Below are 72,089 nucleotides of genomic sequence, written 5' to 3'. Positions count from 1 at the left end.
TTTGCATTCACGTTATTTAAACATGTATATCACCAATCAATTTCATCACAATTCTATAATTTCACTTAAGCATAATCTCAATACAATACATCATGCTCAATGATTCGTACACAACCGTTCAAATTATCAATTATAAGATGGTTCCGCACATAGCCCACCCTTATCGATAATTTACGATGGTTTTACCCTTACTCACATATATGACATAGGCATTTTCATCTATGCTTCTCATTTCACATTCATGATTTAATTCCAATCGATCTAACATGCATAAGTATATATCACATACCTGGCCAACTTAATGTATTGAACGAATTCAATTGCCGATTTAACACAAGGTCTCATAGTCTTAGACTTTTATCAAATCACCGGCATTTAGCCTGCTAGGTTTTAAACCCGAATTCATCACCGGCACGAAGCCTGCGAGACTTTAAGTCTGAACTTATTCCCGGCATTTCGCCTGCTAGGCTTGAAGCCCGATATCATTTCACCGGCATTATAGCCTGCTAGGCCCGAAGCCCGATAATATTATTCACCAGCTTAAAGCTTGCTAGGCTCAAAGCCCGAATATCACCATTATAAAGTCGTCTCATAAACAATTCATATAATATAGCATGTATACCTGTTCACTTTGCTCTATTTAATCATTCAATCACAATTTATAATTGCCCTTTGAATCATTTGATATTTTGCACACTAAGTGTCATTCTCAATATCTCGCACACTAAGCGTCATTCTCAATATTTCGTACACTGAGTACCATATTTGATTGCCCTGCACACTAAGTGCCACATTTTGTCGATATGTCGTCAGACATTAAAATATTCACGTATATACAATTTATGCGATATTAAAGCATTAGAAACATAAATTTAACAATGCTTATTGCATACGAACTTACCTCATTCATGCAGAACGACAAATTAGATCGATTTAATCCGATACTTCATTTTTCCTCGATATAGACTCATTTAGGCTTACCTTGATCTAATCAATCAAATTCAACTATTACAATTCAAATTCTATTCATTTTAACTCAATTTCATATTTTGGTAAAATTACTATTTTACCCCTAAAGTTTCACTTTTATTCAATTTAGTCCCTGAGCTAAAAAAATGCAAATTAACCATTTTTAACCATAATTAAGCTTAACCGAATATTCATGGTATTAAAACAGCCCATAAATTATTTTATGGAAAAATTACATTTTTACCCCTGATATTTCAACTTCTTTACAATTTAGTCCCTAAGCTCGAAAAATTAAATTCATTCAATTTTGGCCAAACCCATGCCTAGCCAAATTTACTATAACTTCATAACAGCCCATATTTTCATTTATTCACACTTTCAACCATATAATTTCAATAATTCACAATTTAATCCAAAATTGACATTTTTACCAAAATTCACTTTACAAAACATGTATATCCAACAACAATAATTTATTTTCCATCATCAACTATCAAAATACTCATGCATTCAACAATGGCAACATTCAAATACTTTAACAGTTTTGAAATCAGAGATACGGGCTAGCTAGAATACGAAGCAACGATCTCAAAAACATAAAAATTATTAAAAACCAAACACAAAACATACCTAAATCACTTCATGCAAGTGCCGAAAATAAGGAAGCTTCAATGACTTTCTTTTTCTCCTCCATATTCGGCCAAGAAATAAAATTTGCATGGCCATTTTATGTTTTTTTATTTAATACATTTTAATATTCCATTTACCTTTTTGTCCTTTATAATAATACATAATTTCATATATGCCAAACCACCAATCTCCACTATCATAAAGTAATGGTTTAATTGATAAATAGGGACTGATACTTTAGTAAAACATGGAAAATAAACACTTAAACAATTAGAATGCAACTTTTACATTTTACGCGATTTAGTCTTTTTTGCTTAATTAACTATCGAAATGATAAAATTTTTCAACGAAACTTTAATACCATCTTTTTGCCACTCCGTAAATATTTATAAAAATATTTACGAATCGGTTTATAGAAATGAGGTCCCGATACCTCATTTTCTAAACCCACTTGACCTTAAGGTCATACCACTTGAACTTAATAAATCACTTATAAAACAAATATCACAATATCAAAAACATTTTTTTAAAATCACAATTAACTGGTGGCCCCGAAACCACTGTTTCGGTTAATCCTAAAAACGGGCTGTTACAATATTCTTCTCGTATTATATTACATAATTCTTCAAGGTATCCACATCTAGAAAAACCTCTTTTGGAGAAACATGTAGTAAAACACTACTGTCATATGGATCTTGCTCGTCATCAGCTGACACATCCATTACTCCTTGAATAATTTCTTCATTTGTAGGTAACTCCATCAAAGATTCATTTTCACTTTGATAATTCAAAATCTACTCAACATCCATGGCATTTCTATAGTGTAAATCAGAAATTACTCTTTTAATTTATGAATGTCTTCAACATCACCAATTTCTTGTTCGAGAGGCATATCCTCCTCGGATCAAATTTTGCATTGTCAGAAACAATTTGCAATAGTTGTAGGCTTCACATCAATATTTCAAGCAACATTAATAAAATGGATTGCATCCAATACATTAATATTTTCAAGATTTAATTCTCCTTTCTTGTAACCTTTCAAAATGCTAGAGTAAAAGCGACGTCGATAATAAATCTTAATTGCTCTAATAATTCCAGCATCACATGGTTGAATTTTTTATGTTAAATTTGGAGGCAAAAAGAATAATTCAATGTTTCTCAAGCCTTCAATAACCTTGGGATGGACTAGGAAATTGTCTACTATAAGCAACACTTTCTACCAGTCATTTTAGTATCAAACCAGTGAACAAAATCTTGAAAAATTAATCCAGTCATCCATGCTTATTTGTTGGCTCGATAATGAAAGTTAAGATTATCAATATTCACATGTTTTAAGCATCTAGGATTAGCAAACTTACCAATAACCCAAATAGGCACTTTATCTGAATCATCCCCATTGCAACAAACCACAACAATAAGTCTTTCATTGTCTTTTTTTTTGTCCTTCTAATTGCTTTGTAGGCAATGAATGATCCGCTTGCAAATGATAAAATAAGCCTGTTTCATCCATATTATAGATATCCTGCCAATCAAAATTTTTCAATTTAGCTCTTATTTGAGGTAAAGCATCTTCAATATTCTCCATAACAACTGAATCACGTTTACCAAATCTTCTAGAAAACTTAATCTCATGTCTTGCCTTGAACTGTTCTAGCTAACCACTTGAAAAGTTAAATTCAGAATTTGCATCACCATACATTTTCTGGAGAAACTCTTTTGCTTTAGTTTGAACCATTTCTCTAGTCATGTTTACTTTCTCTCGATATTGGAGAAACCACTCATACAATATCTTTTCTAATTCGGGATGTTTGGCTAATTTGTGCATTTTAACATTGTTGTTCTTTATCTCTTTTGACAAATATTCAGATGACCTTGTAAGAGCATTTGATATTGTTGATTGGATTATAGAGAGACCAAATGTATGTTGAACCCACTGTTGCATAATTACTTGTTCCTCGAAATCCTGGACAGCATTGTGCCCAAAAAAACCTACGTACCTAGAAAAAATAAAAAAAAAGAATTAAAAGTTTTGATTTAATTGAAAGTGCAGAAATTAAAATTAAAATAGTAGAGATAAATAAAGTTGATAAAAATTTTCTTATAGAGAAATTTCAGTCTTCGGTTGTCTCGATCCGCCTTGGATTCAATCACCAGCTTTTAGGTGATCCTTCTCAAACAGAATAAGCCAGTTATAGTGGAAGAGGATGCCTATGGCCACCAGCTTCAAGAATTTAGACTTATGATTTAGAGGAACCTAACTCTAGCCAACAATCGCTTCTGTGGGACCATATTATGCTAGATCATCATTTTTTAATGGCGAATGCCATGCCATTTTGTCTCTTGGGCTCGCCAAGCTCTAACGCAATAAGCTAATGAACCAATTGTGCAACCTTCTCAAAATATACAAAGCGGTCGTTCCTTGCACACGTTGAAAAAATCACATTTTAAGGGACATGGACGAAAGCGTCAGCCTCGTAATACGGAGAAACGATGAATACTGTCGAGAAGACTAAGTACGGATTCTGAGCCTCATGAACCCTTTTTGGGGAATTTTGACAACCTTCGGCTAGATAAATTTAGTGGCTCATGTTTTTTGGGGAAAAAGAAATAAATATAATGGAAATGGAATTTTTATTGAAAAAATATGAAAAGAACAAAAAGCTAAACTTTTTGGAGGAGAGAGTGTTTACAGAAAAGATGAGTAAAATTTGTGTCACTCCATCCCCTATTTATAGTACTAGGAAACCTAGTCTATTCCTAATTAAACTCTAAAAGATAAATAAAGATAAATAAAACATAAATAAAACATAAATAAGGATAAATAAGGATAAATAAAGATAAATGCTAAAATTAAATCTAAATAATAATTCTTTATAATTATCCTACTATAATTGAATTAAAATAGAGTCTTATGCTATAAAATCTCTTCTTTTACATTTTTGCTCCAAAATCTTCCACACTTTGCATTTTTGGCACCACTTCTCTCCTACTTTGCATGCTGGCCCAATTTATCTTCAAATTCACGCTTTTTGCCTCCAAATATTCTTTTGCCTTCAATTTAGTCCCTACAAGATAAAAAACCATAAATAGCTCAAATTAGTAGGATCATACTCAAAATAAATATGTAATTAATACATAAAAATATGTTATTCTAGAGTATTATCAATAACTCAAATAGGCACTTTATTTGAACCATCTCCATTGCAACAAACCACAACAATAAGTCTTTCATTGTCTTTTTTTTTTGTCCTTCTAATTGCTTTGTAGGCAATGAATTATCTGCTTGCAAATGATAAAATAAGTCTGTTTCATCCATTTTATAGATATCCTTCCCATCAACAATTTTCAATTTAGCTCTTATTTGAGGTAAAGCATCTTTAATATTCTCCATAACAACTGAATCACTTTTACCAAATCTTCTAGAAAACTTAATCTCATGTCTTGCCTTGAACTGTTCTAGCTAACTACTTGAAAAGTAAAATTCGGAATTTGCATCACCATACATTTTCTGGAGAAACTCTTTTGCTTTAGTTTGAATCATTTCTCCAGTTAGGTTTACTTTCTCTTGATATTGGAGAAACCACTCATACAATACCTTCTCTAATTCGGGATATTTGGCTAATTTGTGCCTTTTAACATTGTTGTTCTTTATCTCTTATGACAATATTCAGATGACCTTGTAAGAGCATTTTTATACTCACATAATGTTTTTCTCATCTCATTTGTCAATGTAGACTTTTTTACACCTTCCAAATTGGAAGCCATGTAGGAAAAGATTATATGAATTACAATATTTTGATAAGTACATGTGTTTATTTATAATAAAAATTTTAATCTATCCGATAAATATATATGTATTGGATTTTGAAACCATTAACTCTTTTTTCTATTTGGTTACATGAACCAGTTAATTAATTCTTTTTTTTTTGTTACATGAACCAATTAGGGGTGAGCATTTGATCGAATCGAATCAAAAATTTTCGAGTTAATCGAGTTTTCGAATCTTATTTTATCATCCTAACTTTATTTGAAATTTTCTCGAATCGAGTCGAGTGAGATGGAATTCGAATCTAATCGAATCGAATATATTTGTTCGAGTTAAATTTTAAAAAATGATTTTGGGTCCTTGTAACCACTGTCACCCATCGTAATAAAATTTATCCACCTTAATTAAAATTTTTATTAACTTTCATCACCTCATAATTTATTTATTAATCTTTTATATACAAGTTAGCTTCTTTGTTTGCTTAGTTGCTTCAATTATCTTGATTCTTGTCACTATGTATTTTCGAATTAAAAATATATTAGATGTAAAAATGTGATTTTTAATAAAATTATTTTAAAGATAAAATGTGAAATTGATACCAATATAAAATTTTAACATGAATATTTAATAGCATAATTAATAATTTAATTTTAATATAAATATTCAATATGACTAAACAATCCAATAATATAAATAATATAAAATGTGAAATTTAATTTAATAATATAAATAGTAGATATAAATAAAATTATTACTATTTATGTTTAGTAATTTTTAAAATAATTTTAATTTTTATTTGAGAGTATAAGGTGAGAAGTAAAATTTATTTTAACTTTTTCTTCACATTATTTATTTTAAATTTATTCATCATCATTTTAAAATTTATTTTGCAATTATTTTATTTTAGATTGCTTTCAACTATTTATTTTTAAATTGTATTATTTAATTCATTTGTCTTTGATTATTAATGATTAGTACTTAAAGGTGCACATTGTGAGATTATTGTCATTGTGTGTACTTTAATTCGCTTATTCGTGTTCATATTATTGTCATTGGCTTGTGTAATATTTTATTCATATATCATCGTTCCATGTCGTACTATTTTTTTATTTCATATCATCGCCTCATGAATCAAGCCTCGTTACATTCATCCAATAAATCGTTTTATTTTAATCCAAACAAATAATGCACGTCGTTTAAATATCGTACTCACCATTATTCAAAAACAAAAATTTTCAAAATAAGGCAATGTTTTGCGTTTTTGAACATCGAGGAATCGTGCCCTAGCTTACGGGGTTTCGATTTTCTCGTTGATCCTAAATGGTCAAATATCATTTCGAGATTTAAAATACACGAAATTCCAATTAAAATTAAAGACAAACTTGCACTCGGGAGTTCATGGTATCGCGTCCTAACTTACGGGATGTGATACTCTAATATCTTGAGACGAGAAAATCTTTTGCAATTGTTTTGATCTAATTCAAGCATTTTTAAAATCGACGTTAATAAAAAAGATCGTATTTTAAATCTATTCCCGATTTTCAACTTTCGACATTAAGACACTAACTAATCAATTTGGTACCAATTTTGGGCGTGACAAGGGTGCTAATCCTTCCTCGCACGTAACCGACTCTCGAACCCTTTCTCTCAAGTTTCATAGACCAAAAATACCTAATAAAGATCGGTGGCGACTCCCGTTTTAATTTTCAAATAAAGTCGATTCCCGTTTTCAAAAAAATGGTTTCGACACTACTGATGTAAATCTTTTTGACTTGAAGAGGAATGCTTATTTTTGTAATCACATAATACTTTTCTCATCTCATCTGTCAATGTAGACTTTTTACACCTTTCAAATTGGAAATAATGGAGAAAAAGATTATATGCATTACAATATTTTGATACGTACATGTGTATTTATAATAAAATTTTTAATCTATCCGATAAATATATATGTACTGGATTTTGAAATCATTAACTCTTTTTTCTTTTTGGTTACATGAACCAATTAATTAATTCCTTTTTTTTACATGAACCAATTAACTTTGATTCATTGCACTTACATGCATATTAAATTTTAATAAATAAAAAACCCGCATAAAGTATGAAATATTCTCTAAATTAATAATAAATATTAATTTGTCAATAAATTAATAAAATATTCCTTTATCGATAAACTAATAAACTTGATAAAATAATAATTTTTGAATCCAAAATATTATTTTATAGAAATTTTACTGTAAAAAGTCAAAAGAATCTCCAAAAAAAGTAGAATGATATCATTTATGTAACACCCCAAACCCGGCCCAGAAGTTATGGCCGGATCCGGCATGCCACATCAAAACGTAAAAAAAAAATTTCCATTCTAAGTCCAGAAAATCGTACTTGATGTTCAAAAGATTAATTCATTAAGGGTTAAAGTGAAAGGAAGTCATGCACCGGTAGGAAACCGGAAAAGAGGTGGTGAGTCCATCGGACTGTTTAAGTACCAAGCTCCCTTCGGATCCAATCCTAGACATGCATACCGCCATTGCCACACCTTAACGTCATGGATATTTCTAGGAAACCGATTTGATTAAGTCATTTTTAGGAAAAGTGATTAATTTTGGAAAATACTTTCATTGCGGAAGCTTTGCTTGTTGTCGTGTTATTTTGAAATCAACTGTTGTTTTTGAAAACGCGCCCTAAAGCTATCCAATTTCAACAGTTAAAATAAATATTATCTATCTTAATAAAACATATAAAAACCATCAAAAATAAATAAGCGGCCTTATTACATTTAAAAGCCCAAAACCTTAAACGTAATTAAAAGGATGTCCAGTTCACGAGAAGAAAATCAAACTTTCAGAACGGGTGGCCACTCCGAATTCCCTCACAACTCCAAGCCCACTATGGTTGGGGATTTCTGCGTGGATGAAAATAAAAGGGTGAGTTTGGGAAACTCATGTGTAAGGAAAACCCATTCAAAGCCCAAGTCACTCAAGCCTATTGGGCCTAAGCCCATTCAGTAATGATGGTCTGGGCGAGCCCTTTAGATTACAATAAACCGGGCCTTAGCCCTTATTCAGATAATGTATGGCCCATAGGCCCATTTCAAAATACATGCAACATCAAGAAACATATGCAAGCCCATTTGGGAGACTACTCAACCCACCAACCACTACACTCCACCCGCACCAGCCATACACTCCATGTCGAATAGCTCAACCCACCCAAATTTCAACACTCCACAGCTTGTAGCCTTGTTTGCTCGCTTAACAATAAATTGAGGCAAAGCCTCCAAGACGTGGACAAGCCACTTTCAGACTTCCTCCGTCAATATCCCATCCCATGCATCGATAATAACAACATGGCATGCGAGAAATAACAACAGTCAAACATGCATTTAGGTCAATTTAACCCTAGGGGTATTTTGGTAATTTATCTCTTAGGGGTAAAACTGTAAATTTTCCACTTTTAAAGGTATTTCAGTAATTTATCTATTTTAGGGTTTTTCATGCATATTCCTACTTTTCACGTACTAACAGAATCACGTACCGAGGGTTCTTACCGAATTGGGCCCGTTGGCCCATCATTCCAATTTTGGCCCATTAAGCCCAAAAATATCGAGGGCACAGAAATCATGCACTTTGCAATCCAAACATTGCAGCTTACCAAAAACATTAATCGATTTACCTCACGAGCATTCGCACACTCGCAAATCTACAAAATACCGGTTTTCGGCATTTCGGCTTTTGCCGATCTAGACTAAGAAAGAGGGTGTTAGTTACACACATGCTTTGCGACGATATCTTTGACGAGATCCACACACGAACTGCCTACAATTGGATTACTAACACGTTAATCTAACTATTCAAATACGAACTACGATTAACCCCTTACAATATTCGCCAACCACACCTACAGATCATTGTAAGCTTATAAGAAAACAATAAGCAACTCATTAACAAATTTTTGTCAATGTTTACCACATAATCATAATTTCACTGCAAGCTGTCTTCCTGAGCAACAGTCACTAAATCATTTATAAATGGAGCTACGAAACTCCAAATCAAGTTCCGTTAATTTTCCTTGAAAATAGACTCATATATCTTCTATCCATAAAATTTTCAGAATTTTTGGTTTAGCCAATCAATACCAGATTTTTCTCAAAGTTTCCCATGTTTCACTGTTTGACTAATCTGACCACTCTTCATTACGAATCAAATTTCTCATTGTACAGAATTCAAAATATGTTCTTGTTTATTTCATTAGAAACTAGACTCAATAAGCTTTAATTACATAATTTATTCAGCTTCTAATTCATCTCCCACAATTTATGGTGATTTTCCAAAGTCACGTTACTGCTGCTGTCCCAAGCAGATTTATTACCAAATCACTCTTTCATACACCTATCTTGCATGCATGTTATTTAAACATGTATATCACCAATCAATCATCACATATCTATGATTTTTACTTAAGCATAATCTCCGTTTCATCATTTCAAAGCACAACATGTTAGCCGATTTTTCCTTTAGCATCTAAGGCACATGCATGCTCATTTGTTTGGCTCAACTTCACATATCTTCCATTTTTCATCAAAAGAACATGAAACAACAACCATTTCCTTCATTTTAATTCATGACCAAATGCTCACAACACAACTAAAATCAAAATATACTTCAAGAGTTAAGGTAGAATCAAGAAGAACTCATGAACCTCAAAATAGAAGCAAGGTACCAAGAACTTACCGTCAATTTTCCTCCTCCTAATGACCAAATACTCAAGAGCTTTCTCCTCTCCTTTCTCTTCTCTAACTTTCAGCTATGATGAACAAAGATGGACAAAACTTTGTTCTTTTCACCCCTTTTTCTTTTAATAAAACTTCATATTTCATCCATTTAATTCTTTAATACAAAAGACATGATATTCTTATCATGAAACATTTACCTAACCCATTATCATGAAACATTTACCTAACCCATTAGCATGGAACATTTACCTAACCTATTGTCATGGAACATTTACCTAACCTATTATCAATTTGTATCAATTTGTACCATAAATTATGGATATCAAGTGCACATTTTGTCTACAACAACATGATGGCTGGCCACTTCATGTAAAATGGGAGGTTTGTCATGCAAATCCTCCTATTTTGCACTCCTATTTATTTGGCCACTTCAATTTAGCCTATAGCATTTTCAAACATTTTCACATAGGTCCTATTTCATAATTTCACTCACAAATGACAAAATCAAAGCATGAAATTTTGTCAACATTCACAGAATTCCCGAAAATTGGGGCGTTACAATTTAGCCCAAGACAACAAAAAAAAAACATCCAACTCTATGCCATGATCATTGATACTATACTAATCATTCTAATCCACGGTCAACAAATCATCTTAATTCCTTAACCAGAAGTGTAGAGGCCCAATTTTGCTCAGACTCAACCAAACAGAAATCAAACCAAAATAAAAATAAAAAAGTAATAATAACAGTCCAAATTCCATTACAATAGTGCATCAGCCAAAATTTAGAATTACAAATGGCCCAAATACAAAAAACTCTACGGCCCATGATCTAAAATTTTTAGAAAAACTAAGAAACCCTAATCCTCTTCTCCGCACCGCTCCTTGCTAGTCAAGATGCTCGCACTCGAGGTTCCGCCATCGTCAATCGCCTCCGTCCGTCGGTTGACTCGGAGACACTGCAGAAAAGAAAAGGATGAAGTAGATGCACAAACGATGGCGAAAAAGAGAAAAATAGAAAAAATAATATTGGAATTGGCTATAAAAAAGCTTGAAAACAAATCAGAAGGACCTTCTTTTTTTCGAAAAGTAAAGAAATACTGACGAAGCAATAAAAATATAACAAAAAATTTCAAAAGGTGATTCTTCTTTATTTATTTTCTTTTTAATCTATTTTTTATAACAGATTTGCTAACCGCTTCAAACTGGGTGATAAAGGTGTGGGGAATGATATAGATCATGTAGATGACAGCACTTCAGTAGAGGAAGTCTCAAGCATTAAGAAGCTTTTGAAGCAAGCAGTGTTTTGTAAATCCTTGGGTTGGCTATTTACCAACTGCTTCCAACTGGATCAGAAAGCTGTGAGCGTCCTGAAACACCAAAGTTGGAGATGCCATTTGAGCAATTTGGTCGCTGTATTAAAAGACTATCATGAGGTCAGCTTCTTCTTCTTCTTTTGGATAGCTATATGCTGAATAATCAATCATGTTTCTAATAATTGTAATCGAACAGGCACCCCCAGAAAGCAAAAGAAGAACTAGCATTGTTACATGCGTCCTTGGGAGTGAAATCCCGGAATGGTTTGATTTCAAAAGCTTAGGATCTTCCATAAACATTCAATTGCCTTCAGAGTGGTGCTCTAATAATAGTTGGATAAACTTTCCATGTTTCGTTGCTTCCATTGTTGTTTCATGCCTAGACTCTTCTTATAATGGTTCCGAATCCCAATTTTGCATTAGATGTGAATATCAACTAAAATCCTGTAATGGCGACAATCATGACCTTAACTATTGTTTCTTGATTGGATTTTTACTTGTTTTTGGCATAGTTTGCAGCATCATGTACCTCCAAAATAATTTCTGCAATTATTGTTTCCATTCTTGCGATAGCTCCCCTAATTTCACCATTCAATTGTCGCATTGTTGCATTGCTTGTCGACCGGGTAGCTACATTTTTCTTTTATTTTTTGTTATTTGATGGTCATTCGATTCAATTTTTGTTGCATCGTTTTAGACCTTTGATAGGGTAAGTTGACGCTTAAATATTATATCTTGTTTTTTTCTTTATTTCTCTACGGTGGTTGAATGTTGTGAGGGTGTGTGTCCGAATCTAAGCATCTGTTTTGTGTGTTTTCTTTTCTAAGTCTCAATTCTAGAGGGTGTCGATTTAGATCCAAAACGTTGGAGTGTTTGATTGTGGAGTACTGCTCTTCGGATTGCGTTTTCAGGTGTGAGGCTTAATCTAATGTGAATTGTATGTGTGGACACTAACCTTATGCTCTAAGAATCCTATGTGCGAAATGCTTAATAACTGATTAGCGAACCGTGTGTATTTCTAACTCGAAACCATTGTGTATTAGCTGAAAATTTGGAAAAACCACAAGAAAAAATGAAAATGAAATTGTTTTGCGTCACATGACTGTGTGGTAGGCCGTGTGGCAGACTGTGTGTACCATACGGTCTTGTGTCTTGCTGTGTTAGGTCGTGTGGGGGTACACGGGTGTGTGCGTTTACATGGGCAAATCAACTAGGCCGTGTAGGCTACATGGGTTGGTCACCTGGGCCATGTGAAACCACACGGACATGTGACCCATTTTACTAAAATTTTCATTTAGGCTCGATTTAATCTGTAGTTTGTAATTAGATCTTCCATGGGGTCCAGTTTGCTTAAAAAGACCCTAAGTGTGATATATGTGTTGATATGTTTCGTAAGTGAGTTACATGTATATTGTATGTGTCGACAATTTTTGAAAGCATGACTATTTTTGTAAAGCATGTGTAATATCTGTATTCTGTTATCTGTTCTGATATGATATATGATTCGACTATGTGATATGTACATATGTTATTATTATTTTGGACGTGCATTGGGGTGGGTTTTGGCTATGATGGAGGAAGTGTTTTCTGACAATTTTACTACAATTTTGGCAGTTCAACCACAATATCTGTCTGGCAGCTCAGCTGCACTATTATGAGTGACATACCACCATGACCCGGTGTGATTGGATGGATGGACTCTTGTAGTCCTATTTGGTGTGATTAGTTAGACGGAGTTGGTTTCTAGCAGATGGGGGTAGGATCTGTGATTCGTTTGCATTTGTATCTAAATTTGAATATGCATCTATATCTGATTATGAATTAATCTGATTTTGTATAAGAGAATGTGCTTGAGATTTTTATTCTAAAATTATGAATTTTATTATGATATATGATTATGAAAATATGATATTTTGATCGGACATATGTTTCTAGTAAATTTTTGTGATGGTATTTATATTTGTGTTTGTTATAAGTATATACTGTTTGTGGGCCGAGTCACACACTAGGCTTCTAGCTCATCCGTTTGTTTAATACGTTTCAGGTGACCTTCAGACTTAGGACTTGGCGGCGATTCCGGAGCTTGGTTCACACATTTTGGTTTAAGTATGTTTTGAATGTTAATTTTAGACGTTACAGTCTTTCGAATTTTAATTTGTTTTGGGACGTTAACTTTTGGTTTTGATATTTATTTTCGCGAACATGCTATTTATAACTCGTAATTATACCTAAGACGACATAACTGATGGGATTCTATAATTTTAAGAGATAAGAAATTCTTAAAGTATTTTTCTACTATAAGGTTTTGAAATTAATTACGATGTTTACAACTCAATTGGTTAAACATTCGGATTGTTTTTATAAAATTAATAAAACAAGGCTCTCGTCAAATTGCTCATACACGATCTATTAAATACTTGTGTTTTTGATAAATTAAATAACATTATTACTTTAGAAATAAAACTAAGTGTCACATAAGTTAATCAATAATATTTTTACGAATATTGTAACCCTCATAATCTGACCTTAATGTCTAGGTCGGGTTTGGAGTGTTACAATTAAATATACTAAAAATTTTATATATAGTACATAAAACTAAAGTGCTTTCTAGACAACTCTTATTTTTTTCAATTTTATTCTTTGCTAAAATATGCATCTATAGTTAACTGCTTATTCTTTACATGTGACTCAAAAACAATTTCATCTTTAACTTTTAGAAGGGCATAAACTAAATCCGGTATATTTGTAACACCCCTCGCCTGTATCCGACATCCGGACAGGGTTCAAGGTGCTACCTAACTTTTACTAACACTTCCATACTAAACAGGGCCATGAAATCTCAAATAATTAAAACCTCAATCAATCACACAAAAATCGGGCCATAAAATTTTGTTCAATTTAAAAACTTTTCTTTTCACATGCAATCTGTCCCATATACGGGCTTACGATGCCCAAAACATACATCCGGGGTGGTTCAGGACCCAACCGAGAACTCATGAAAAACTTAGAAAAATCTCTTGCGTTAAGGCTTCACATGCCCGTATGCTCAGGCTGTGTGGCCAGAAATAGGCTATTTACCAAGCCTTTTGTCACTCTCACACCACATGCATAGATACATACTTATCCAATAACATACAACATGGCATAAATGAGCTCTTAAACATCTACAAACATGTTATGCTCAAGTCATTTTCTTATGCAATAAATATTATAGAATTTGCCCACATCATTACCACATACTAGTCATAACTATCATTACATCACAAACCTCATGTCCATCACTAAGCATACATAATCATTTCCACAAACCATTCATGAGACATTATTAACTATTTACCAATCACCAAATCTTGCACCAGTTACTAACTCATCAATGAATCTCATTTCAATCTCTAGGCATACATACTATAAGCCACATCACAAGATATAGTATCGTACATATATATGAATAAACATTTAGGCCCACCACATCATTAGCCAACATAGGCCAATTCACATGGCTACAACACTTTATCAATACAAGCCAACACCTTTGGCTAAATCATAATATCACATACTCAACATTAAAACCCTATATATTCCATAGACTCGAAACACTAGGATTTACTTACACCAATAGCGTTAACTCGACAGCGTGATAATATCTCTGACGGCCTCCAACCCGAGCTAACCTGGCAACCCTAGGGAATATGGGAAAGAAAAGGGGAGTAAGCTTTATGCTTAGTAAGTTCATAAGAAAACAATAAGCAACTTATTAACAAGTTTTATCAATGTTTACAACATAATCACAAATTCACAACAAGTTGTCTTCCTGAGCAACAGTCACTAAATTATTTATAACTGGAGCTACGAAACTCCAAATCAATTTCCGTTAATTTCCCTGAAAATAAACTCATATATCTTTCATCCATAAAATTTTCAGAATTTTTGGTTTGGCCAATCAATACCAGATTTTTCTTAAAGTTTCCCCTATTTCACTGTTTGACTAATCTGACCACTCTTCACTACGAATCAAATTTCTCATTGTACAGAATTCAAAACATATTCTAGTTAATTTCATTTGAAACTAGACTCATTAAGGAGTCTAAGCATATAAATTTTATCTTACAAACATTTTTGTACAAATTATAATGATTTTCTAAAAACAGAACAAGGGACCCCAAAGTCATTTGACTCTATCCCACGCCACTTCAAATATCTCATTATCAGAAGTTCTTTTGCTTACACGGTTTCTTTTATAAGAAACTAGACTCATTAAGCTTTAATTACATAATTTATTTAGCTTCTAAATCAACTCCCACAATTTATGGTGATTTTCCAAAATCACATTACTACTGCTGTCCCAAACAGATTTATTACAAATTTTCTCTTTCACACATTCTTTGCAGTCACATTATTTAAACATGTATATCACCAATCAATTTCATCACAATTCTATAATTTCACTTAAGCATAATCTCAATACAATACATCATGCTCAATGATTCGCACACAACCATTCAAATTATCAATTATAAGATGGTTCCGCACATAGCCCACCCTTATCGATAATTTACGATGGTTTTACCCTTACTCACATATATGACATAGGCATTTTCATCTATGCTTCTCATTTCACATTCATGATTCAATTCCAATCGATCTAACATGCATAAGTATATATCACATACCTAGCCAACTTAATGTATTGAACGAATTCAATTACCGATTTAACACAAGATCTCATAGTCTTAGACTTTTATCAAATCACCGGCATTTAGCCTGCTAGGTTTTAAACCCGAATTCATCACCGGCACGAAGCCTGCTAGACTTTAAGTCTAAACTCATTCACCGGCAAATCGCCTGCTAGGCTTGAAGCCCGATATCATTTCACCGGCATTATAACCTGCTAGGCCCGAAGCCCGATAATATTATTCACCAGCTTAAAGCTTGCTAGGCTCAAAGCCCGAATATCACCATTATAAAGTCGTCTCATAAACAATTCATATAATATAGCATGTATACCTGTTCACTTTGCTCTATTTAATCATTCAATCACAATTTATAATTGCCCTTTGAATCATTTGATATTTTGCACACTAAGTGTCATTCTCAATATCTCGCACACTAAGTGTCATTCTTAATATTTCGTACACTGAGTACCATATTTGATTGCCCCGCACACTAAGTGCCACATTTTGTCGATATGTCGTCAGACATTAAAATATTCACGTATATACAATTTATGCGATATTAAAGCATTAGAAACATAAATTTAACAATGCTTATTGCATACGAACTTACCTCATTCGCGGTAACGACAAATTAGATCGACAAATCCGATACTTCGTTTTTCCCTCGATATAGACTCGTACGAGGCTTAACTTGATCTAATCAATCAAATTCAACTATTACAATTCAAATTCTATTCATTTTAACTCAATTTCATATTTTGGTAAAATTACTATTTTACCCCTAAAGTTTCACTTTTATTCAATTTAGTCCCTGAGCTAAAAAATGCAAATTAACCATTTTTAACCATAATTAAGCTTAACCGAATATTCATGGTATTAAAACAGCCCATAAATTATTTTATGGCAAAATTATATTTTTGCCCCTGATATTTCAACTTCTTTACAATTTAGTCCCTAAGCTCGAAAAATTAAATTCATTCAATTTTGGCCAAACCCATGCCTAGCCAAATTTACTACAACTTCATAACAGCCCATATTTTCATTTATTCACACTTTCAACCATATAATTTCAATAATTCACAATTTAATCCAAAATTGACATTTTTACCAAAATTCACTTTACAAAACATGTATATCCAACAACAACAATTTATTTTCCATCATCAACTATCAAAATACTCATGCATTCAACAATGGCAACATTCAAATACTTTAACAATTTTGAAATCAGAGATACGGGCTAGCTAGAATACGAAGCAACGATCTCAAAAACATAAAAATTATCAAAAACCGAACACTAAACATACCTAAATCACTTCATGCAAGTGCCGAAAATAAGGAAGCTTCAATGGCTTTCTTTTTCTCCTCCATATTCGGCCAAGAAATAAAATTTGCATGGCCATTTTATGTTTTATTTTTATTTAATACATTTTAATATTCCATTTACCTTTTTGTCCTTTATAATAATACATAATTTCATATATGCCAAACCACCAATCTCCACTATCATAAAGTAATGGTTTAATTGATAAATAGGGACTTATACCTTAGTAAAACATGGAAAATAAACACTTAAACAATTAGAATGCAACTTTTGCATTTTAAGCGATTTAGTCTTTTTGCTTAATTAACTATCGAAATGATAAAATTTTTCAACGAAACTTTAATACCATCTTTTGCCACTCGTAAATATTTATAAAAATATTTACGACTGGTTTATAGAAATGAGGTCCCGATACCTCATTTCTTAAACCCACTTGACCTTAAGGTCATACCACTTGAACTTAATAAATCACTTATAAAACAAATATCACAATATCAAAAACATTTTTTTAAAATCACAATTAACTCGTAAATATTAAATATAATATTTACAAACCTACTCGTCGGATTTGGTGGCCCCGAAACCACTGTTTCGGTTAATCCTAAAAACGGGTTGTTACAATATTCTTCTCGTATTATATTACATAATTCTTCAAGGTATCCACATCTAGAAAAACCTCTTTTGGAGAAACATGTAGTAAAACACTACTGTCATATGGATCTTGCTCGTCATCAGCTGACACATCCATTACTCCTTGAATAATTTCTTCATTTGTTGGTAACTCCATCAAAGATTCATTTTCACTTTGATAATTCAAAATCTGCTCAACATCCATGGCATTTCTGTAGTGTAAATTAGAAATTACTCTTTTAATTTATGAATGTCTTCAACATCACCAATTTCTTGTTCGAGAGGCATATCCTCCTCGGATCAAATTTTGCATTGTCAGAAACAATTTGCAATAGTTGTAGGCTTCACATCAATATTTCAAGCAACATTAATAAAATGGATTGCATCCAATACATTAATATTTTCAAGATTTAATTCTCCTTTCTCGTAACCTTTCAAAATGCTAGAGTAAAAGCGACGCCGATAATAAATCTTAATTGCTCTAATAATTCCAGCATCACATGGTTGAATTTTTTATGTTAAATTTGGAGGCAAAAAGAATAATTCAATGTTTCTCAAGCCTTCAATAACCTTGGGATGGACTAGGAAATTGTCTACTATAAGCAACACTTTCTACCACCATTTTAGTATCAAACCAAATGAACAAAATCTTGAAAAATTAATCCAGTCATCCATGCTTATTTGTTGGCTCGATAATGAAAGTTAAGATTATCAATATTCACATGTTTTAAGCATCTAGGATTAGCAAACTTACCAATAACCCAAATAGGCACTTTATTTGAACCATCCCCATTGCAACAAACCACAACAATAAGTCTTTCATTGTCTTTTTTTTTGTCCTTCTAATTTCTTTGTAGGCAATGAATGATTCGCTTGCAAATGATAAAATAAGCCTGTTGATGTACTCTTATATTTGACACTTTTTGCTTGTTAATTCCTTTGTCTTATGAATTTTTCACTACTTAATTGGTTGTATTTGATTTATTTCTTGTGTAGTGAACCCAATACTAGAAATGGCAACAAAAAGACGTGTCTGCAGCTTTTTTTTTTTTTTTTCATCATCACGGTGGAGTCGTGGGCACGACACTTATTCTCATTACATTGGAGTCGTGGAGCACGACATTTGGCGCGACGCTGATCCGACGTGGCAAATCAGAAGTCAACACGGGGAATATTCTGGAAACAACTTATCTTGATCTATTGACGTGATTTGAGGGATTTTGGATTTCATTTTCATAATTTTAAAGATATTATTGATGCGGTCGTTGAGAGCACCAAAAATATCCTATTCCCTGTAAAATAATGAAAAAGAAATAGTAAAGGGGAAGTAGGGTCAAATCCTCAGGGACCGGATTATACGAATGCTTGTCTCTCGAAATCTCAAGAGAATCGTGCCCAAGAAAACCTGCGTTCTGGAAAAAATAAAAAAAAAGAATTTAAGAATTGATTTTGGGCGAAAATAAAATAAAAAGAATTTAAAGTTTATGAAATTATGATTACGAAAATAATAAAAATAATAAAGAGAGTTTTAAGTGAAAAGAAATTCTTATGGGAAAGTTCCACCTCGGTTGTCTCATTCCTCCTTGAGCTCAATCCTTGGCTTTTGGATGATCCTTCTCGACTCAAGTAAGCCGCTTATAGTGGAAGAGGACGCCTCGACCACCAGCTCCAAAGATTAGATTTACGATTTTTAGGGAACCCGACTCTAGCCAAGAATCTATGCTAGATCAACGCTTCTCAATGGCGAATCCCACCATTTTGTCTCTTTGGCTCGCCAACCTCGACGCATAAGTTAACGATCCGACTATGCAGTCCTTCCAAAACATACAAAGCGTCGCCTTTGCATATCTGAAAAGCTTACTTCTTAAGGGCCATGGACGGAAGCGTCGGCCAGAAAAGTCTTGAAACGATGAATACTTGGCGAGAAGGCTAAATACGGATTCTAGGCCTCAAGACCCTTTTGGGAAATATTGACAACTTTTGGCTAGAAAGGTTTTAGTGGTTCATGATAATGGAGGAAAGCAAATAAATAAAAATATGGAAAAAGAAATTTTATTGAAAAGAAATATGAAAGAACAAAAGACTTTTGGGGAGAGTGTTTACGAAAAAAGATCCTCAAATAGAGTCACTTCACCCCTATTTATAGTGCTAGGAGATAGTCTAATTGAACTTAAATTCTAAAAGATAAATACATTTAATTAAAGATAAACAAAGATAATTAAAATAAAATCCTAAATTTGAATAATCCTAATAATTATCTTAATATTAATTATCCTAATAGAATAAAAGAAAATAGAGTCTTCCAAAATAAAATCTCTTCTATTTGCTTTTAAGTCCTTGTGCCTTCCATGTTCGCACTTTTGGCACCATATTTGTCCCACGTTGCATATTGGCCCATTTAATCTCCAAATTGACGCTTTTTCCCTTAAATTTACTTTTCGCCTCCAATTTAGTCCCTAAAAGATAAAAAGACATAAATAGCTCAAATTAGTAGGCTCAAGCTCAAAATAAACACATGATTAATATATAAAAACACGTCATTTTAGAGTATTATCAAATTCCCCCTACTTAGCCCATGCTTGCCCTCAAGTATGGTTCCTATTGACTGTGAAAGCTAGATTCTGCCATAAAAGAAATACCACTCCAAAGTTTCATAAAAATTAGTTAAAAACGCATATGAAAAATAAAGAGACCTCTAAGCTTGCTTTAAGTAAAACAGAAAAAGTATTCCAATTATTTCACACAAAAATTAAGATCGACTTGAGTTATGCCATTTAGGTAAATTACCAAACCTACTAAGACACCTTAATTATTTCCTCCTTTAGTCCCCGAAGTGCAACTTTATTAGTACTTATTTTTTCTTTTTTTTCTTTTTTTTTTTTTTTGATTTTTTATTTTATTTTTTAAATTTTATTATTATTTATTTACTTAGGAATATATTAAACCTTTTGACGTGAAGAGATGACAACCCAAGCACCCCACCCCTACATTCATTAACATACTCCTAAAATTATTTATTTCGGTTAGCGGAGTTTTACCCAACACGTCACACAACCTTTTGACGCCAAGTAGAATGACAACCCAAGCACCCTACCCCGTTACTCGATCGATCCACGATCTAAGTTGTACTCATAACCATGGAAAACATTTATTAAAAATTAAACGATATTTAAAATTCTTGAGAACTCGGAAAGAAAAAAAATTAAGTGTCAAAATAAGTTTCAATAATCACCTAATAGCCATGAACATTAATTAAGCATGCAATCATTTTAAGTGTTCACTTTATATTAAACTTGATCAATTTTACGAAAAGCAAGATAGAATTAACCCTATTAATCACAATTATTTTTAGCCTAATAAAATAAAACAATGGAGATGGAATCAATTATGGGAAAAATCATAACTTCCTTAGAAGGTAAGAATCATGCATGAAAGTCAAACAATATGACAAAAAAAATAGCGAGATAATAACAGAACAACGAAGAATGACTCCCCACTTAAAACACATAGTCCTCGATGTGAAAGTAAAAGGAAAACAAATAGGTGGAGAAAAAAATTTAGAAAAACTCCCCATGTAGTTACTGTCGGTTGGCGCTACAGGTGGAGAAGAAGATGGCGAAGCGACAAGAGGTGGAGACAGGGGTGAGTGATGTGTGCAATGTTGGTTTGGCTTGAGTTCTCACCATGGTGGCTAAGAAATCGGCGGTGGGTGGTGGAGGAGAAAGGAGTCGGTTATGGAGAAATTTGGGGAAAAAATGTAAGGTTTGGGGTTTTATTTGCTGAAAAGGGTGTTTGGCTGCAGGTTTTGGGGATTCTAAGGTGGAATAGGACTGTTTGGCTGCAGAGATATGGTATTCTGGGCTGGAATAAAACTGTTTGACAGCATGGATAGGGTTGTTTTGGCGCACACTTTTTGTCTTTTTTTTTCTTCGTATTTTCGCTCCATTTCACCTAGATCAAAGAAGAGAAATTTATTAATATTTAACTAAAATAAAATAAAATAAAATAATAAATAATAAATAATAAATAATAAAAGAAAATAAAGGAAAATAATAAATAAAAATAAAAATAAAAATAAAAATAAAGATTGGGTTGCCTCCCAACAAGCGCTTGTTTAACGTCGCTAGCTTGACGCCTCAACTAGTATTGGGGATGTTCCAGCTGAATTCTTTTGTTCTTATGAGCTTGGAAATTCTCATTTTTTAACACGTCCACCATATTTGGGTTTAATCGTCCTTGCGCCTCTTTCTTTGGCTCCGTATTTTCCTCCAAGGGGTTGATCCCTTTTAAGTAAGCAATGGTCTCATCATTCTCCAAAAATGTGAATTTGAAACGCTCGAGAAGTGGTTTTAATTTCGGATCCGTGCCCGCACAATGTAAGGTAGAAGTTTAGTATCCATAGGAGCCAATAATTTATTAATAGATTCAAAATCATCAAACATCATTTTTGGTTTATCTCCATAAGATGACTCAAAAGATTTTTCTACTGATGAGTCAATTATGTCGACACGGTTTACGTCCAAGACTTCACTTGGGTGACTAATAGTGCCATAAACGTTAAACTTCACAATCTCCCCGTCAAACTCCATCGTGAGGGTTCTGCTTCGTACATCAATCTTAGTATTCGCAGTACTAAGGAAAGGTCGCCCCAACAAGATGTCTGAAGACCCAGGAGTGTTATCCTCCTCTATTTTTATCACGTAAAAATCTGCAAGGAAGATAAGCCCATTGACTTTGACTAATACGTCCTCGAGGACCCCTTCGGGATGCACAATAGACACATCGCCAACCGAATGGTAACACTGTCTTTGTCAAAAACCCGCATTAAGTGATTCATAAATAGAATAAGGCATTACATTTATGGAGGCCCTAGATCGCATATAGCCTTCTTAATTCCCAAATGGCCAATTTTGCATGGAATAGCGAACATACCCCTATCTTTGCATTTAACCGCATTTTTCATTGTAGAAGCTGCAGAAACATTCTCACCAACACTTACCTTTTCATTACACGTTAGTTTTCGTTTGTTGGTGCAAAGTTCTTTGAGGAACTTGGCATACCGCGAATCGTCTAATGGCATCTAACGGTGGTAAGTTGATCTCAACATTCTGAATGTTTGAGGATCTCTTTGTCTTCCTTACTTTTTCGACACTGATTTAATCGTCCTGGGAATGGAGGTTGGCTTTTTGGCAGTGGGGGTTTCGCTCGGATCTGTTCGTCGTTTCCTGGAGTTTTCTGGGCGATTTCTTGACCAAGATTCTTGCCAGGAACTGGTTCCAGGATCTTTCCGCTTCGTAATGTTACTGCATTCGCATTCTGCCTCGGGTTTGGTTACATTTGTGATGGCGGTTTCCTTGAGAGTTTAATTTCTCAATTGATGTGGTCAACTCCTTATGGATGCTTCGCTTTTCTCTGAAAACCCTTCATTTCTCTTTGGAAATTGAGAGTTTGTTGTTGAAAATCAAGGACATTAGTTGCTAATTTATTGACCAAAGTTTCTAAAGAATTACACGAATCTTACATTGTTGTGGGGCTCGATTTTGGTATGGTGGTTATATCGTGGATTAGCCCCATAACTAAAATTAGGTGGTCCCTCCATCACGGGTTGTAGGTATTGGCGTAAGGGTCGTATCGTCTTTGTGGTGGCCTAGGAAATTTCCCACAACATCTAAATGGGCCATAGAATCGTCACCTGAGACTAGGGCACGTGTCGATCGTATGTTCGGTGTAGCACATATTCCACATACTAAAATTGGTTTCGATTTTTACGTAACAAGGAATTCACAATATTAGTAAGTCTATCAAGTCTATCTTCAATTGTAGAATTACTTAGCTGGTGAACCCTTCTAGGGGGTTCAGGATTAGCTCGAAATTGTTGGGAATTCGCAGCCATTGTGGAGATTAAGTCTCTTGCTTGTTGTGGAGTCATGTTGACTAACGCTCCTCTACTCGCGGCATCTACCATATTCATCTCAATGGGTTTCAAGCCTTCATAAAAGTACTGGAGCAAAGATCGTTCATTATACCGTGTTGTGGGCAACTTGCACACAACTTCTTAAATAGCTCCCAATAGTCGATAAAGTCTCTGCGTCTTTTGCCTTATGCCCACGATTTCTCTTCTTAACTCAAATTACTCGTGATGCGAGAAAAAACACATTAAAGAATAAACGAGATAGATCACCCAAGTTGTAATGGATCTAGGAGGTAAATAAAATAACCATTCCACATTTGAATCTGCTAGGGAAAAAGGGAAAGCGCAATTTAATTTGATCCTCGCCACCCCCGAGGTTTCATATTCAAACAAACCATATGGAATTCTTTTAAATGCTTGTGGGGTTTTCATTTTGTAACCCACGGAAAGTTGGCGATGAGTGAATTAAGCGACTTTAATTCAAAATCAGTATCCATAGTAGGATACGCGATGCATAGTGGTCGTTGTTCGTTTGGCGCTTGACCATTGTCAATTGTCTCGAGCCATGAGTTGAGGTGTTAAATTAGGGTTTTCGTCAACCCTAGTGTTCAGCACTTCTTCGGGAATCGACTTCTTCTTCTTTACTTTCTAACGTTTGAGTAGGGTTTTCGTTAACCCTAGACTCTACTTCGTCGTCGATTCTAATTTACGGCGGTGGATTGCTTTGAGTTCCAACCACCATTGATCGCTTTTTCCTTAGTTTTGTTTCCTTCGATTAGCTTTCGCAGATCTTTTCAATTTCGAGTCGAACGCAAGAGTACCGGAGCAGATCTGGTCATAGAAAACAAAGAAAACAAGATTAGTATGTTGTTTATCCCGAACGGCGCCAAAATTTGATGCGATCGTTGAGAGCACTAAAATATCCTATTCCTGTAAAATAATGAAAAAGAAATAGTAAAGGGAAGTAGGGTCGAATCCTCGGGACCGGATTATACGAATGCTTGTCTCTCGAAATCTCAGGAGAATCGTGCCCAAGAAAACTGCGTTCTGGAAAAAAATAAAAAAAAGCAGAATTTAAGAATTGATTTTGGAAGCGAAAATAAAATAAAAGCAAATTTAAAGTTTCTTGAAATTATGATTACGAAAATAATAAAAATAATAAAGAGAGTTTTAAGTGAAAAGAAATTCTTATGGGAAAGTTCCACCTCGGTTGTCTCATTCCTCCTTGGGCTCAATCCTTGGCTTTTGGATGATCCTTCTCGACTCAAGTAAGCCGTTATAGTGGAAGAGGACGCCTCGACCACCAGCTCCAAAGATTAGATTTACAATTTTAGGAACCGACTCTAGCCAAGAATCTATGCTAGATCAACGCTTCTCAATGGCGAATCCCACGCCATTTTGTCTCTTTGGCTCGCTAACCTCGACGATGAAGTTAACGATCCGACTATGCAGTCCTTCCAAAACATACAAAGCGGCCGCCTTTGCATATGCTGAAAAGCTTACTTAAGGGCCATGGACGAAGCGTCACCCGTAGTCTTGAGAAACGATGAATACTTGGCGAGAAGGCTAAATACGGATTCTAGGCCTCAAGACCCTTTTGGGGAAATATTGACAACTTTTGGCTAGAAAGGTTTTAGTGGTTCATGATAATGGAGGAAAGCAAATAAATAAAAATATGGAAAAAGAAATTTTATTGAAAAGAAATATGAAAGAACAAAAGACTTTTGGGGGAGAGTGTTTACGAAAAAAGATCCTCAAATAGAGTCACTTCACCCCCTATTTATAGTGCTAGGGAGATAGTCTAATTGAACTTAAATTCTAAAAAGATAAATACATTTAATTAAAGATAAACAAAGATAATTAAAATAAAATCCTAAATTTGAATAATCCTAATAATTATCTTAATATTAATTATCCTAATAGAATAAAAGAAAATAGAGTCTTCCAAAATAAAATCTCTTCTATTTGCTTTTAAGTCCTTGTGCCTTCCATGTTCGCACTTTTGACACCATATTTGTCCCACGTTGCATATTGGCCCATTTAATCTCCAAATTGACGCTTTTTCCCTTGAATTTACTTTTCGCCTCCAATTTAGTCCCTAAAAGATAAAAAGACATAAATAGCTCAAATTAGTAGGCTCAAGCTCAAAATAAACACATGATTAATATATAAAAACACGTCATTTTAGAGTGTTATCAATTATCTTCTTTTTTTTTTGATTAATTTTCCTTGTTGATTTAGGCATTTGAAGCCTATAAATACCCACCTTTGGGTAAGGCTAAGGGGATCTCTTGTCTTTTGTTCTTATTGCTACTTTGTTTTCATTTTTAATAAAATTTTCTTCTTTTGTTTTATTTCTACTTTACTTTATTTTATTTTATGTTTTTACATTATCAAAACATGTTAAGCATGATAATCAATATCATGCTTGGCTAATTTTTCTCAAGCCAAGAGCTAGTACGAATCAATTCCTCACGTGAGAATTGAATATTGCTTAAATCCCTTCGGGATACATTTTCATCTTTCTGCTTAGATAGTTTGGCAATCGGCCTTACTAAAATTTTTAAACGTTTTTCAAATAAAAAAGGATCCGTTGGTCTGGAATCGTTTAATTTTACAGTTGGGAGGAAGGATCGGCCTGTGGCATTTCGACTTCCTATGAACACTCTTAGCGGCGGTCCGTTAAGGAAAGACGAGATCGGAAATGATTCTTGATAAGACAACTTCCGAGTTGGGCTTTTCCTGTTTTAAAACTAAGTATTTTAACAGCGATAGACGTGGTTGATTTACTTAAGAATCGACTTTCGAAGATAGACTTGGGAAGATCGGTTACATGAGAGAAAAGTAAGTTACAATGGGTTGGGCCTCGTAGACTGTAACCGACATGAATCCCGGAGCAAAAATCTATTTTCAATGATTGTGGGAATTGATGAAACTAGCTCGAGGCGATTCTTATACTCGTGTTTATTCAACTTAATCTTTCATCTTCTTTATTTTATTGCTTTTATTTTAATACATCTTTCTTTGCACGTTTACTTGTTTATTTTATTTTCTTGTTACTTCTCAAATCACCTTTTTTTTATTTTCCATTTCAGCTCTTAGGTCGAGAACAAGAAATTTAATCAAAAATTCCATTAAACTCCCTGTGGATCGACCCTCTTCCACTATTCTACCTTTTTATTTATTTATTTTATTTTTGAAGAGGTTTATTTTATTTTGATAGGCAAAACGACGCTTGTCAAAATTGGCGCCGTTGCCGGGGAGTTTTATTTTCGGCAATTATTGATTATTTTGTTTGATTTTTATGACCAGGAGAAACCCGGGGACTCTAGTTCAATAAAACCCGAAAATTGAAGCAAGCGCTCGTAGAAATAACGGTCAAACGCTTCAACGAAAGAAGCAGCAAGAGCAAAGAGAACGACAATCCAATCTGGAATCTACTTCTGCGACACCACCACGTGAACTAGAACAAACTCCCAACGAAGGACCACCTCCCAACACCACTACTCCAATAACAAATACCACATTTGAACCGAAGCCAATGGCGAACCAAACCATTAGAGAACTTGCCGCCGCCCCCGGCGTACAACAACCGCTCTGCATTACCTTTCCTCAAGGCACTATCCCTTTTCAACTCAAAACAGGGTTAATTCATCTCCTCCCTACATTCAACGGTCTTCCTAGCGAAAGCCCATATAAACATCTCGCCGAATTCCACATGGTGTGTAGTAGCATGAAGCCGCAAGGAGTCTCGGAAGACCAAATCAAACTAAGGGCATTTCCTTTTTCTTTAGCCGGAATGGCTAAGGAATGGTTATTTTACCTACCGTCTAACTCAATAACCACATGGGCTGAACTATCTCGTGTTTTCCTTGATAGGTATTTTCCAGCGGCAAAGGCGAGCGAGCTTAGGCGAAGCATTTTGGGAATCCATCAAAGGAGCGATGAATCTCTCTACGACTACTGGGAGAGGTTCAAAAAGTTATGTGCAAGTTGCCCGCAGCATGGCCTGTCCGAGGAGACCTTTATTTAGTATCTCTATGAAGGGATGCTTCCAATGGACAAAAAGATGGTGGATGCTGCAAGTGGTGGCGCACTCGTCAATATGACGCCAGAAAATGCGAGAACTCTAATCTCTACTATGGCCACAAACTCGCAACAGTTCGGCTCTTCAAGTGAACCTAGCCGACGGGTTCACGAAGTAAGTACCGTTTCTTTGGAAAATAAAATAGATAAATTGACTGATATTGTCAATTCTCTTGTCACTGAGTAAGATAGGAGCGCGAAGGTTTGTGGAATCGCACGATCTTTGAACCACCCAACCGATTCATGTCCTATGCTACAAGATGAGACAGGCGCCAAGTCAATGCCATAAATAATTTCACAGGACCTCCTCAAAGGCCATACAATCCCTACTGAATGATTTCAATCCGGTTGGAGAGACCATCCAAATATGAGCTATGGAAACAAAAAGCAAAATTACCAACCGAGACCACCTCCCTTTCCAAATCAATCACCACAAAAAACCTCTCTTGAGACCATTGTTGAAAAATTGGCCATTTCACAAGAGAAATTCCAAACCCAAACACAATCTCATCTCCAAGAAATTGACAAACAAATAAGCCAACTAGCCCAAACTGTTGGTCGACTAGAGTCTCAAGGATGATTGCCCTCTCAAACTGAAACAAATCTGAGGGAAAATGTGAGCGCGATTACTTTACGAAGTGGTACCGTAATTTCACCAGAGCCGACAAAAGAGCCTGAGAAAATCAAAAAAGACAAAGAAGACACTTCTTTGAAGAGTCAAGTAGAAAAATCCTCGCCTACCTTAGGTAAAGTCATTCCTAGTCCTTCTTTTTCTACTTACGAGGCTCCTCCTCCCTTCCCAGGAAAGCTTGCAAGGCGTGACAAAAAGGAAGAGGAGAAGCAAATTTTGGATATATTCAAAAAAGTGGAAATCAATATTCCACTCCTTGATGTCATTCGGAAGGTGCCAAAATATGCGAAGTTTTTGAAAGACTTATGCACAAATCAGAGGCGGTTATCTAGCAATGAAAGAGTTAACCTTAACGAGAATGTTTCGGCCGTTTTTCAAAGACACCTACCACCGAAATACAAAGACCAAGGGATGTTTACAATTCCGTGCAAAATAGGAAAAGTCGGAATAAAAAGGGCGATGTGCGATCTAGGCGCATCTATTAATGTCATGCCGCTAAGCGTCTGCAACAAAATTTCAACAGAACCATTAAAAGAGACGCGAGTGACGGTTCGATTAGCTGATCGGTCAGTTATCTACCCCGAAGGGGTACTAGAAAACGTGTTGGTAAAGGTAAACGATCTTATTTTCCCTGCTGATTTTTACATTATTGACATGGAAAATGACCGCAGCAACAACGGATCAGAAATCTTGCTTGGACGCCCTTTCTTGTCAACAGCGCATACAAAAATCGATGTCCTTAACGGCATCTTAACCATGGAATTTGACGGGGAAGTGGTTAAATTCGATGTGTACAAAGCTATGAAGTATCCTGATTCCATCGCAAGTTTAAATTTTGTTGATATTATAGATCCGTTAGCCGATGATTTTATCGAAACTGATTTGTTTTATGATTTTTGTAGGAAATTGGAGGATCTCGATGATGAAAGCGAAATCATTTCAACTCTTTCCTCCATTTCTGATTCTCGATTAATTCCATCTAAACCCCTTCCCTCAATTTTGCAAGCGCCACAACTAGAATTGAAGCAACTTCCATCGCATCTCAAATACGAATTTTCGGGCGATAACCGAACCTTGCCAATTATCATTTCAAGTGAATTATCACGACAGGAAGAGGAAGAATTGATTGCTATTTTGCGCACCTATAAAAAGGCAATTGGATGGACATTAGCTGATATCCAAGGCTTAAGTCCATCCACTTGCATGCATAAAATTAAAACAGAGGAGAACGCGAAACCAACGAGAGAATGCCAGCGATGTTTAAACCCGCCAATGATAGAGGTTGTGAAGGAAGAGATTTAAAAGTGGCTAGATGCTGACATTATCTACCCCATTTCTGATAGCAAGTGGGTAAGTCCGGTCCATGTTGTGCCAAAGAAGACTGGAATTAGGTGGTAGAAAATGCCGAAGGAGAAATGATTCCGAAGAGAGTACAAAATGGTTGGAGAATGTGTATCGATTATAGGAAACTCAAGTCACAAACCCGAAAGGACCATTTTCCTATACCATTTATAGATCAAATGATCGAAAGACTTGCTGGAAAAACACATTACTGTTGTCTTGATAGATTTTCTGGATTTTTTCAGGTTCCGGTGGCACCTGAAGACCAAGAAAAAACAACATTCACTTGCCCTTTCGGAACTTTCGCATATAGAAGAATGCCTTTCGGTCTTTGCAACACTCCGGCCACATTCCAACGATGCATGTTAAGCATTTTCTTCGATCACATCGAGTGAGGAGTAGAGGTATTTATGGATGATTTTACTGTTTACGGTAATTCATTCTCTCAATGCCTTTCTAATTTTTCTTATGTTCTTAATTGATGCATTGAATTTAAATCGGTTTTAAACTACGGGAAATGCCATTTCATGGTAAGTAAAGGATTAGTACTCGGTCATGTGGTTTCGGCCCAAGGAATTGCCGTTGATAAGGGAAAGATTGATGTAATTCGTTCACTTCCATACCCCACTTCGGTGAGGGAAATTCGTAGTTTTCTTGGCCATGCAGGTTTCTACCGACGGTTCATAAAGGACTTCTCTAAGTTGGCGCAACCTCTTTGCCGATTACTACAAAAGGACGTGAATTTTGTTTTTGATCAATCTTGTAAAGATTCGTTCGATGAGCTTAAGGGAAGGCTTATATCCGCACCAGTTGTACAACCACCAAATTGGACTTTACCATTTGAGATTATGTGTGACGCATCTGACCTTAGCGTGGGAGCTGTTCTCGGCCAAAAGAGTAAAGAAGGACCACACGTGATAACCTATGCCTCTAGGACTCTCGACTCGGCTCAACGCAACTACTCGACAACGGAAAAAGAGTTTTTTGCTATCATTTTTGCATTAGAAAAATTTCGTTCTTATTTATTAGGAACTAAAATTTTTGTTTTTTCAGATCATGCAGCGCCGAAATACTTGATGAACAAAAAAGAAGCAAAGCCGAGGTTGATACGATGGATTCTCTTAATGCAGGAGTTCGATCTTGAAATCAAGGATAAAAAGGGAAGCAAAAACTTAGTAGCTGACCACCTAAGCCGTTTGCCTACTTCACCAGTTGAACCTCCCCTACGAGAACAATTTCCAGACGAAACATTGATGGAAGCACACGCATCATTCCCATGGTTCGCCGATTTGGCGAATTTTCTAGCTACGGGTAAATTTCCGAACAATCTATCTCAATCTGAGATCAAACGCATAAAAAGAGAGTCTCGATACTACATTTGGGATGATCCATATTTATGGAAAAATTGCTCGGATCAAATCGTACGACGATGCGTAAGTAACAGCGAGGTAAAATCCATACTTGAGTTTTGTCATTCCTACGCTTGCGGTGGACATTTCGGCCCTAAACGAACTGCACACAAAATTCTTGAGTGCGGATTTTATTGGCCAACCTTGTTTAAAGACACTTACAACTTTTGCAAAGCATGTGACAGGTGCCAAAAAGTCAGAAATCTAAGTCGAAGGAGTGAGATGCCATTAAATCCTATACACATCTGTGAAATTTTCGATGTGTGGGGGCTCGATTATATGGGGCCATTTACCTCATCATTTGGAAATTTATACATTATTTTGGCCGTTGATTACGTTTCGAAATGGGTAGATGCGAAAGCCACCCGAGAAAATGATGCGAAAACCACAACTAATTTTTTATGTGATTTTATTTTCTCAAGATTTGGAACTCCGAGAGCGATCATTTGCGATAGAGGAACACATTTTGTTAACCTAGTCATCGAAGCTTTGATGAAGAAATATGGCGTGACTCAGCGGATAGCAACAGCTTATCATCCGCAAACCAACGGACAAGCAGAGGTTTCAAATCGAGAAATCAAGTCAATCCTAGAGAAGACCGTTAAACCAAACCGGAAAGATTGGAGCTTGAAGTTTGTTGATGCGTTGTGGGCATATCGCACGGCCTACAAAGGACCTATCGGGATGTCACCTTACCGGCTTGTTTTCGGTAAACCTTGCCACTTGCCTGTCAAACTCGAGCATAGGGTATTTTAGGCGGTGAAGGAATGTAATATGGAGATGAACGCTGTTGGTGAAGCACGGAAACTTCATATCCAAGAGCTTGAGGAGATTCGCCGCAACGCTTACGATAGCGCACAAAATTATAAAGAGCGAACAAAAGCATTTCATGACAAGCGCATTTCATTTAAATCCTTTTCCGTTAGGCAGAAAGTTCTCCTATTTAACTCAAAATTAAAAATTTTTGCAGGAAAACTTAAGTCCAAGTGGAGCGGACCATTTACTGTGATCAATGTTTTTCCTCATGGAGTCGTAGAAATTAAGGATAGCTCAGGTGCACGGTTTAAAGTTAATGGACAACGGCTAAAACCTTTCTTCGAGAGCACACCAATCGGACTAATTGAAGAAATCGGGTTGGAAGAGCCAAAAATCTGACAGGAAAATGTCGAGCTTAATGACGTTAAGCAAAGCGCTAAATGGGAGGCAACCCATTTGTTTACTTTTCATCAATTTTAATTTTTTTTTATTTGTCGTTTGTTCAGACCCCTCCAGGCCCTAGAAGAGAACATCACGGAAAAACTCTCCTTCCTTTACCTCAGCCGTGGCCACCGTCGTCATTGATCACGGGGAGTATCCTTTACCTTTCTTTGTTCTTAAATGTACTTTACATTTTTTTTTCCGTATTGGGACAATACGATTAAGTGAGGGGGAGGGTAAAGGATGACATTAATTTCGCCTTGCTTGTCATATTTGTTTGATTATATGTTTGTTTGAATTGATTAGAAGAACAACTCATTTGCCGTTGCTTACAACTCATTTGCCGTTGCTTGCCGCTAAGCATATTAAGATTATTTTAGTTCATAAAGATACTTGAATTCGAGCATGTTTGATAATCGAATAATATGAGTAAGTCCAATTTGACAACCCTTACAATTTGTCTTGATGTTGTTAGTTGAATTTCTCTCCTAGCTTAATTAATTAGCCCATTTTGTGAGAACTTGAGCCTTTAGCATGTATGATTATATTTTTATGCTCTTTTTCTTGCCTGAGAGTGTCAATTTGGACATTGGAATCTAAAACTTGTGGCTTGTATGCATTTTGAGATTACATTGGAATTTGATGCATTAATATGATTTAGGCATTAGGATTCACCCTTTCTTTTCCCTTAATGAACCAAGTTGAAACCTAATCCCGTTTTCTTTGTTTTCACAAGATTTTAAACCCGAGCCTTTTCATTTATTCCTCTCTTCCACCCTTGACAATAGCATAAGTTTAAGGTTGTGAGATCATGTTCCACAAAAAAAACGATAAAAAAAAGGACAAAAAAGCAAAAAAAAACAAAAAAGAAGAAGAAGAAGAAATAATTCGGAAAAAAAAGAAAAAAAAAGAAAAAAGAAAAGAGAGAAAAAAAGTTAAAAAAAATAAAAAAAAGTTTGATGATTTGTTCATTATAGCTACCTCTGCTTAGTTTGCTTATTCTTGTTGCCTATGTTTTCTAAGGTTATGGACATGATATAGTTACTTGCTGGGAAACTCTTGTCTTGATTTTCTTTAGCCTCATTTTAGCCTTATTCCCCACCTTTACCTAAGCCCCATTACACCCTTTATTAAAAGTCCTAATGATTTTTGCATCTCATTTCTTTAAAGTAGTGGAGAATTGATCTTGCCACAAGCCTATGGAAACTCTTATTCAAATTTTGACTTTGGGTGAATTTGATTTCTACACCCGAAACACTTTTAGTGATTTGAGTGCATCTTGGTAAGAATTAAGCTGAGGTTAGAATTTGATTGATAATTGATAGACAATGGTAAGGTTGAATGATTGTTCTTGCTTGCACTTATTCGTTTTGATTCATGTTTTATTCACGTCATTTTTTGTGCACTTGAACTCTCATAACTTTGTTTAAGACTTGCAACGGTCTAGGAGAAAGATGATTAAGCTTTTGTTTAATTTATTTCAAACATACTTGAGGGCAAGAATGAGACAAGTGAGGGGGAATTTGATGTACTCTTATATTTGACACTTTTTGCTTGTTAATTCCTTTGTCTTATGAAATTTTCACTACTTAATTGGTTGTATTTGATTTATTTCTTGTGTAGTGAACCCAATACTAGAAATGGCAACAAAAAGACGTAATCTGCAGTTTTTTTTCTTTTTATACTGTCACGGCTGGAGTCATGGGCACGACGCTTATTCTGTTACGGCTGGAGTCGTGGGCACGACGCTGGGCGCGACGCTGATCTGACGTGGCAAATCAGAAGTCAACACGGGGAATATTCTGGAAACAACTTATCTTGATCTATTGACGTGATTTGAGGGATTTTGGATTTCATTTTCATAATTTTAAAGATATTATCTTTTTTTTTTTAATTAATTTTCCTTGTTGATTTGGGCATTTGAAGCCTATAAATACCCACCTTTGGGTAAGGCTAAGGGGATCTCTTGTCTTTTGTTCTTATTGCTACTTTGTTTTCATTTTTAATAAAATTTTCTTCTTTTGTTTTATTTTTACTTTACTTTATTTTATTTTATGTTTTTACATTATCAAAACATGTTAAGCATGATAATCAATATCATGCTTGGCTAATTTTTCTCAAGCCAAGAGCTAGTACGAATCAATTCCTCACGTAAGAATTGAATATTGCTTAAATCCCTTCGGGATACATTTTCATCTTTCTGCTTAGATAGTTTGGCAATCGGCTTCACTAAAATTTTTAAACGTTTTTCAAATAAAAAAGGATCCGTTGGTCTGGAATCGTTTAATTTTACAGTTGGGAGGAAGGATCGGCCCGTGGCATTTCGACTTCCTATGAACACTCTTAGCGGCGGTCCGCTAAGGAAAGACGAGATCGAAAATGATTCTTGATAAGACAACTTCCGAGTTGGGCTTTTCCTGTTTTAAAATTAAGTATTTTAACGGCGATAGACGTGGTTGATTTACTTAAGAATCGACTTTCGAAGATAGACTTGGGAAGATCGGTTACATGAGAGAAAAGTAAGTTACAATGGGTTGGGCCTCGTAGACTGTAACCGACATGAATCCCGGAGCAAAAATCTATTTTCAATGATCGTGGGAATTGATGAAACTAGCTCGAGGCGATTCTTATACTCGTGTTTATTCAACTTAATCTTTCATCTTCTTTATTTTATTGCTTTTATTTTAATACATCTTTCTTTGCACGTTTACTTGTTTATTTTATTTTCTTGTTATTTCTCAAATCACCTTTTTTTTATTTTCCATTTCAACTCCTAGGTCGAGAACAAAAAATTTAATCAAAAATTCCATTAAACTCCCTGTGGATCGACCCTCTTCCACTATTCTACCTTTTTATTTATTTATTTTATTTTTGAAGAGGTTTATTTTATTTTGATATGCAAAACGACGCTTGTCACCTGTTTCATCCATATTATAGATATCCTTCCAATCAAAAATTTTCAATTTAGCTCTTATTTGAGGTAAAGCATCTTCAATATTCTCTATAACAACTGAACCACGTTTACCAAATCTTCTAGAAAACTTAATCTCATGTCATGCCTTGAACTGTTCTAGCTAACCACTTGAAAAGTTAAATTCAGAATTTGCATCACCATACATTTTCTGGAGAAACTCTTTTGCTTTAGTTTGAACCATTTCTCTAGTCATGTTTACTTTCTCTCGATATTGGAGAAACCACTCATACAATATCTTTTCTAATTCGGGATGTTTGGCTAATTTGTGCATTTTAACATTGTTGTTCTTTATCTCTTTTGACAAATATTCAGATGACCTTGTAAGAGCATTTGATATTGTTGATTGGATTATAGAGAGACCAAATGTATGTTGAACCCACTATTGCATAATTACTTGTTCCTCGAAATCCTGGACAGAATTATGCCCAAAAAAACCTACGTACCTAGAAAAAATAAAAAAAAGAATTAAAAGTTTTTATTTAATTGAAAGTGCAGAAATTAAAATTAAAATAGTAGAGATAAATAAAGTTGATAAAAATTTTCTTATAGAGAAATTTCAGTCTCCGGTTGTCTCGATCCGCCTTAGATTCAATCACCGGCTTTTAGGTGATCCTTCTTAAACAGAATAAGCCAGTTATAGTGGAAGAGGATGCCTATGGCCACCAGCTTCAAGAATTTAGACTTATGATTTAGAGGAACCTAACTCTAGCCAACAATTGCTTCTGTGGGACCATATTATGCTAGATCATCATTTTTCAATGGCGAATGCCATGTCATTTTGTCTCTTGGGCTCGCCAACCTCTAACGTAGTAAGCTAATGAACCAATTGTGCAACCTTCTCAAAATATACAAAGCGGTCGTTCCTTGCACACGTTGAAAAAATCACATTTTAAGGGACATGGACGAAAGCGTCAACCCCGTAATGCGGAGAAACGATGAATACTGTCGAGAAGGCTAAGTACGGATTCTAAGCCTCATAAACCCTTTTTGGGGAATTTTGACAACCTTCGGCTAGATAAATTTAGTGGCTCATGTTTTTTGGGGAAAAAGAAATAAATATAATGGAAATGGAATTTTTATTGAAAAAATATGAAAAGAACAAAAAGCTAAACTTTTTGGAGGAAAGAGTGTTTACAGAAAAGATGAGTAAAATTTGTGTCACTCCATCCCCTATTTATAGTACTAGGAAACCTATTCTATTCCTAATTAAACTCTAAAAGATAAATAAAGATAAATAAAACATAAATAAGGATAAATAAAGATAAATGCTAAAATTAAATCTAAATAATAATTCTTTATAATTATCCTAATATAATTGAATTAAAATAGAGTCTTATGCTATAAAATCTCTTCTTTTACATTTTTGCTCCAAAATCTTCCACACTTTGCATTTTTGGCACTACTTCTCTCCTACTTTGCATGCTGGCCCAATTTATCTTCAAATTCATGCTTTTTGCCCCCAAATTTCCTTTTGCCTTCAATTTAGTCCCTACAAGATAAAAAACCATAAATAGTTCAAATTAGTAGGATCATACTCAAAATAAATATGTAATTAATGCATAAAAATATGTTATTCTAGAGTATTATCAATAACTCAAATAGGCACTTTATCTGAACCATCTCCATTGCAACAAACCACAACAATAAGTCTTTCATTGTCTTTTTTTTTTTGTCCTTCTATTTGCTTTGTAGGCAATGAATTATCTGCTTGCAAATGATAAAATAAGTCTGTTTCATCCATTTTATAGATATCCTTCCAATCAACAATTTTCAATTTAGCTCTTATTTGAGGTAAAGCATCTTTAATATTCTCCATAACAACTGAATCACTTTTACCAAATCTTCTAGAAAACTTAATCTCATGTCTTGCCTTGAACTGTTCTAGCTAACTACTTGAAAAGTTAAATTCAGAATTTGCATCACCATACATTTTCTGGAGAAACTCTTTTGCTTTAATTTGAATCATTTCTCCAGTTAGGTTTACTTTCTCTTGATATTGGAGAAACCACTCATACAATACCTTCTCTAATTCGGGATATTTGGCTGATTTGTGCCTTTTAACATTGTTGTTCTTTATCTCTTATGACAATATTCAGATGACCTTGTAAGAGCATTTTTATACTCACATAATGTTTTTCTCATCTCATCTGTCAATGTAGACTTTTTACACCTTCCAAATTGGAAGCCATGTAGGAAAAGATTATATGAATTACAATATTTTGATAAGTACATGTGTTTATTTATAATAAAATTTTAATCTATCCGATAAATATATATTTATTGGATTTTGAAACCATTAACTCTTTTTTCTATTTGGTTACATGAACCCGTTAATTAATTCTCTCTTTTTTTGTTACATGAACCAATTAACTTTGATTCATTGCACCTACATGCATATTGAATTTTGATAAATAAATAAAAAACCCGCATAAAGTATGAAATATTCTCTAAAAAATTAATAAAATATTTATTTATCAATAAACTAATAACCTCAATAAAATAATAATTTTTTATCCCAAAAATATTATTTTATAGAGATTTTACTGTAGAAAATCAAAAGAATCCCAAGAATAGTAGAATGATATCATTTAGCCCAATACAACAAAAAAAAAAATCCAGACTCTATGCCATGATCATCGATACTATACTAATCATTCCAGTCCACAGTCAACAAATCGTCTTAATTCCTTAACCAGAAGTAAATGCAATAAAAAGAAACTAGAAAACCAGTATCGGTAACTTTCTAACAAGCAACCATATGTAAGACTAATTGGCATTTAAAAGAACTGTTTACTGATAATCCAATCATCTCTCATCTTTGAAACAAACAAACAAAAAAGAATAATCTCTCATCAAATTTGGCGGAACACCTATACGTTTTCCTCAACATCATCTTTTTCTGCTTTGCTATGATCAAATCTAGGACGTATGGTGTTTTTCTTAGCTTCAGAGTGGAGGATACTCGTCATGGTTTCATAAGTCATCTATATAAAGATTTGTGCTGAAAGAAGATCTAAACTTTCATAGGCAATAAGGAGCTTCCAAGATGAAATGGAATTTCGGCCACTGAAGAATCGAAGGTTTCAATAATTTTTTTCTCTGGAAACTAGGCTTCTTCTAAATGGTGCTTGGACGAGCTGGTCAACATCATCAATCAGCACGACTTTGTTCTACGTTCAACAGTGTTCCTGTTTTTATCTTTAATCACATTGATAGTTAAAATAAATTTACATACAATTAAGCCCTTATTGTTAATTAAAATAATCAATTCAGCCTCTCCATTAATAATTTTTATTTTAACACATTAATCGTTAAAATAAATTAACGTACTAATTAGATGATCATAACATATCCAAGCTTCTCACTTAGCCTAATATTTTCCCCATAAAACTTATAAATATTATAAAAATATGAAATCTAAGTTTATAAGTAAAAATATCATAAAAGTGTTTATAATATATTTCAAATTACATTTTAATTCTTTATTTAAAAATAAGTAATATATTAAATTTATGCCCTTAAATACTTATTTTTATGTATTTATATATGACATAAAATTAAAGTGGAAGAATGATTTCGATTGGCCATGTTCCCCCAATGCAGCTATAAGCTTTTGTGTTTAATGTACGATGGGTGGGTGGGTAACTTTCTACCAAACAACCAAATGTACACATAGTGGACTAAAAGACTCGTAAATTATATAAATAGGGCGTATTTAATAAATAAAAATAATGTGATAAATATAATATAATATGGCGTAATTAAAAAATAAAATTATGTGACAGAAATTGTATCCATGAAAACAGAATTTAATAACGGCAGTTTATGTTATGTTGTAAAGCTGCGAATTTCCGTCAATCAATCCGTTCACTGGAAAAATACGCAATGCTAATCAAAAAGAAAATGCTTATCCCCGTCAACCGATTGTTGATATTATATTTTTTAATATTATGGAAATTGTTTATAATATATTTTATGTTTATACATTTTAATTTTTAAATTTATTGTTAAGTAATTGAAATGCTATTTTATTGTTAGCTTACTTCATCCCTAATTTATTCCATTGTTGATAAAGTAAACTTTCAATCAAAGGTAAATATGTGGGGACAGATACGGTATTAACACTTTTCAAATAAAAATTGCTTTTAAAATTTTTTGTAAGATGTTTAAATTAAAATTTAATTTATAATAAAATTATATTTTAACCTTTTAAAATGAAATAAATTATATTTAACCTTTTAAAAATATAAAATAATAAATTAATACATTATAAGATTATGTTTTAATGGCTTCATAAAATATTATTTAGTTTCAGCACCTAAAAATATTTATAGTTATGGCCATGATCTCAATTTTGAAGCCCATGTTCCCACCACAATGAAGCTATAAGCTTTTTAGGTTGGGTTAAATAGGTATATATACCTATAACCCTTAAGCTATATAAGCTATAAACATCAATTCCAAGCTATGCTACAAACATCATTTTTGCAGGGTTCCGTGATTTAAGGTGTGGATTTTGACAACGGCTACAAACATCAATTCCAGCGCATGCTGCTTTTATTGATGGAAAAATAAAATTACAACGGTGGATTCAGCTTTAATTGAATTAATATAGTTATTATTTTAGTAACTAGAAACACATGAGTTCTAATATATTATTTCTTATCTTATCACAACCCATTTACTCATAATCCAATAATCTTTCATCAAATCCGGCGGAACACCAATATGCTTCCTTCAACAACTTCTTCTTCTGCTGCTATGATCGAAGCAACAGCGTACGATGTTTTCCTTAGCTTCAGAGGCGAGGATACTCGTAATGGTTTCGTAAGTCATCTCTACAAAGATTTGTGCCGAAAGAAAATCCAAGTTTTTATAGACGATGAGGGGCTTCCAAGGGGAGATGAAATTTCAGGGGCGCTGTTGACGGCCATTGAAGGATCCAGGGTTTCAGTCATTGTTTTCTCCAAAAACTATGCTTCTTCCAGATGGTGCTTGGACGAGCTGGTCAAGATCATGGACTGCAAGAAGTTGAAACAGCATTATTTAGTGGTTCCTGTATTTTACGGTGTAGATCCCTCAGATGTACGGAAACAAAGAGGGAGTTTTGGAGATGCAATTGCAAATCATGAAGAAAATTTAAAGCATGATGTTGAAAAGGTGAAATCCTGGAGAAGTGCTTTGACGTCTGCTGCCAATTTATCCGGTTGGGATTCACATGTTACTCGGTAAATTCACTTCCGTTTCCTTACGTTCAATCCTTTTTATTAGTATATACATAGATTGAGGGTGGATATTTAAGGTTAATTTTTTCTTTTAGTGTTTGTACTTTGCAAAAGTTGTAGATTTAGTTTCTATACTTTAATTTGATCAATTTAGTCATTATACTTTTCAAATTCTAAGCCTAATCCAAACAATAGTAGTTAAATTCAATTACTAGTAATGTAGTATGAGTACATTCATAAATTTAGTTTACATTCTCCAATTGGATCATTCTAAATCCCTATACTTTTCAAAATTTGAAATTTCAATCTGGACACAAATGATATTTGTTAATCCACTGAATGGATTTTAGTGAGGAATATATGGAAATTACAAGTTGACATAGCATTACATGTATAATAATATGCTAGTTGCATTAGATTTGGAAATGACATAACTTAATTAATGAATTTAACAATTACCATTTTGTGAGGACTGAAATTTTATGATTTGAAAAGTATAGGCATTAAAAATAACTAAATTAAAGTATAATGATTAAATCCATAACTTTCTTAAAGTGCAAGGGCTAATAGTAGAATTTAACCTATCTTAAAAGGACCATAGTTTTGTAGAGATAGAGAGTGGACACATATTGTAGAAAATATATGAAGAATTTGAGTAACATGTGAAGCATTTATATTCAACAATGTTCTTCTTTGCTTCCTTTTCTATACTGCCTTTTTGTTTTCTTCTTTAACTCAAACTTCTTATGATTCTCTCATGTATAAAATATACTGTCCAGTGAGTCCATTGATATATTATTTTCAAAGAAAAAAGTTGTAATATGAGTATGTTGTAGATGGTGAAATTTGAATTATACATCTATTTTTGAATGTCTTCTTTTAAAAGTGATCACTGAATCAATTTAGTTATTTATTTATATATTCTTTTTATTTCTCCCATAATTTGTTTCTTCATCTGATACATAGGCCTGACTCAACATTGGTAGATAAAATTGTCAAAGATGTATTGAAGAAATTGAATCGTGGAACCTCAAGCGCTAATTTAGAGGGTTTAGTTGGAGTTGAGAGGCGGATGCAGAAAGTTTTGTCATTATTTCAAGATGGATTTCCAGATTTTCAAATTTTAGGTATTTGGGGCATGGGAGGTACAGGCAAAACTACACTTGCCGAAGCCATTTTTTACCATGTTTTAGATGGTTTCCAAAGTTACTTCTTTCTTGCAAACGTGAGAGAATCAGCTGACCAAGGAACATTATTTCAATTGCGTCAGAAACTTTTTTCAACCATATTGGAAGATGAAAATTTAGATATCTCAACACCCACAATCATACCAAGCTTTGTTAAGGACAGGCTTTCTAGAAAGAGGGTTTTACTAGTTTGTGATGATGTGTCAAAGTCAAGCCAACTCGAGTATTTATTCGGAGGAAGCAATCGACTCGGCCCTGGAAGCCGAGTCATCATTACAACTAGAGATAAACAAGTGCTTATCCAATATGGGATTGATCTCATTTATAAAGTGGAGGAATTAGATAGAGATGAATCTGTTCAGCTCTTTTGTCAATCTGCCTTCAAAAGCAATCATCCCACGGAATATCAGTTGGAGCTATCAGAGATGGTTTTAAGTTTTGCTAATGGAAACCCCTTGGCTATTAAAATTTTCGGGTCCTCTCTTTATGGAAAGGAAAAAAACTATCAGGAAAGTGCAGTAAAAGAACTAAAGCAGATTCCTAACCCAGATTTTCTTAAATTGTTGAGAAGCAGTTTTGATGGACTAAATCCTGTAGAGAAAGACATATTTCTTGACATTGCTTGTTTCTTGAAAGGGGAGAATTTAGACTTTGTAAGAAGGATTATGGATGCTTCTTATGACTCTGCACATTCAAGTATCGAGAACCTCATTGATAAATCTCTTATATCTGTTTCACAACATATGATAGCAATGCATGATTTATTGCAACAGATGGGTCGGGACATCATTTACAATGAATCACCTTCGGAGCCTGAAAGACGCAGTAGGTTGTGGATTCCAAATGACATTTATAATGTGTTAACAGAAAACAGTGTAAGGGTCTTGTTCATTTCCTTCACTTATGTTACCATCACTTTTGTTTCCTCTGAGCATATCCGTGTCTGATAATTATGCATGTTTGACACATATTCAAACACATAATTGGATACATACACTATCTCACAATTATCTTGAATTCGAATAACATAATTCTTATTTTGCATATATCTCGACACCTTATTCTAACAGACTGCTCTTGGTTTTAGGGAACAAAAACACCCAAAGGCATACTACTTGATATGTCCAGAATTCCAAAATTGGAATTAAAAGCGGAAGCCTTTCTGAAGATGCGAAAACTTAAATTCCTCAAATTCTATCTTCCTTACAGCTTTGAAAGGGTTCAAGTGACATCCAAAATCCTCCTACCTCAAGGGCTTTTATCACTTCCTGATGAGCTAAGATACCTTTACTGGGAGAGATATCCAATGAAGACTTTGCCCACCAGGTTTGATCCAAAGAACCTAGTTGAACTTGATATGAGTTATAGCCATGTTGAACAACTTTGGGAGGGAAAACAGGTACTCTTTTTTCTTACAACCTAGTTAACCTTCAATTTGATTTATCAAATAATATCCAAGGAAAAACTTACAACGTTTATATAAATAAATTTTTGGTATATATATATATACACATTATTTTGAAGTAATAATGAAAATAATTAATTCGAAAATAAAATAAATATCAATTTTAAAGTTGAGCATGAGAGTTGTATTCGTTTTTATGAAATTCTAATTATTTGAAGTTGAAAATAATCAGCCTATCGAGGAAGCACCATAATTTCAACTTCTATGTCAAACTGATCTTGAATTTTAAAAGGAAATTTAATGTAGATTATATCAAAATTTTAAAAGGAAATTTCAAATTCTATGGTTCTACTACTCAAAAATACCATTTTGAAGATACTTCAATGACTTTCTTGATATTTTGGTCACAACTCACAACTGTTGCATTATAGTCCTTCAATGTACACATATTTATCAAACACTATGTTCTGATGCATGCAGGATTTACTAAATTTGAAGATTATCAAACTCAACTATTCTAAGAATCTTGTAAGAATCCCGGACCTCTCAAGTGCCACAAATCTTGAAAAGATAGAACTTAGGGGGTGTTCTAACTTGCGTGAGCTTCATTCATCCCTTCACCATCTAGAGAAGCTAACTCATTTGGATTTCAATGAATGTAGAAATCTTAGATCTCTGCCTAGCTTTTATAAAGCCACATCCCTTATCAATCTTTTTCTCCATGACTGCTCAAATCTATCTAGTTTTCCAGAAATCTTAAAGACCATGGAGAGGTTGATATATCTTGATTTAAGCGGAACGGCTTTGAAGGAATTACCATCCTCAATTGATAATCTTATTGGTCTTGTGAACTTGAGTTTGGACAACTGTAAAAATCTTGTTTGCCTTCCTAACAGCTTTTATAAATTGAAATCTCTTAAGATATTCACAATTCAAGGTTGCTCGAGATTGGAGATATTTCCAGAAATCTTAGAGACCATGGAGAGGTTGACATATCTTGATTTAAGTAGAACTGGTTTGAAGGAATTACCATCCTCAATTGACAATCTTATTGGTCTTACACAATTGAGACTGAGCAACTGTGAAAACCTTGTTTGCCTTCCTGACAGCTTTTATAAATTGAAATCCCTTCAGTTTTTCAATCTTGAAGGTTGTTTAAGATTGGAGATTTTTCCAAAAACCTTGGACACCATGGAGAGGTTGGTGCATCTTGATTTAAGCGGAATGTCTTTGAAGGAATTACCATTCTCAAATGATAATCTTATTGGTCTTATAAATTTAAGATTGAACAAGTGTGAAAACCTTGTTTGTCTTCCTGACAACTTTTATAAATTGAAATATCTTATCTTTTTCTCTCTTCAAAATTGCTCGAGATTGGAGATTTTTCCAGAAATCTTAGAGGCCATGGAGTGGTTGAGGGTGCTTGATTTAAGTGGAACGGCTTTGAAGAAACTACCATCCTCAATTGTCAATTTTATTTTTCTTATAGATTTGAGACTGAGCGACTGTGAAAACCTTGTTTGCCTTCCTGACAACTTTTATAAATTGAAAACTCTTACCTTTTTAAATCTTCAAAATTGCTCGAGATTGGAGATTTTTCCAGAAATCTTAGAGACCATGGAATGGTTGAGGGAGCTTGATTTAAGCGGAACGGCTTTGAAGGAATTACCATCCTCAATTGACAATCTTATTGGTCTTGAGGATTTGAGATTGAACAACTGTGAAAACCTTGTTTGCCTTCCTGACAGCCTTTATAAATTGAAATCTCTTAACAGATTCACACTTGAAGGTTGCTCGAGATTGGAGATTTTTCCAGAAATCTTAGAAACCATGGAATGGTTGAGCTTTCTTAATTTAAGCAGAACGGCTTTGAAGGAATTACCATTCTCAATTGACAATCTTATTGGTCTTCAAAACTTGAGATTGAACAACTGTGAGAACTTGTTTACTGCCATTGGAGGCAGACCAGTGAAGCAGAAACATCTCCATGTGTTATCCCCATTGAAGAAGTTAAATTTATCTGAAAGCAATCTTGAGAACTTGCCCATAACCATCAAACATTTTCCTTTGTTGAAAGAGCTAATCTTGAGGAAATGCAAGGGACTGAAATCATTACCAGAGCTTCCACCAAGCCTGGAATATTTAGATGCAAATGGCTGTACTTCATTAGAGGATGTCTCAAGCATTAAGAAGCTTTTTGAGCAAGCACCATTTTGTCAGGATATAGATGCAGCTGAGGGCCCTTCATTGAAGTTGATGTTCACCAACTGCTTCAAACTAGGTGAGAAAAGTGTGGGGAAAGATATAGATGTAGATGGCAGCACTTCAGTAGAGGAAGTCTCAAACATTGAGAAGGTTTTGAAGCAAGCAGTGTTTTGTAAATCCTTGGGTTTGCTATTTACGAACTGTTTCCTACTGGATCAAAAAGCTGTGCGCAATCCTGAAACACCAAAGTTGGAAATGCCATTTGAGCAAATGTTCACTGTACTAAAAGATTATCATCAGGTCAGCTTCTTCTTCTATATATATCTTCAATCTGGCAAATGGAGCTATATGCTGAATAATCAATCATGTTTCTAATAATTGTAATCAAACAGGCACCCCCAGAAAGTAAAAGAAGAATTAAGATGCGTACATGCGTCCCTGGAAGTGAAATTCCGGAATGGTTTGATTTCAAAAGCTTAGGATCTTCCATAAACATCCAATTGCCTTCAGACTGGTGCTCTAATAATAACTGGATAAACTTTCCATGTTTCGTTGCTTCCGCCGTTGTTTCATTCCCAGACTCTTATAATGGTATGGAATTTGGCATTAACTGTAAATGTCATCTGGAATCCTGTAATGGCGACTCTCATTACCTGATCAGTTGTTATGTCTCCGGTGGGTTTGAAAGCGGATTGTCAGATCACTTGTTCCTCTTATATGGTGGTGAAGAAGTTAGGGGGTTTGGTAAAAGTGAGGCATCAAACAAGCGTTTTTACAATTATGAGGGTTCCTTTAGTTTCGACCTTGTTCTTGATGGGCAGATTTGGTCAGAATGCAAGGTAAAACAGTGTGGGGTTCATCTATTATTTGCAAATTAAGGATTCCAAGTATGACCGCTGAATGATGCTTCAACCTCATTTAGTTATTTCATTTAGTTATCTCATATGACCGTTGAATGATGCTTCAACCTCATTTAGTTATCTCATCTGTACTGAATTTCAAACCCTAAATATGTTTATTAAATATTTAACATATTACATATTTATCATTGGTTTGATTTATAATTGTAAGTGATTTTTATTAATGTTTATTTTTCGCTCTAAATTTTTTATCTTTTTATTTCATTTCTTATCATTTAAACACAATTAGAAATTTAATGCAAGTGTAATTGATTTAAATATAATAGGTTTAAATACTCATTTAGCCCCTAAATTTGTTTTTTTTCATGTTAGTATTTACGGTTCTTTCGTCTCAGGTTCTGTCGAGGGTTTTGATATTTTTTCAAATATTATCATTAATGTTATGTATGTAAAAACTTTAAAAGAATTAAATTCTCAATATAAAAATATAATATCCTAATTAAAATTGTTAAAATATGTATACAATCATTTAATCTTACAAAACAAATGTCTAGAAAAAAATAAATCATTTTAACGTATAATTTGTGATGAAGAACAAAACCAGCTTGTAAATTTAAGTTTTCTTTCTATAAAATTATAATCCAATTATAGCATTAATTAAAATGATTGGTATCCAGTCTTAGTTAAAACACAACAGAAATATCACGATGGAATCAGGAGAAGACGAGAACAGCGATGAAGGAGAAGTCGCGAATTGAACTACAAAGAAAATTCGCATTAGGGCGTTCATGTAACTTCCACGTAACTTATGTGAGAGTAACTTCCATGTAATGTTCGTAACTCTTCCAGTTAAGTTAAATAATGTCATGTTTAGCCCCTCCCAAGTTTTAAGTATTCAGTTTAAGCCTTTTTTAAACTAAATTTTTATTTTTACCCTCCCAGACTTCTAAAATTTTGTTTCGTCCCCCAATACTGAATTCTTAGCCTCTCCCTTGCTTATAAACTTCTATAACCTCTCCCACTCTCACTATTCAATACTTTAATATGTTCATTTTGTAGTTCCAATAGGGTCAGAAGCGTGTAAATTATTGTACTAAAAAATCACACAAAGTTCAATTCCCAGGGAAGAGAGGTGGATCACATGGATCTCTTAAATACCAAGTCTTTCCTTAGTCAGAATATCCCTTCTATAGTAATTTAATAGCACAATTAAATACTATTATTATACCCTCAAATATTGAAAGAAAAATAGGACAAGAAAGAACACAAGAGTTTTAACGAGGTTCGGTAAATTATACCTACGTCCTCGGGCACTAACACCAGATGATAACTTTACTATCTTTAAAATATTACAAACAAATAGAATTCCTTAAGAATTCTCAAATGGGAGAAGAGAGAAAACTAAGAGAGAAAGATTGGTTGGGATGATTGAAATGAAAAATGGTTAGGCCTATTTATAGTTGAGGTTTAGGGACTAACTTGCAAATGGCCTAAAAAATTAGGGACCAAAATTGAATTATCCCATTCAACTTTAAACAACTTGCCTATCACTTTTTCTTTCGGTGCCACTTGCACCTCCCATTTTTGACTTTTCAACTCACCCTTTAATTGACTTTTCAACATATTCTCACTTCTTTTAACAACTTCATTCAGAGAACTATAAGTAAATATTTGAACATTTTGATTGAAATCTTTTGATCTTTTAGCAAATTGAAAATCTCTCTCTGCAACTTTTTTTTTTGTTTTTGCAATCACTTTTATCATCCCTAACCATTTATCACTAATTACCATTGCATTTTAATTTTAGGATCTACTCTAAATTTTCTTTTATGCATCTTTTCATGACACTCCATTTTATTGGTTTATAACATGATTCACCTAAAAAAAACTTCTACATCACTACTATTCACTGCGCTAGCATTTGTTATGTTAACAATAACTATCGAAACTATTTTTTTGAAAAACGAGAATTGACTTAGATTTTGAAAATGAAAACGAACATGAGAGTCGCCACCAATCCTTTTTGATGAGGTGTGATCGGGTCACCTCGTAAAAGCGGTTGTTTTTAATAAATGGTTTGATTTATTAAAACAACGATTTTGGTCCGCGAAATTTGAAAAACAGGTTCGGGAGTCGGTTACGTGCGAGGAAGGATTAGCACCCTCGTAACGCCCAAAAATTGGTATCTAGTTGATTAATTAGTGTCTTAGTGTCGAAAATTGAAAACTTGAAAGACTTCAAAATACGACCCCCTCTTTTTGTAGAAGACTCAAACGTTAAAGACCTTCTCGTCTCGAAGAACGTAACATCCAGTAAGTTCGGACACAACATCTCGAACTTTTGAGAATGAGCTTGCCTTTTACTTAAAATCCGAGTATTTTTAACCTTTTTTTTAAAGGATATTCGATATTTTAGAGTAAACGAGGAAAATCGAAACTCAGTAAGTTAGGGCACGATCTCTCAAACTTCCAAATACCGAATTGCCTTTATTAAAAAAAATCTTATCCCGAGATAACAAGATGTCATATCCAGTAAGTTAGGGCAGAACACTCCGTATTTCCGAGAATAAGTATTTTATTAAAAACCCGTATTATAATTTAAAAGAATATTCCGTTATTTGGGCTAAATGAGAGAAATCGAAACCCAGTAAGTTAGGGCACGATTTTTCTCAAATCTCGAAACACAGAATATCAATTATTTTAAAAACAAAAATTAAAGTATCGGGTAAGATGTAACACAATTTGATAGTAAAATATAAAATAAATTACAGTACTAACATGCACAACATGATAAATGCGTTTATATAAACGACAATATATGAGATTGAAAATAAAATAAAATAAACGAACAAGGCGAAAATAAAAGGAAAAATGATAAGTCAATTGAAAATTTGAAACTGAAAATATTAAACGAATGAGCAAATAGATACTGTGTTAAAATAAATTACAAAATGTGTTAATAATGAGAATAATATTAATAATAAGAGAAATTATGAACAATCTAAAGTTTATAATTATAAAAGGGTATGGATAAATAAATAATAAAATGATGGGATAAGATGAAATAAATGTACTTAAAGACATTAGATATATAGATATAAAAAGAAATAATAGAAATGATAATGTAAAATTAATTAATTTAATAATGATAATGATGTATAAGTAAAAAAATGAAATAAAATAATAATAGTAATGATACTACTACCAATAATAATAATAGTTAAAAATAATAATACTAGTAATAGTAATTACAACAATGATAATAGTAATAAAATAAGATAATAATAATAAATACAAGTATATTAATAAAAGTAAAAAATAAAATAAAAATAATAATAGCAATAATAAGTATATTAATAATAGTAATAATAACAACAATACGAATAATAATATATATATATATAAATAATAATAGTTAGAAATAAAAATAATAGAAGTAATAATAATAATGGTATTAGAATAAAATAAATATAAATACAAGTATGATAATAATAATGGTAATAAAAATAAAAATAATAGAATAATAATACGTTAAGTTATAATAGTAAAATAATAAAAATTGTGATAATAAAATATATTAGATAATAATAGTAAATATACTAACATTAAACCAATTAATTTAATTAAAATATTGAAAATAACAAAAAAGGACTAAATTGAACCTAAAATGAAAGTTCGGGGCCAATTTGAAAATAAATGAAGAAGGAAAGGACCAATTTGAATGTGCAAACAAAAAGGAGGGACCAAATCGGGCAATAAACCCTTTTTCTAAAACGCACGGCACCACATAGGACCAAAATGAAAACCAAAATAAATTATAGGATAAAATTAGAAATAATGAAAAATTTAATTTCAAAATAATAAAAAAACAGAAGGGCCAAAAGCGTAAATAACCCATTAATTAAAAACACGCGGATCCTGTCATTGGAGCGGGTCGGATCGGGTCGGCCTCCCCCAAAACGACGTCGTTTTGATGTCTAGGGAGGCCTAAGAAAACGGCGTCGTTTCTTTGCTATATAAAAGTAATTTTTTTGATTAAAAAAAATCATTCTTTCATGTTTGAAAAAAAAAAAAAAAGAAGCTCCCTCTCTCATTTCTCTCTGACCAGAGCCAGAACCTGGCGAAGGGCAACCGTGGTGTCGCCATCAGCCGCCGTTGCCGGCCACCGCGTGCGGTGGCTGGAATTTCAAAAGGTACCCTTTTTTGCTCCCTTTTTTTTGTATATTTTTATGTTTGTAATATACGTGTATATGCAAGGAGATAGATTTGAAAATAGGAAAATAAATAAATAAAATAGAAAACCTTGACAACGAATCGTTCTATTCTTGAACTGCTCTCTGTTTTTGATTTGTTTTTGTATTTGAACACCTATTGTTTTTATTGACAATCTTCTCTTTTTTTTTTCCAAAAAAAGCCCCTTTACATTCGATTTTCTTCCCCTTTTATATCCCTTTCGCCATGCCTTTTTAATCTATTGCTTGCGTGTTTGTTTCATTTTTGCAAGCTAGTGGATGGCAGTGGAGCAGGTGGGGTGGCAGACGGTGGCTGAAGGCAAAAGGCCCTAGGTGCGGTGCACCTAGGGTTTGAAATTTCTGATTTTTTTCTTTTCTCTCTTTTTCTGTGTTGTTTGCGCTAGGGTTAGGTGTTGTTGGGTTTGGCTGATTGGGCTTTTAGTTTGGGGTAGGTTTGTTTTACGGGCCCGGGCAAAAATGGGCTGGTACAATAACAGTGATGGAACTAAATTGCATTTCTTACTAAAAAACCTGTTAGTACAATCTTAATCTCAATAATCAAAATTTGATCAATGGCAGCAACCTCCAAACTAATATTTGACAAGCCAAATTGAAAAACTAGGAAATAAACAAATATGTTGTTGAAGCCAATTTCTTATTTCCAAAGCCTTAATTTGAATTTTGAAAGTCCATAAAAAGCAAACACCTTTTGTTAACTCAAGACTCAAGCATCATGAGAATGCTTTGTCTTTTCATCGTCCAATTAAAAACTAAAAGTAAGCGTAGTTGACTGAAAGGCTCATAAATTGACTAAACTATACAAATGTGGAAAAACTCGTAAATTTCCATCGTAACGAGTTAGATTGGACTAAAAAGAAAAATCATATCCTTTGCCCCAGTCTATAATTAACCAGATCCAGCTCATGTTGACATATAAAAGCTAGTTTTTAACAATAGAAATAGATGAAATTTTCAATAGAATGACCAATTTATCTAATGTACAATTATTAATTTACCTATATTTTGAGTAGAAGGGACAAAATTAATTTGACTTCTAGTATAAGAACCCCTATGATACTTTTACCATAAAATTGAGGAAAGAACCTTGTGAATTTCCATGTTAATGAGTTAACCCTTTGTTTAATTTTTTTCCTATTTTAACTTTTAAAATTATATTTTTGTCAAATCACCTCAAAATGGATGAAAAAATTAATGTCTAGTCACTTTGATAATGTAGCATCCATGTGGTAATCCATGTGTATGGCTATCAATTAATTAATTTTAAAAAATATTAAAAATAAAGGGCTAAAATGATTTTTTTTATAAAGTTGGCGAGCCAAAAAAGACATTATGCCTTTAATTTAAATAAAAATATTTTATTAAAAAATAAAAATTAGATAAATGAGTCAAAGTCAAATTTATTTGATCTCACTGTTTATCTCTTTCATTAGTGATAGATGATGCCGAAGAAAGAGAGAGACAATAAATAATAAGGACCTAACTTTAAATAACTATTGTTTGTTTGACCATTTGGAAGTGATATGGAGATACTATATTTAGAACAAAAGCATTCTCTCACTCATTCATTTTCTCTGAAAAAAATGTTAAAAATTAGGAGAAAAAAATTGATTTGTTATTCCCTATTAAAAAAATATAAAGATGAATACATCTGATCACAATTTCATACAATTTCTTATCCATGTCTTCTATGCTTCCATCTTTTTCTCTTTTTGCAGGGTTCCGTGATTTAAGGTGTGGATTTTATTTTTATTGAGAACTGCTACAAAGATCAATTCCAATGTAGGCTTTTTCGTTTTATCGGAAAATATGATTACAACGATGGATTCAACTTTAATTGAATTAGTATAGTTGTTATTTTAGTAAACTATAAATACATGAGTTGTAATATATTGTTTCTTATGTTCATGACTGATATTTAAAAAAAAAATCAAATATATTTATTAGACAAAATGATATTTTATAAAACAATACATCAATAATATCAATTCTAACTTTTTAGCAAGCAAACTAATATATAAATTTAAAATTGTTTAATCAAATATGGTAGAATCACAAACTAAACTACTCAACAAAGTTAAAACTTTCGGCGGAACATTCTTTTCTTTTTAATGTCCATGTTCCTCACGCCAAACTAAAGTGTAACTCTCTAAGAAAGAGCCAAATGTAAACGTAATCTTCTTTTTCACAAGATGTAAGCGTATTTGACATTAACAACGGTGAATTTTTGTAGGATAAAATATGTTAGCGAACAAAATATAAAAATATAAATATTTATATATAAAATAAAATATAAATTGAATAATTTATATTTAAATTGTCAGATACGAAAACCAATAAATACCGTAACAAAAACCAAAAATCGTAAAGAAGAATAGAGATTTACTAAATGTTGAGACCTGTTTAAAATAATTTCTTTAAGACAAATTCGGCCGCTCTTACGGTACTTGGAGAAATATTGGTCGACTGTCTCTCAGGATACAACAGTATGATAATCAAAGCAGTAGCACCTTAGCAACAATCAACATACAAACATTGTCTTTTTCTATTATCGAAACATTGGAAAATATGGAGAGGAAAAGAAGAATCTTGAGAGTAAAATAAATTCGAGGTGAGAGAGTATGAGTATTGAAAAAAAAATTGGAGAAGTCTTAGCCTTTTATAGGCATTCAAACTACAAGAATTTTTGGAAATATCAATGTATAAGGAGACAAAATCTGCATTAAAGGGGCAATTAAATCAATTTGGTTAAAATCAAATCAAATTGATTAGAATAAAATAAAATCAGGATATATGTCCTTTTATATCAGATTTTGTATATGATATACCGTTTTGAGCATATAATATACCGTTGTAAAGGTCTCATAGAGTAGAATATGAAAATATAATTTTATGATTCAACTCTCCACCTTTACCAATTGAGAATATGCCTCAAAGTTCCCATAAATTACAATTTTTCTAATAATCCCCCACATGAATGAAAATTGATAGTTTTATAAACATTGACTCGATGTGGTGATAGAATCTACGATCGACAGTTGCATAGGATAGGTAGGTCTCCACCCTTGAACCTTCCCTTGTGAAAGTATATTTACTTTACTAGCTGACTAGTAGACGTGATGTCCTTGAACTATTCTGTCGTTTGTGTAAACAATGATATACCTCACACAGCTACCTCCCTGGAAAAGTTTTAGTTCTTATGGTTATGTTCATATAGCTGTGAACATTTCCTGGTTTTGCAAGAGTTTGAGAGAATTATGCCCCAATAGTCTCCTGGAAGTGGCCCCACTTCACTATCACATAGGTGACTTATGTTGTTCGGCTCACCGAAACACACAATGATCATTAAAAGTATTGCTTAGCCTATCCCATTTTTAGTCGCTGTTTACATCATAGGAAGGGACTTGAGATAAGTACTCCTAAAATGACCTTATAAGGTCTATGCAATTAGGTTGTCCCTTAGAACCTAGATCTTGGGATCTCTAGTCAACTAGGTAAGGTTTTCCTTCACATAGCACATTTTATTTTCATGGGCTTTAGTCTCATTCCTTTCGATGTTTTATCAACATGATCTCAATTTAAGCATTTAGTTAGTAGATCCGCAATGTTATCTTTTGATTTTACAAAATCAATAGAGATAACTTCATTTGAGATTAGTTTTTTAACGGTATTGTGTTGACGGCACATATGTCTTGACTTACCATTATACATTATGTAAGCAAGACACCCTTACACTCTCAAGTGGTTGTAGAATGGTTTTCTACCTATCCATAATTCATATAGTGTCTTGTCCCTTTTCTTGTGGGGCACCTTATTTAAAAGGTAATTAACTCATAACAACGCTCCTCCCACATTTCTGTGATAATCCAGAGCTTCTTAGTAATGCATTCATCTTTTCCTTTAGAGTTCGATTGTTTCGCTCGGCTACTCCATTTGAGGAAAATATGGTGGTTTTATTCATTTATAATGTCATGTTGTGTATAATATTCAAATGGTTCAGCATATTCACCACCACGATCACTTCTTACCATCTTAATCTTTTATTAAGTTGGTTTTTTCAACTTCTTATTTATAGAGAAAACATTTCTCTATAGCTTCGTCTTTGCTCTTAAGCAAATATATGTAGCAATATTTTGTGCTATCATCAATGAAGGTAATAAAATATTTATTCTCTCCTCTTGTTTGAACAAATTTTAAGTCACAAACATTGCTATGTATTAGATCAAGTGGTTTTTGACCTTATTAATTTACCTCAACACATGTTTCACATTTATAATTATAATTATTGTGAAACGAAGGAATATGCTCTAAGTTAATTATGTACGTAAAGTATCATAATTAACATGTCCGAACCTACCATTTAATAAAATTAATGACTTAAGCATATAAACAGAAAAAAAAAGGTAACATTCTTATTCATAGTTTTTCTTTTACATAGATTGCATTTAGTTTAATACATATCCCCTTCCCACAACATTTCCCCTTTAGAAAGAAACATTCTTATTCATGGTTCTTACGTTTGTTGGGCACATAAGTCCATATTGGACACTTTCTTGGAAATTTCTTCCATATTATTAGCTTCGTTAGCTCTAACTTTCTTTGGGATCCTACAGTCAGATGACTTGTGCCCCATCTTGTTGCAATTGAAGCATTTTCCTTGAAATTTTTTCTTCTTGGAAACGCAACCTTTTAGTCCTAGTTTAGACCCATTTTGAAGTTGTTTTCCCTTCTTGAAGTCTTTCTTGAATTCTACGACATTTGCCCTAGCACCATTTTCATTTGCTACTTTGTTGAGCCTTTTTTCTGTACCTCTATTATCTTTTTCAATCCAAAGTTTGACAATTTAAGTCTTCCACTGGCATTTCCTTTCTTTTGTGCTTTAGGTAATTCTTGAAGTCATTCCAAGTAGGAGTCGGCTTCTCAATAATGGCTGCCACTTGGAAGGATTCACTTATCATAATCCCTTCAGCAAGAATTCCATGAATCATCAGTTGAAGTTCCTGCACTTGATTCACAACTAATTTAGAACCAATCATTACAAAATTCAAGAATTTAGCAACTAAAAACTTTTTAGCTCCAGCATCTTCAGATTTGTATTTATGGTCCAATGATGTCCATAATTCCTTAGTTGTTTTCTTAACACTATACACTTTGTACAGTGCATCCAACAATCCATCTAGGATGCAGTTTCGGCACAAGAAATCAGAATGTTTTCAAGCTTCAACAGCTGTGAAAGCTGTAGCTTCATCTACCTCACCTTCTTTAACAGTATGAGGGTCATCTTTCAAAAATTTGGCCAAGTTCAACATGGTCAAATAAAATAACATTTTTTTGTTGCCAAGTCTTGAAATTATGCCCAGATAATTTTGCAGATTTCTAGTGGCTTACAGCAGTCACCACCGACAACATTGAGTTTTGGATCGAAGATTGCATTTGAACCAAAGCTTCAAATTGTGAATTGATTGAATTGGTGGGAGTTTCCATTTTCTGTTAAGAAACAAAACAAGAATTAGAGAAATTATCAACTTTTGTTAGACGGCAGGAATCTAATAAAATCCAAAACAAAAGTTTTATATGGTCTAATAAAAAAAACAATAAAATAATGCACTAGCTAAGTAACCCTAAAACAGAGGTGGTGCACTTGACACGCTTAAATACCAAGTCTTTCAAAGAACCAATCCTAAATATACACTCTCATATTATCTTTTTAATTCACCGTTGATAAATTTGTTTTTAATTCACAATTTAAAGCCACAATTAAGGTCACTATAAACAAAAAAATTTCCTTTGGATTTGTTAAACGACAGAATTAAAATTCTAAAACAAAATCAAAATCAAAATCAATTTTGTTAAATGACATGATTAAATCCCAAAATAAAATATGTTAAATGGCGGGAATCAATCCCGAAACAGAATTATTTGATTAAGTTTTTGTTTGGAAACAAATCAATATCGAATAAAATCTTATTAAACAGCGGGAATAAATCCCGAAACATATTTAATTTAATTTAATTCTCATTTGGAAATGAAATAAAATAAAATAAAATCTTATTAAATGACGAGAATAAATCTTGAAACAGATTTTATTTAATTTTAATTTCTCGTTTTGATAACAAAATAAAAATGGAATAAAATCTGTTGAACGTCAAGAATAAATCCCAAAATAGATTTTATTTAATTCAATACTCGTTTTGGAAATAAAATAAAAAATGGAATAAAATCCTTTGAACGACGGGAATAAATCCCGAAAGAGATTTTTTTTAACTTTAATTCTCATTTGGAAATAAAATAAAAATGGAATAAAATCATTGAACAATGAAATAAATAATAAATCCCAAAAAAAATTTTATTTAACTTTAATTTTTATTTCAAATAAAAGACACTATTATACAATAATTTTTTTCTTTCGCCTTGGTGACTTGTTCGTCTCAAATTAGAGAATTGCAAAATACTAAAATATGTCTTAAGATTGTTGAACAAAACACGTTAGTGAACAAAATATATAAATATAAATAAATAAATATTTATATATAAAATAAAATATAAATCGAATAATTTATATTTAAATTGTCAGATACGAAAACCAATAAATACCGTAACAAAAACTAGAAATCGAAAAGAAGAACATATATTTATTAAATGTTGAGGCCTGTTTAAAACAGTTTCCTTAAGACAGATTCAACTGCTCCTACGATACTTAGGGAAATGTTGGTCGACTATCTCCTAGTATATAACAATATGATGATCAAAGCAGTAGCATCTTAGCAGCGATCAACGAACAAACTTTGCATTTTTCCAACACCAAAACGTTGGAAAATATGGAGAGGAAAAGAAGAATTTTGAGAGAAAAATAAATTCGGTGTGAGAGAGTATGAGTTTTGAACAAAAAATTCTAAAGAAGTCTTAGCCTTGTATATACATTCAAAGTTGAGGAATTTTTAGAAATATCTATGTATAAGGGGACAAAATCTGCATTTGATAGCAAGATAAATTCGTATTTTTAATGTACTTATTTTTGGCTAGTTATCGAATAAAATACTATTAAATTTGGAGTTTTCTTATCAGGAATAAAGTTGGTGTGCTGAATTCAAATTCTTACAAAAAAGGGGCTAAATTGGAACAAAAAGCAAAGATAAGGGTTTGATTGAAAGATTATTGAAGATTCAAATATGACTGGATAAAAATTGAAGGGTTGGAGATTTAAAAAAAGGGCTGGATAAAGATTGAATGATTTTTATATTGTTACAATTATGTAATTAGTTTAATTTCTAGTTTAAATTTGATTTTTAAATTTTGAATTATTTAGTGATAATATTTAGAATTATTTAATGATAATATTTAGTGATAATATTTAGGAAAAATCTAACTAATTTTAGCACTAAAAGTGTGTATAAATACCTAGTAGTTACAGCCAATTGAACACACACTTTGACTTTCGCACTTAATAAATTCTCTATGTTTTTCTCCCTTCCTGCGTCACCATTCTATTATGTTGTTTCATTCTTCTTCTTTTTTCCTTTACTTTCAAATTTTGGTTTAATTTCTTTTAAGGCCTTTTCCCTTCCCACTTTCCACAATTCCACAAATCTATTTTCAAAGCATGAGTTTTTCCATGATTAACTAAACCTCTTTTAGCTTTAGTCCAGAAATTACTCCAATAAAACAATCGTGAGTTATGAGCCCACTCAAAAAACCTCTCAACACAGTATTTTCTATCTCTTCGGTATATGGGATAGTAAAAATTCGTCCCTTAAAGTTAATTTAGCTTCAATTCAAAAAGTGCATGTTGGGTTGGAGTTGTTTGGCTTATAGTTGGGAAGACGAATCAGCGGCACTGTGTTCAAATTCCCGCGAACAAATTGGTGTGTCTAGGTGGGAAAAGCTAGTTGGATTCTGTCAAGGGAGATAGAGATCGAATTTAAATGACCCACGCGGATGAGGCCTTTGATTCGAGTTGGGCTTTTCAGATCGCAAGGCTATCGAAATCTTAAATTGAGAACATGTGTATCGCAGTTAGAAATTTGGCAAGAGTCAGTTTGCAGGTCGTACCGAGATGGACTATATAAGGAAATGTTGGCGATCGGGACGTTCTTGGTCACTATAACTAGCTTATTGCTTGGAAGGAAAAATCTATTTCAAGGATCAATTTAAGATTGGAGTACACCGAGGCTAAGGTTAAGCTTAAAAATATATTTTATTCATCCATTTATTTTATTTTTTGCATTTTTGAATCTGTTTTATTTTATTTTTTGATTTTTTTTGTTTTATTATCTTAATCAATTTATGTAACGCCCCAATTTTCGAGAATCCTGTGAATGTTGGCATAGGTTTAATTATGTTAGTGGGCCTCTAGAATGCCCAAGCTTAAGATAGAACCCGGTAATTTTAGTTAATTTTTGTTCCATAAGAAAAAGGGAGTGAAATTATGAAATAGGACCTATGTGAAAATGTTTGAAAATGCTATAGGCTAAATTGAAGTGGCCAAATAAATAGGAGTGCAAAATAGGAGGATTTGCATGACAAACCTCCCATTTTACATGAAGTGGCCAACCATCATGTTGTTGTAGACAAAATGTACACTTGATATCCATAATTTATGGTACAAATTGATACAAATTGATAATAGGTTAGGTAAATGTTCCATGATAATGGGTTAGGTAAATGTTTCATGATAATAGGTTAGGTAAATGTTCCATGATAATGGATTAGGTAAATATTCAATGATAATGAGTTAGGTAAATGTTCCATGATAATCATGATAATGGATTAGGTAAATATTCCATGATAATGGGTTAGGTAAATGTTTCATGATAAGAATATCATGTCTTTTGTATTAAAGAATTAAATGGATGAAATATGAAGTTTTATTAAAAGAAAAGGGGTGAAAAGAACAAAGTTTTGTCCATCTTTGTTCATCATAGCTGAAAGTTAGAGAAGAGAAAGGAGAGGAGAAAGCTCTTGAGTATTCGGTCATTAGGAGGAGGAAAATTGAAGGTAAGTTCTTGGTACCTTGCTTCTATTTTGAGGTTCATGAGTTCTTCTTGATTCTACCTTAACTCTTGAAGTATATTTTGATTTTTAGTTGTGTTGTGAGCATTTGGTCATGAATTAAAATGAAGGAAATGGTTGTTGTTTCATGTTCTTTTGATGAAAAATGGAAGATATGTGAAGTTGAGCCAAACAAATGAGCATGCATGTGCCTTAGATGCTAAAGGGAAAAATCGGCTAACATGTTGTGCTTTAAAATGATGAAATGGAGATTATGCTTAAGTAAAAATCATAGATATGTGATGATTGATTGGTGATATACATGTTTAAATAACATGCATCCAAGATAGGTGTATGAAAGAGTGATTTGGTAATAAATCTGCTTGGGACAGCAGCAATAACGTGACTTTGGAAAATCACCATAAATTGTGGGAGATGAATTAGAAGCTGAATAAATTATGTAATTAAAGCTTATTGAGTCTAGTTTCTAATGAAATAAACAAGAACATATTTTAAATTCTGTACAATGAGAAATTTGATTCGTAATGAAGAGTGGTCAGATTAGTCAAACAGTGAAACATGGGAAACTTTGAGAAAAATCTGGTATTGATTGGATAAACCAAAAATTCTGAAAATTTTATGGATATAAGATATATGAGTGTATTTTCAGGGAAAATTAACGGAACTTGGCTTGGAGTTTCGTAGCTCCAGTTATAAATGATTTAGTGACTGTTGCTCAAGAAGACAGCTTGCTGTGAAATTATGATTATGGTGTAAACATTGACAAAAATTTGTTAATGGGTTGCTTATTGATTTCTTATAAGCTTACTATGATCTGTAGGTGTGGTTGGCCGAATATTGTAAAGGGTTAATACGTAGTTCGTATTTGAACAGTTAGATTAATGTGTTAGTAATCCAATTGTAGGCGTTCGTGTGTGGATCTCACAAGATATCGTCATAAATGTGTGTAACTAACACCCTCTTTCTTAGTCTAGATCGGCAAAAGTCGAAAAGCCGAAATGTCGAAAACCGGTGTTTTGTAGATTTGCGAGTGTGCGAATGCTCGTGAGGTAAATCGATTAATGTTTTTGGTAAGCTGCAAAATTTGGATTGCAAAGTGCATGATTTTTGTGCCCTCGATATTTTTGGGCTTAATGGGCCAAAATTGGAATGATGGGCCAATCGGCCCAATTCGTAAGAACCCTCGATGACGTGATTCATTAGTACGTGAAAAGTAAGAAAATGCATGAAAAACCCTAAAATAGATAAATTACTGAAATACCTTTAAAAGTGGAAAATTTACAGTTTTACCCCTAGGAGATTAATTACCGAAATACCCCTAGGGTTAAATTGACCTAAATGCATGTTTGATTGTTGTTATTTATTGCATGCCATGATGTTATTATCGATGCATGGACCGGATATTGACGGAGGAAGTATGAAAGTGGCTTGTCCACGTCTTGGAGGCTTTGCCTCAATTTATCGATAATCGAAAGCAAAGAAGGTCAGCAATGTTAAAGTGTTGGGTGGGTTGAGCTATTCCCCACATGGAGTGTATGGCTGGTACGGGTGGAGTGTAGTGGTTGGTGGGTTGAGTAGTCTCCCAAATGGGCTTGCATATGTTTCTTGATGTTGCATGTATTTTGAAATGGGCCTATGGGCCATATTGTTATCTGAATAAGGGCTAAGGCCCGCTTTATTGTAATTTGAAAGGGCTCGCCCAGACCACCATTGTTCTGAATGGGCTTAGGCCCAATAGGCTTGAGCCGACTTGGGCTTTGAATGGGTTTTCCTTACACACTGAGTTTCCCAAAACTCACCCTTTTATTTTCATCCACGCAGGAAATCCCCAACCATAGTGGGCTTGGAGCTGTGAGGGAATTCGGAGTGGCCACCCGTTCTGAAAGTTTGATTTTCTTCTGGTGAACTGGACATCCTTTTAATTACGTTTGAGGTTTTGGGCTTTTAAATGTAATAAGGCCGCTTATTTATTTTTGATGGTTTTTAATATGTATTACTAAGATAGGTATTACTTATTTTAACTGTTGAAACTGGATAGCTTTAGGGCGCGTTTTCAAAAACAACAGTTGATTTCAAAATAACACGACAACAAGCAAAGCTTCCGCAATGAAAGTATTTTCCAAAATTAATCACTTTTCCTAAAAATGACTTAATCAAATCGGTTTCCTAGAAATATCCATGACATTAAGGTGTGGCAATGGCGGTATGCATGTCTAGGATTGGACCCGAAGGGAGCTTGGTACTTAAGCAGTCCGATGGACTCACCACCTCTTTTCCGGTTTCCTACCTGGTGCATAGCTTCCATTCACTTTAATCCTTAATGAATTAATCTTTTGAACATCAAGTACGATTTTCTGGACTTAGAATGGAAAAAAAAATTTTAACGTTTTTGATGTGGCATGCCGGATCCGGCCATAACTTCTGGGCCGGGTTTGGGGTGCTACATTTAGTGGTATCAGAGCCTAGGTTACAACAACTCGGCTGTGGAATGTGTTTACAAAAATAAATATTTTTGAAAGCGAAAATTTTATAAAGAATGCGAAAAAGTTGATTTTCAAAATTTAGATCTCTAGAAGGTGGCATTCCGAATCTCCGGCTCAAGCCTGTAAGTATTACTCTGAACTCTTCTGAATATTTTTCTGTCTTATCTGTCTGTACTGAAACCCTATTATGATACTCTAGATAGGATGATACTGAAACCATAAGAAAATTTGATAAGAGACTGAAACTGTAGCTAGACTTCGATTCTGCGAAAACAAACTCTGAACTACTGTCTGATTCATAAAACATCTGTAATAAACACTGGAATATTAATTGATGCATAAAAATTCATAATCAAGATAATACGATATGAGTACAAGAGGCCGTGGACGGAGCCGAGGAAGTGCTCGAGCGAGATCTTCGTCTTCGAGACATATGCCGGCGGTGGATGCACCGGTACCACCGCAGAGGTAGAGTCTCATGACCATGCAGTACGAGGATGATTCCCGTCACGAGCAATGCTTCGTGTTGGAAAGGGTTGCGAGCAAGTTCGGGCAACAAAATTCGTGGATCTATTTCGAATGACTTGGGACTAACGGACGGAGATCTTTAAGGGCGCGTCTGGTATAGCCCCGAATGTGGCAGAATATTGGTTGGAGGCCACAGAACGGATTATGGACAACTTGGACTGCTCTGAGGAGATTGTGAGTGGGGTATCTGTACTAAGTCATTTGAGTCACTCGATTAGGGTAGACAAACTGTATAGGAATGTACCCTTAGAAACTCAAGGCAAGGTTTTTCTGGAGATCGATGGAGTTCTTGTTGGAGAGTTTGACCTCATTCAGGAATGGATTGGCTTGTTAAGCATAAGGCAACTCTGGATTGTGCTTCTAAACGAATGGTGTTAAGAACTACAAAGCATGAGGAGGTTATGGTGATAGGTGAGAGAAGGGATTATTTGTCCAATATGGTGTCGGCATTAAGAGCCGAAAAATGGATTCGGAAAGGTTGTGAGGCCTAATTGGTATTTGTAAGTCAGTCGGAAGAGGAAGGACTGACAGTGGATAAGGTTAGGACCGTAAAGGAGTTCCAAGATGTTTTTTCGGATGAGTTTCCAAGATTGCCTCCGAATCGAGAAGTTGAGTTTGGAATAGACTTGTTGCCTGGAATGGCGCCTGTGTCCATCGCACCGTATAGGATAGCACCGAAGGAGTTAGTGGAGTTAAAGGCTCAAATCCAAAAGTTGTTGGATAGGGGCTTTATTAGGCCAAGCGTGTCTTCATGGGGAGCACCGGTGCTATTCGTGAAGAAGAAGGATGGTACAATGCGGATGTGCATTGATTATCGCCAGTTGAACAAACTGACAATTAAGAATAAGTATCCACTACCAAGGATTGACGATCTGTTTGACCAGCTTAGAGGGGCTTTTGTATTTTCCAAGATCGACCTTTGATCTGGATATCATTAGTTAAGGGTCAAGGAGGTAGATATCCATAAGACAACATTCAGGACTCGGTATGGTCATTACGAGTTTTTGGTTTTGCCATTTAGACTAACGAACACTCCTGCAGCGTTTATAGATCTGATGAATCATGTGTTCCAACCACCTCAAAAGCGCTATGACCATATTCGAACATGTACAATGCAGGGTGGAGGGGCCACCCAAATCTAAGTTATGGATCGAACCCTCGACACAATCAACCATATCAACCAAGGCCACCTCCGCTTCAACAGTATCAACCTTCAAAGTCATCTCTTGAAGCCATAATAGAGAGGTTAGCCGTTAGCACCAAAAAGTTCCAACAAAATACTGAAACACTTCCAAGAACTAGATCAGTAAATAAGTAAGCTAGCACTTACAGTTAGTAGTTTGGAGAACCAAGGAAAATTTTCATCTCATGCAGAGCCAAATCCACGTTAAAATGCAAGTGCTGTGACCGTAAAAAATGGAACAGAGTCAAAACTAGTGCTTGGCACTAGTCGTGACCACAACGTTGAACAGGAAGTCGAACCAACAGCTCCCACTGAGCCGGAACCTCATAAACCATTTGTTGTTCCTCCCCCATACCTTGGAAGGCTCACCCAAGTTAAAAAGGAATGAGAGGAAAAAGAAATCCTTGAGACATTCTGAAAGGTAGAAACTAAAATTGCTTTACTTGATACAATTAAACAGGTTCCACGCTGTGCAAAATTTTGAAAGAACTGTGTACTAACAAAAAGAAGCTCTAAAAAAACGAATAGGTGAATGTAGGAGAAAATGTTTCTACAGTGCTACAAAGGAAAATCCCGCCTAAGTGTAAGAACCAAGGTATGTTTTCTATATCCTAGAAAATAAGTAATATTAGCATAAAGAAAGCTATGTGTAATTTGAGAGCATCTATTTATGTAATGCCTTTAACTATTCTTAAATTGCTAAACACGGGTCTTTTGAAAGAAACATGGGTGATTATTCAATTGGTAGATAGGTCATGCGTATATCCAGAAGGGGTGCTGGAAGATGTCCTTGTAAAGGTAAATAAACTAATTTTTCCTGTAAACTTTTACATCATCAATATGGAAGACAACTACTCAAAAAATGCTTCTAATATTTTACTCAGAAGACCATTCCTAAGTATGACACGTACAAAGATTGATGTTCAAAGTGGAACCCTCACTATGGAATTCGACGGTGAGGTGATAAAATTTAATGTTTATGAGACGATGGGCCAACCTAGTACAATGTTGAATATTTTTAGTGTTGATATTATTGAACCACTAATGAAATTTCATTTTAAGTATGATGAAGAGGATGAGTTACAAACTGTGCTTTGTAAGAATTTAGACCTCAATACAATAGATAAACTAGAGGAATTAATGACATTTAAAGAGCCAATTTGTAAAACTTTCATTTTCACGGAGGCACCACAGTTTCCCAAAAGTCAAGGTAAAGAATTTGAATTGTCTCCTTTTCAAACTAAACTTTTGCCTTCCATTTCACAGGCCCTTGGAATTGGAACTCGAACTGTTATCGGAACATTTAAATATTCAGATAGAGGAAAAGGAAAACCTAAGCAGAGAAGCTCGAATACGTTTCAATTCACCAATGATGAAGGAATCAGGAAAATGCTTCAAGGTCAAAGAGAAAAGGTTGAAATCTTTCAATGAGAACTTTCAAGTGCGCGCAATGGAAGAATTAATTCTCAAGGAACTAAACAAATAATACTCAGGTCAATGAGCTAATGACGTTAAACAAAGGCTCTTTATGGGAGGCAACCCATATTTATCTTTATTTATTTAATTTAATTTTGAATTAGAGTTTAATTTGAGAATTTAATAAAATATTGTTTAATACATTTTCTCGCATTATATTTCAGGTACACGAATCGCTTGAAGCAATAAAGTCTTTCGATGAAGACACGATCTGGCTACAAAAGAACAAGAGGAGCAACCACCTTCTACTTTAGATGAACAACTTCATCGCATTAAAGCTCACCTCGAAACAATGGAAGCCAACATCTCAAGCATCCTCAACATGCTACAAAGTGATCCCTCCCACCGTCCTCCGACCCGTTGAATATACACGGGGAGAACACTTGACCCTTCTATTCATTATTGCTTTAAACTTACATATTGAGGGCAATGTGGGCTTAGTAGGGGGAATTTTGGATCATGCCATACTTTCTTTTTGCATGTGTTTTGCTAAGAATAATTTTTTTAATTCATTCCAGAAATAAACCTCTAATTCTTATGTTTAGTTTACTTAAATAAGTGGGTAAATCATGAATAACTATTGCTTGCTTGATCAATGAATATTGTCTTAGTCAATATTTCATGAAAATTGTTGGTTTTGTTTAACTTGCCTAATGAAAGTACCTATTTAACTAAATAAATAAGTTTGCTAATAGCTTGGTTAAGAGTGAAGATTTGGAATGTGACCAAGTTGAGTAACCGGGATAAGGTACTTGGGGTTGTCATATCATTTCGCGTCAAAAGGTTTGGTGACGAGCTAGAGCTTGTAACACTCCCCTAACCGAGATGCCTTAAGAAAGGAGAAATATATCGATTAGAGACATGAGAAATTGAATAACCAGGATGAGGTGCTTAGGTTGTCATCTCTTTCGCGTCAAAAGGTTTGGTTATGTCTCGAATTCGTTAAAAATAAAAAAATTAAATAAAGAGAACGTGTCGGGTTGAGTAACCAGGGTGAGGTGCTTGAGTTGTCATCTCACTTCGCGTCAAAAGGCTTGACTATATTTGAAAATAAAAAAATAAAAAATATATATAAATGAAAGTATATATTGGGTATGATTGTTTGATTAAGCCTAAATTTAGTGAAATCATTGAATTTGACATACTATTCGAGATTTTATAAAATGCTTATTGATTGAGTTTAGCAATTGTTTATTTTTTTATTCACTTAATTGTTTGAAGAATGTTTGACTAGGAAAGGGGGTTTTGATTTTGAAAGGGATTGACGAATTATTTTTAGAGGATATCATGCTTGAGGACAAGCATTGACTAAGTAGGGTGAAATTCTGCATTAAAATGACATTTTATTATTCAACTCTCCACCTTTACCAATTGAGAATATGCCACAAAATTCCCATAAATTATAATTTTTCGAACAATTTTCTCATATTCCATTACTCTTTCATCAAATCCTGCTCAACTCAAAATAAAATTACAATGGAATCTTGATATTGAAATAAAAATTATTATGAAATAAACCAATTCATTAATCAAAATAAATTTTAAATCTGTGTAAGTTTGATCTAGGCTTTTAAATATTTTCCTTAACTTTATTTTAAATTTTAAATATCTTTTGAAATGAAAATTAGAAAATGTATCAATTTGTTTTTTTTAATTAACTTGCGATGAAGGGTTATTGTTGGTTTCCAAAGACTAGCTTTCAATTTGCTGCAGGATCTTAAAAGTAGTACAAATAGCACAATGTAACTTTTGAAAGTTGAGTAATTTTAATTTATAGTTGATGTAGTTTACCTTTAGCTTTCAATTTGTTGGAGGCTCGTGTATAAAAAACTAAGTTTCTAAGAAACAACCAAATCTATGAGTCATTATCTTAAAACACAATAGCTTTACTCATAATCCAATTATCTTTCATCGAATCCGGTGAAACATCAATATGCTTGCTTCAAGATCTTTTTCTTCTTCTTCTTCCTCTTCTGCTGCTGCTGCTGCTGATATGATCAAAGCAAGCACATACGATGTTTTCCTTAGCTTCAGAGGCAAGGATACTCGTGATGGTTTCGTGAGTCATCTGTATAAAGATTTGTGTCGAAAGAATATCGAAACTTTTATAGACGATGAGGAGCTTCGAAAAGGAGATGAAATTTCAGGGGCACTGTTGACGGCCATTCAAGGATCCAGGGTTTCAGTCATTGTTTTCTCCAAAGACTACGCTGCTTCCAAATGGTGCTTGGCTGAGCTGGTCAAGATCATGGACTCCAGCAAATGTGTTGTTCCTGTTTTTACGGTGTAGACCCCTCAGATGTACGGAAACAAAGAGGGAGTTTTGCAGATGCATTTGCAAAGCATGAAGAAAATTTCAAGCATGAGCTTGAAAAGGTGAAAACCTGGAGAAGTGCTTTGACGTCTGCTGCCAATTTATCTGGTTGGGATTCAAAAGAGATTCAGTAATTGCACTTCCTTCTCTTTACATTCAATCCTTTTTTTTATATATAGTAGAAGAATCAAAACATGTATTAAGTAAAGTGGTTCATCCATATTACCCTATTCGAGTTGAGGGTGGATATTTGACATGAAGGATAATTTTTAAATTTGTCATATCTTTCTAAATTTTTTTATTAGTGACTGTATTTTACAAAAGTTGTTGATTTAGTTTTTATACTTTAATTTGATTAATTTTAGTCTTTATACTTTTCAAAATTTTAAATTTTAGGCCTGATCCAAACAGTAGCAGATAAATTCAATTACTAGTCATATACTATGAGTACATTTATAAATTTAGTTTATATTCTCTAATTGGATCATTCTAAGTCCCTATACTTTTAAAATTTTAAAATTTCAATCTTGACACAAATGATAGTTGTTAATCCATTGACTAGATTTTTACTGAGGAATATACTGAAATAATAAGTTGACATAGCATTACATGTATGATATATGTTTGTTGTATTAGATTTGGAAATAATAGAACTTAATTAATGAATTTAACAATTAACAATTAGTGAGGACTGAAATTTTATAATTTGAAAAATAAAGACGTTAAAAATAACCAAATTAAAGTATAGGAATTAAAAATCTACTTTTGAATGTATTCTTTTAAAAGTGATCATCTGAATCAATTTAGTTATTTATTTATCTATTCTTTTTATTTCTCCCCTAATTTGTTTCTGCATCTGATACATTGGCCTGACTCAACATTGGTAGATAAAATTGTCAAAGATGTATTGATGAAATTGAATCGTGGAACCTCAAGCGCTAATTTAGAGGGTTTAGTTGGAGTTGATATCGTGGATTCTAATTATGAGATAATGTGATAATTGTGAATAAACATGTTAGTTTGTGGGAGACTGTTGTCGATTGAAGTTTTACCAATATATATTTACTTGATTGAATTGAAGGTTGTAGGAATTAGACTGACTGGGATGATATTAGTATGCTTGGATTGGAAAAAGCATGGAATGCTTGAGGATAAGTATTGGCTAAGTAAGGAGAATTTGATACTTGAAAAGTAAAATTGAGAATGCAGGTTATCATATAAACTTTGGGCCGATGAACAAAGATCTATTTTGAGAATTTTTATTTTGAGAATTCATTTTAAAAATAATATATATTTTTATTTTTTACTTTTAGTTTGATAGTATTTTTAATACTGTATTAAAGAGTTCAAATCGGATTAATTTTTTATATTATTATTTTATTTTATATAAATATGCGCATGAGGGGAGACGCAATCCTTGTACTTCGATTTTGGAAATCAATTGCAATTCCAAATCTCTAGTATGTTTCTTTCTTTTGGACTGGGAATCTTACTATTTTTTTATTTCAATATATTTTTATTTTAACTTATTTTCAAAATCTCAATCTTGACCGATACTTAATTCAGGAGAGAGTCGTGAAATCCAAAATCATACCTAAAGCCTTTCATTCTAATATTTGTTATTTCTCTAATTTAGAGAGATATCTTCATCTCATAGAATTGTATAGACATAAGTCAAAATGAGCTTATTAATTCGGTATTAAATGATGTACAGTTGGAAGGACCACCACAATACATATTTGTCGTGTCTACCAAAGAAAACATGGATATGACAAATTGTGTGAGTGGTTAGATTAATTAAGGGAAATAACAATCAGATTTTAATGACCTATACGATTGTGACAGTTGATTCGAGCTGAACCCTTATAGTTTGAAAGGCTACTGAATAGTTAAATCGTGTATGCATGTTTTCTTTCATGGATGTTCGTTTGGAAAAAAAAAAAAAGGTGAATGTACCCTAAAAGTGCCTATAAATTTGATTAAATAAATCTCTATTATTAAATAAATTAATTTAGTTCCTATACTATTAAAAAGAATCAAATAAAGTCAAATTAAAGTAGGTTTAATATTTATTTTTAACAGAATTAATATTTTAAAGTTTTTATGATTTTTAAAAAAATTGAAATCGAACCACATTTGGAAGAAAACAATTTTCAAAATATTTTTATTCTGTAATTATTATTAATTTTACAATCCTATAATATAAAAACGTTCAAGTATTTTAGTAGATTAAAAGATTGTAAATTTCACCCTCCAATCTAACTGTAAGTCATAATGGGACTTACGGCCTATTATAAATTTAGGCATTTAATATATATGATTAGATTTTGGAAGAGACTTCCTATATTTCGCTTATAATATATATTTCGACAAATTAATTAAATATTTTATAAATTTCTAAAATAATAAATTTTACACTTTAAACCCTAAATTTATATATTAACAATTATTATAAAAATTAAAGAAACGAAAAATTAAATTGTAAACAGTAAGTAGTAAGCCCTAATTAAATCTTAAAATATTAATCTGAAATTTGTGTGCAAACTGTTATTTCACCTTTCTTTCTCCCCTCCCGGCCCCCTTGTCACCTTTATTTCTTGGTTCAATCTCCCTTCTTCCTATTTTTCTAAATGGAAAAAATTCCACACCATTATAATCTTTTTTCTAAAGAAATATAAAATACAACATATTTTTGGTGAGGGAAAAGTTCAAAATGCATATAAGGCAGCTCTACAAGGAAGTAAGAACACAGATCCAGCAATATTGTTTGCAAACTTGCTACTTCTAAACGAACAAGAGAGAGAGTTTCTGGGAAACCTCTTGGATGGGGAACGGACAAGAATTAAGATTAACAAGCTTGTGCTTTCAGCATTGCATCTGAAGGACATGAACGAATCCTTCGTTCAATTTGTCAATGAAGAGGAGGATCTGCAAACAAGGCTCGGTCAAGAAAGAGCCTAAGTAAGGGTGTTCAGTCAATTTGTGTCGCGGGATAAGAAATTTTAAAAGTAAACACAACTTCTAGGTAAAATCCAAACTTATAATTTAAAAAAGATATTTTATTGGAAAGATTTTAGAATAAAAAACAAAAAAGAATTGAATATTATCTAGAAGACTATATATTCTAGATTAGGAATAAGTAAAATTTGATTTGAATCAATTCAAAAAATAAAAATAAAAATAAAAAATTATTTCACTTGACTCAATTCAAAAAAATTTCAAATCAAGTTAGGATGATAAAAGAGGTCTCGCCAACTTGATTAATTCAAAAATTTTTCACTCAATTCGACCGAATGCTCACCGCTATAATCTAGATGAACATTGTAATAGCCCAAATTTAACCGGGCCTTAAAATCAAATGAAAGTAGATAAATAAATAAATATTTATTTAGTCCAAGTCCAGGTTACAAAGCCCAAACCCTACCGGCCCAAAACTTAAAACACTACCCATATGACCCAAATTACACCCTCAAACCCGACCTAACCCACAATAGCTAACCCAATTCAAACATTACCCAGTAAGCCCCTTTTACCCTTGATCCGTATACATCAGTGGCCCAAGAAGCCCAAATAACTTAACAGAAACAGGAAACCCTAGGGTTTCCTGAACACTATCGCGCCGCAACTGCTTCTGGAATATTCGGGGAGCGTCTATCCAGTCCCCAAAATCGAGGCCACCATCAAGGCACTATCCTAAAGCCTTTCGAAGCACCAGCTCGGCCACTGATCACGCCTCCACCAGTGGGCTGTGACTTTAGCATTGTGTTGTGCCCAGCGCAGTCACTATCAAGATCCTCGCAAATTACCTGCAAGAAAAGGAAAGAAATCAAAGCAAAATGCAGTAGATACGAAAAACAAAAAAAGGAAACTAAAGAGATTTAGCAGATTACAATCAAGGATATGATACAGCAGACAAAAATGGAAAGAAATCTTTGATTTCTTTCCAGTTTATGTAATCACAGTAGTGGCTATAAAAGCTAGAATCAAACATTGTAAAAGACACTTTTTTTTTTTACGAAATAGAAATATATATTCACAAATATTCATTCAAAAATATCAACAGTCTCACAAAAAGGGGATTTACATCGCATATCTCATGCTTTATTTTGAATACATATGAATTGTTTTAACCTGCATGAGTAAGGATCTAAGGGAAGAGAGATTACCTGTGGAAGGACGAAGGTTTTTAAGCCTTCAGACCACCGGGTACGACGGCGCGTGAGGCGTGTGTGCAAGCACTGCACCGTGGCTGGAGGTCGGAGCTGGGACCTCTCTTTTCCTTTCTGCAGAGCATTTTCTTTGTTTTTTTTAGACCAGTGTTAAAATGATCTTTAAGCTGCAAAGTTGGCTTATATAGCCCCTTCGAAACGACATCG

The 72,089-nt window shown here is 33.6% G+C and overlaps 3 protein-coding genes, 1 long non-coding RNA gene and 1 pseudogene across 4 annotated transcripts; all 5 read left to right on the top strand.

Annotated features, from left to right (window-relative positions):
* The first annotated feature begins 28,020 nt into the window (after positions 1-28,020).
* On the top strand, positions 28,021-29,970 carry LOC128283956 (uncharacterized). Its single transcript, XM_053021384.1, has 2 exons — positions 28,021-28,220; positions 28,647-29,970. The coding sequence occupies exons 1-2, from the start codon at positions 28,021-28,023 to the stop codon at positions 29,968-29,970; spliced, it is 1,524 nt and encodes a 507-aa protein (XP_052877344.1).
* Positions 29,971-32,192: 2,222 nt separating this feature from the next.
* On the top strand, positions 32,193-32,573 carry LOC108472292 (uncharacterized). Its single transcript, XM_017773792.1, has one exon. The coding sequence runs from the start codon at positions 32,193-32,195 to the stop codon at positions 32,571-32,573; it is 381 nt and encodes a 126-aa protein (XP_017629281.1).
* Positions 32,574-40,042: 7,469 nt separating this feature from the next.
* LOC108472293 (disease resistance-like protein DSC1) lies at positions 40,043-46,489 on the top strand. The gene is made up of 5 exons (XM_017773793.2): positions 40,043-40,817; positions 41,781-42,876; positions 43,089-43,400; positions 43,887-45,911; positions 46,004-46,489. The coding sequence occupies exons 1-5, from the start codon at positions 40,318-40,320 to the stop codon at positions 46,487-46,489; spliced, it is 4,419 nt and encodes a 1,472-aa protein (XP_017629282.2). The 5' UTR covers positions 40,043-40,317.
* Positions 46,490-59,572: 13,083 nt separating this feature from the next.
* Positions 59,573-65,957, top strand: LOC128283642 (uncharacterized). The gene is made up of 3 exons (XR_008274039.1): positions 59,573-59,714; positions 61,551-65,416; positions 65,564-65,957. It is a non-coding gene; the product is annotated as an uncharacterized LOC128283642 (long non-coding RNA).
* Positions 65,958-67,212: 1,255 nt separating this feature from the next.
* LOC108472294 (toll/interleukin-1 receptor-like protein) lies at positions 67,213-68,036 on the top strand (annotated as a pseudogene).
* Positions 68,037-72,089: the final 4,053 nt, after the last annotated feature.

Source organism: Gossypium arboreum, chromosome 11 (genome assembly GCF_025698485.1).
Source record: "Gossypium arboreum isolate Shixiya-1 chromosome 11, ASM2569848v2, whole genome shotgun sequence".
Lineage (NCBI taxonomy): Eukaryota > Viridiplantae > Streptophyta > Magnoliopsida > Malvales > Malvaceae > Gossypium > Gossypium arboreum.
The sequence above is the reverse complement of the archived record's forward strand: the minus strand, read 5'-3'. Positions and strand labels throughout refer to the sequence as shown.

What these genes read in the sequence shown, in the direction of transcription:
- LOC128283956 (XM_053021384.1), top strand. Translation starts at nt 28,021, where the DNA reads ATGGTGGATGCTGCAAGTGGTGGCGCACTCGTCAATATGACGCCAGAA. An exon ending in GTCAATTCTCTTGTCACTGA is followed by an intron (nt 28,221 to 28,646) that starts GTAAGATAGGAG and finishes AACAAATCTGAG; the next exon opens with GGAAAATGTGAGCGCGATTA.
- LOC108472292 (XM_017773792.1), top strand. Translation starts at nt 32,193, where the DNA reads ATGGAGATGAACGCTGTTGGTGAAGCACGGAAACTTCATATCCAAGAG.
- LOC108472293 (XM_017773793.2), top strand. Translation starts at nt 40,318, where the DNA reads ATGCTTCCTTCAACAACTTCTTCTTCTGCTGCTATGATCGAAGCAACA. An exon ending in TGGGATTCACATGTTACTCG is followed by an intron (nt 40,818 to 41,780) that starts GTAAATTCACTT and finishes TCTGATACATAG; the next exon opens with GCCTGACTCAACATTGGTAG. An exon ending in TACTAAAAGATTATCATCAG is followed by an intron (nt 45,912 to 46,003) that starts GTCAGCTTCTTC and finishes GTAATCAAACAG; the next exon opens with GCACCCCCAGAAAGTAAAAG.